Source organism: Lissotriton vulgaris, chromosome 5 (assembly GCF_964263255.1).
Source record: "Lissotriton vulgaris chromosome 5, aLisVul1.2, whole genome shotgun sequence".
Classification (NCBI taxonomy): domain Eukaryota; kingdom Metazoa; phylum Chordata; class Amphibia; order Caudata; family Salamandridae; genus Lissotriton; species Lissotriton vulgaris.
In genome coordinates this window covers 263,280,358-263,352,446 of record NC_141693.1, presented here as the reverse complement: position 1 = coordinate 263,352,446, position 72,089 = coordinate 263,280,358, and positions in this window count along the sequence as shown.

Sequence of the window (72,089 nt, the reverse complement as noted above, 5' to 3'; positions counted from 1 at the left end):
CAGACAATGGTCCTGCATTCACCTAAAAGGCTTACAGGGATACTATGTCTACTCTGGAAGTATAACTAGAATTCTGTAATCCCTTTGATTGGAGATTAACATGTTCATTGAGCGAGTGACTGCTATGAATAAACAAGCCCTGACAGCTAGGGTGCTAAGTTCAGGATTTAGTTGGTACAATTACTTTTATGGAGTACAGCCAGACCGTCAACTAACTTGCCTAGAAGAGTATTGGGTGGCTGCACTCCATGGGAAGTACTCTATAGATTACCTATATATGTACCGACCTAGATAATCCAGGGAAGGTAGAGACATTGCTCTGCGTTTAAATTCTCCTAGCGACCCGACCCTAACGAAATGGTGGGCAGGAGTGGACTGGTGCGCTCAACTTGAAAAGCATGTTTACATTGCCCGTTGTTGGCTGCGCAAACATGACAAGATATGGGGGCGGTGGGGGCCCTTCTATAGATTGGGATTGTGACTTGTTCATGGCTGGTTGTGCAATGACAGTGAAATGCTATTGTTAAGGTATCTTACTTGGTGGTTCAAAACGAATTAAAATTTGTTATGAAACAAAAATCTTATGAAGGTGGCAGAAGAAAAAGAATTTGACCTTGACCAAAGTTTAACTATTTTACACATCTTTCAATAGGTCAGAAGCAAGCTATCTAATTTGAAACATTTTGAAACCGCCATTGGTGAAGAGATGTTTTTCTCAGCAGTTGACAGGTGGGTTGCCTAAGTAGGCGGTCTAGTCCAGGAGTAGATCCCAATCAACACACACTGTAATCATGTCTCTTTTGCCTGGTTCAAAGAAAAACATACAAGTGTCTATTGGCTACATTAAGAAGCACTATGTGGCCGATCTTGTACAGCAGACCTCACTGGACACCTAGACAAATTCAGTGTAGAGTCTTGCAGCCTCTCCCTACTCTAAATGAAAAGCTCCTTGAAAAATGCAGTAACATCAACAGCTTGAGTTTCTAACCGGGGATATTCAAGCCTACTCTATTTCCAACTTTACACCAAACAACAGATTCCATGGAGAGATCTGATGCTGCAATTTCTACAGTTGCAAATGTTTCAATCAACTACGTGGTTTACAATGAAACCCAGCATGAGTCAACATCAGTTGAGAAGATGCCTTTTCGAGAAATTATGCTTTATAAGAATTTATCTTAATTTTCAGCACACTTCCCAGTCACTCCACGCTATTTATTTCTTCTTGCTTATCTTGGTTTCGTGACAGGTACTTAACACCACCTATGTTTGGATTACTACAGGAGTGTTTCATTTCTTCAAATGGCTTATTACGCTGACTGTCATTCTGCTACAGTTGAAGAGATATTACATTCCTGACAGAACAGTACCACACCCGTGGTTTGAGAATGACAATCGTATGTTACAGCCCACATTACTTGATGAGATCTGTATGCTGCAAACATTATAGCTTATCCTGTTGCACAGGGCATGGTTTGGGAACCGGTTTCTTATCCAGTTTTGGGATCCACTGAGACATTGCAATTGTCATATGTTTTCAAAGTTTCAATAAATGATGTGATTATATCTGGTTATATTTCAGAAGACTGGGATGATTTGAAAACACATGATGTCTGATTTACAGATATAGACAACCCTTGATAATAAACATCCTTATTTGAATGCATTTAACTACCAAAAAATGATGTTTTCATCACCATGCACACCATTACTCACATTGAACTAGCTATCACTGATTGATATTTAACTATACACAGTTGAAGCTCAATACCCTAATAGCCATCCAATTATTTTAAAGAAATGCCCTTATTTTCACAGTGATTACAGGTCCCACCCTCCAGCCTTTTATTTTTCACAACGTCCCAAGCAACTCCTGAAAAACTTAATTACTACCAATAAACTAATCTACTCAGAGGAGTTCAATGAGATCTGGCCATTCAAGGCTGTTAGCAGTGGAAAGAAAATATTGATGAAAAAAAGTATTTGGGAAATCAAATATTGGAAAGTTCAAGGTAAAGAAGCCATAATCTGAACATGCATTACACTCAAAGAAATAATTTTACTGAATGAAACATTCCAAGAGACAACTGGTCTGGGGTTTGGAACAATGAAAGATATCAAAAAGTCTTTTATACTCAAGGTTGACTAACTGCAGTGCACCAATTGGAGCCTGAAAAAACACATATAAGACACTGAATTTTATAAAATGATCCAGAATGAAACTTACAATTCCTCAACTCCCCTTTGGAATAATGGGCGCCTGCTGCAATTGGCGGCCCTGCAGGGCTTCCGGGGGTGGGATACTATAGGCATCTCAGTCCTGGGTGATGTTATGAGGGGGCAGACGCTCAAATCCTTTCAAGACCTCCAGAAAGAATTCCTCATGCCGCAGTCCCAGTTCTATTGATACCTTCAATTTAGGCACGCCCTGTTCCCCATCCTGGAGAGCTTGGAGTCCTTGGCCGAATTTAGCCCACTAGAAGCAAACGTTTTTATGAGGGACCTTAAGGATCGCAAAATCTCCCAGATTTATCAGTCCCTAGCTACCCACTGCTCCCTCATGCTACAGAAACTCCGGGTGATTGGGAGGGAGATGTAGGTCCGTTGGAGGAGGAGGACTGGACTGAGGCCTTAGCTGCACCGTGGGAGCAGCCATAGCTGTTCAACTTTGCCTCGTCCAATTTAAGTATATACATAGGGTTTATTTTAAACGAGTGCGCTTGTGGAGGGCGGGGCTGATAGCCTCTCATATGTGTCTTCGATGCAACCGGGAGGAGGGTAAGTTATCTACACTGTATGGCATTGTCTCTCCCTAGACCGTTTCTGGAGGGGGGTATTTGCCTGTCTCTCTGAGGTACTGGGATGGGATCACCCCCGCTCACCGCAGCTGGCTCTGCTTCATGTTATGGAGAGGAAAGGAGGCAACATCTATAGGCGGCATCTAATGCAACTGGTCTTCACCCTAGCGAAAAAGGACATAGCCAGGGCGTGGAAGGTCTGAGGGCCCGTTCCGTGGCTGCATGGAAAAATGGCCTAGACTTTTTTATGGGTCTGGAGCAACCCATCTTTGTTGCTAGGGGGTGCCCACACAAACACTTCAAAATTTGGAAAATATGGGCGGATTATCATGGCCTGATGTTGGAGCCGGTATCAGCAACAGAGACTCACCCTCTGGGATGACTCATATTTACATACTAGGAGTGTGGAGGTGCTGTGTGGGGGGTGCCCGGATGGGTGGACCCTCTGTTCAATTCGAATGATTTGGTCAGGTTATGAGGGCCTAGTGCCATTGGCGGGGTTGGGGGGTGATTTGGAGCCATTTTTATTTTGTTACTTATTCTTTTCTGCTTTCAATTGAAAATGTCAATGTCATTATTCCTTTGTGATTTGATTGTGCAGATGTCTCTGGGGTACAGAGCCCTGCAATATATGTGCATCTTGACAAATAAAATTTGTTTATAAAAAAACAACCTACAATTCCTCTCTATTCTCTCTTTAAAAAATTAGCTATATGGAGCATTGTCTCTAACACATGCATGCACAGTTTTCTTTCCAACACTTCTGGTCCAAAAGCTATTTGCCCTGATCTACGATATGACAGACACACACCTATCTTAATTGACATGTAGAGTGCGGGCAAGATGGGCCAACACTGGCAAATGCAATGTAGTCTACTGTCTGCAGAGGAGCATTTGACCCTAACTAAAGGAAAGATGTATTTTGCAGATTTCCTCCAGGTACCACACCCAGCTAGAACTAAACGATTAATAGCAACAGGAATACATACCATTTACAATGAATGGGATATATATTCAGCAAGAGAAGCTACTGATATATTTCGACAAGTGGATAGAGAAAATATGCAAGTAGTAAAGTCATAGGAAATGACAAAGCTATTCTCCCCTCCTCCCCCTCCACCTAAGGTGGGCTCCCTCAACTCTGCCTCTCCCATCCTGAGTTGGAAAATGACTCCCTAGCCAAACACCGCCTTGAGACCCAATAGATTAAAATATTCCTTAACAGATAGTGACATTTACTCCCTCCTCCTTGCTTACAATTCTACTCACAATGACAAACTAGATAAGTGGGCCATATACAAAAGGTTACCTTGAACCGTCATAGAGAACCCGGACACAACCCTAATGCTGTAACTCTTCCAACCTCAAGCAAGTACCCATCACACTAACTACTTCCACTGACACCAATCTGCACTTGAATTGCATGTGGTTGGCAATGCTGACCTCATCCTAACCCATAATCTTGACCTCCTAATCCTTACAGAAACTTGGCAAAATGATTCCTCTGGACCTGTCCCGGATACCCCAGTCGATCCTAATGACATCATTATTAGACTAGACAGATCTAAAAGACCTGGCGGAGGCATCGCCTGTATTTACCATGAAAGTCTTATAGTGAAACAGTCTCGCACAGCATTTCTCCCCTCCTGCGAATACCTATTAGACATCACAAGTAACAACAGGCCTTTATGCAAACTGCATGTGATTTACCATCCACCAGGAGACCACCTCTCATTTGTCAAACAAATTATGGAAATCATCTCATCTAATGTTGGACAACATTGTTCCACTTCTTCTTTGGAGACTTCAATCTACACTGGAACAACCTGAATTACCTTGCAATAAATAGCCTCAAAACCTTTCTAGTTGACCTCAGCTCAATTCAAATCAGTGCCACACATATATCTTGGCTTTGATCTTGGACCTAATCATCTCCAATCCCAACTCCATTCAACTGGAATCAATAGTCCTGTGTGACTGGACTGATCAACACCACATCACCTTCCACATCAGAGCATCTTGGACTACAAAAAGATTTCAACTTAAAAAACCCAGACACTGGAAAAGATCCATGTGAAATGCAATCTGGATTGAAATGATATCCCTCAGCATCAAGACCATACCTCCTTCTGTTGACATATCCGAGGTCCACAACCTCACTAATCGTTACAACAATTCCATGTTGAACATCTTTGATACAATCACCTCTTTAAATCTAAAAAGAACGTCAATCAAAGACTCCAAACAGTGGTTAAATTGTAGCTTGAATACAGATAGACACAATCTGAGATTAGCTGAACAATCTTGGCGATGAGCACCATCCCTTGAACACCTTAAGCTCTTGAGAATGAGCATTTATAATAAATGCATAATAAGTGCGAAAGCAAATTTCTTCAGAACCCAATTAGACAAAGCCAGAAATCGCCCCAAAAACTGTTTGAATGAATTAAACTCCAATCCAATAATCATCTCACTCTCTCACCAATGGTGTCCAGTTCGCAACCAAACTGTGAAGATTTTGCTTCCTTGAAAAGACGAATAAGAATAAAACAGATTTCCAGACAGCAAAGTACAACTTACAGTCTCACCCTTTATCAAACCCACCTCTCTCCTTCCCCCCCAGCCTCTTCTTCCTCTAGGCAACACCTCTAAAAACAGAGACTCCTGGAGCTATTTAAAAACTTTTGATAAAACCTCCATACTCAATATTCTTACTGCACAGAAACCTTCAAACCACTTCCAGTGATCCTCTACCATCGAATTTGTTCAATGAGTTGAAGATGTCTTTACTCCTGCTCTGGACCAAAATAGTAAATGCCTCCCTACTACTAGGTGTGATGCTGGATTGCCTAAAGTCGGGGCAGTGTTACTCCATTCTAAAAAAAAACCACTGCAGAGCACAAGGACCTAAATAACTTCCTTCCAACCACTAACATTCCAACTCTGGCAAAGAGATATAGATATATAGGTATAGATAAATAAATAAATAATAATATATATATATATATATATATATATATATATATATATATATATATATATATATATATATATATATAAAAATTTAAGTTGCGCACCCATTGTGTACCTATCTCGGTGGGTGTGCGGATTCAAACCACCGCCATATTGGTAAAGTCGTGAAGGATGCACGTTTCAGCCAGCACACTCCGCTTACGCTTGCAGGGAGGGAACTACAATGCTACATGTCCCAGGTCTTCCCTGTAGTGATCTCCTGATCACAGGTCTAGTTGTCAGCATGCCACAACCACTCCCTCATGGCTGGTTTACACCCACACCAAGCCCATGCAGCACAGGCGTCACAGGACATGTGACCCTGCCAATAAAGAGGGCCAGGCGCACATGCTCAACGCCATTTCAACTTTCTATCTGGGTGTATCCGTGAACAAGAACAGTAATCTGTTTGAAACGCGTAGGTGAGGAAGTTTTTCCTTGATGGATTAAAGAAGCTTAATCAAAACCCAGAAGAGTGCGGTGTATCATTTCAATTGCTTTGGAAAGTTTTACGAGTCTTGTCCTTGACTCGGCACCGGCACCAGCTGATCGGCCGCTCCTCCTCTAGCAAGGGACATTTGCTCTAACATATATATATATATATATATGTATGTATATATATGTATATATATATATATATATGTATATATATATATATATATATATATATATATATATATATATATATATATATATATATATATATATATATATATATATATACATATATATATTCATTTGTACTGGTTTGATTTATTAATTCATTTTAAATGTCAAGTTTTACAGTTGCTTCTTTAATAGCATAGATTTTAATTAGTTGTATGAAGTCTGTTCATATGAGCTAGAAGTTTATTCTATCCCTAGAATGATGTTGTGAACTCCAATGCCAGACTCTGTTTTTTAAAACATTTCGCTACCCAGGCTGCCTTTGGCTCGCATTAGCCATTATAGAAAAAGGGGGTAACCAAACAAAGTCCTTGGACCTGGGTGTCGAGTGGTACAGAAAACAATGTTCCTGGGCCTTTCTTTTCACACAAATTACTTCTGAGAATAGTTGTCATTCAGTATGACAACTATTCTCGGAAGTAATTTGTGTGAAAAGAAAGGTCCAGGGCCATTGTTTGGCTTGCATGAAGCATGTCATTATCTTCCACAGGTCTTGTGAAGGTGTCAATTAATCTAAACAATGACTTTGTTATAACATTAGGCGACAAAAGTCAACTACAAGCTATGCAATATCTATGTTTCAAGGTTTTACAGTTGATGTGTAAGATACACATGTATTCCAATCTGCCGTATTTTTATCCTGCCGTTGTAGCTTGCTTATATTTCGGATTATTGGAAAGTTCCCACTGGATTCTGCAATGTAGGCTAAGAGTCAGTGGTCGATCCCACATAATCCCCTTGAATTGACCAAGCAAATAGAGAGACCTTCACACCATGTTATCATGAGAGGTCCCAGCAGACTACCGTACCATTCACTCTGATTCCAAGAGTCAATCCAGTGATAAAAGAAGCTGAGCCTAGCTGATCATGTGTTTTCTTCCGACTGAAGTCTGATAAAAACACATGATCTGCTGTGAACAGGTATGCAGTGTATTGGGCTACGAGAAACTCTAGAGGCAATCTGGCTATTCCATGCTTTTGTGGTATAGCAAATAGAAGTAGATTTAGGGTGGTAGCCTGCAAGAAATATTTGAAATATGTTAGAACTGTTAATTTTATTCCCACTGCTAGCAACATACATAAGTGCTGTTTTAATTATACTTTGGATATTACTCATTTACTAAGTAGTAGGAGGAAACTATTGAAATAATTACTCATTTACTAAGTAATAGGATGAAACTGTTGCAATAAACACGTTTAAATATATAGTGTCTCTTCATAGTGCCATGCTTAAGTGTGTTATTCTAAGAACAAAATTGTGTTTGAATTACCATTGCATCTCTGAACCCTTGAGGAACTGTTCGTAAAACAGAAAGCATGGAAACAACACCACCAGGAATGCTCAATGGGTTGTGTGGAGTCACAGTAACCTGGACTCTCCTATTCACTAATGGTGTACTGAACTAAGTTCCTGCACCTGTGGATCTGGAAACCTTGTAGACCTGGGTCAAGAGTCACAGGATACACAACAACATCAAGGTTTAATAACATGGATGTAATGTCTCCCCTGCAAATGTTTAGGTCCATTTTAACAGAAATCGAAACAATGATCAAAAGATTTATCTGGAACACAGCAAGACCCAGACCCGAATTCTCAACACTATGTGCTGCGACATAGCCAGGAGGACTGTTCTTGCCCTAAATGTGAACCTACTGTCTAGCCCACCAACTGGCATTCCTTTTGAGACTAGTCCCGACCTGCATCTATAACCCCTTGTGGGTAAACATGGAGAGTAAACATGTCTATCATGGAAGATTGAGTCATCCCCTAAATTAAAAAAATAAAATCTGGCAAGGGGTACAATCTTATTATTCATTCCACCCAACAAGCCTTCCTTAATGCACATGAACACAGTCGAAACATAGCCAGAAAAAGCCTCAATCTGGTCGGAATTGGATGCAATACGGTCATATGGGATGATTAGAAGGGAGCTGTAAACCCCATTGAAGAAGACTTGATAGTAGATGTCAAGCTGGAAACATTCTGTAAACTAGCAAGCAAATACAGCCTACACCACCATCAGTGGTGGAAATACAAACAGCTTTCTTAACTGTGTCATTTTGAAACTATGCTGCACCGATACGAACTACCAATCTATAAATATTTGTGAATATTTTGGAAATTCCATGGTGTGATTTTCGAGCTATATGGTGTACTCTTAGACTCCTATTCCTCCTAAGTGACAACAACCAACCTTAAGTCCAACCAGCAAGGCAAATTGTCTATACAATACACTGACTTCAGTATGTTTTTCAAAATACTTAAGTTCCATGACACAGGTCTACCAGAGGTCAGACTAAAATACAATTATTTACTTTTTTAAATGAGTAGGACTGGTCATCAAACAGACTTTAAAATAGCCAATCTTAGTCCGGATTTGTGTTATTGGAGATATAATAAACATGATTGTAATATTGGGCGTGGATAGCATCCACATTTCAAAACTTGACACTAGAGACAACGGGCATTATATTCACCACCTCCTTTTGCCTTCTACGCAACATATCTCATGCCCTGGGTATGAATCTACACAAGAAGGTATAAATTGCTACATCATTCAACAGTAGCAAACATTTATTTTTTTAAGGTGATGGAAAAAGTAATCAGTACCAACACACTCAAAATGGCTAGTAGAAATGCTGGTAACAGCAGAACACAAAAGTAGAATATAAAAGTAATGACAAAATAAAGCTCTTCTTAGTGATATGGAAAAATGTACTCGAAAATACACGTGTACGAGCAGCCTGCTAAAGGGCATGTATTCATCCCAGACCCAAAGGAAGGACTAAACCCTCAGAAAAATTAAATCTCCCATTCACTGACAGGAATAATAAGAACAGTGAAGCTATTCCCCTTCCATTTTCTTGCTTTATTTACAGAAAATATGGGAATTTCATGAAAGGTGGCAACTGGCATAGAACAGATCATGTACCAGTACATGAGATGCCTCAACTGGAGAAACCCCTCATGAATAATACATATAAACTAGCCCTATCAATACTCAGAATATTCCCTCTAATTTATAGCAGCTCAAAATAGGTATCCAAGAAGTCGCTAAGGGGCCGACTACGATACAGCCCGTAAAGGCTCAGACGGAACATGGCCGCATTCTAATATGCCGGTTGGATTCCTTTCAGACTGCCTCATTTTGATGGATCAATATAAAGGCTGTCAGTACAGTGGCAAAGTTCAAGGTGATAAGTGAATAAGTGACATTCTGAGCTCAGTGATGGGCGTGGAAATATGTACAAGGTGATTAAAAATATATATGTACAAGGAAGAAATGGGTCGGAATACACAATGGCTAAGCCGCCAGAAAGAAATATGTTTGTTTGCTGGCAAAGCCTTGATCTGAACCCGTGAGTGTTGTCGACCTTTCAACCCAACATCTGCACTTTTAATTGGTCAAAGCGGGTCTTCATCAGGACTGGGGGAAGGAGAGCGACAGCCTTGCAATTGGACAGAGTATTAAAAAATGTGTCGCTGTCACGTGTGTTCCAATATCTCACTATAATTAATCAGCGAGAGACGGGGCAAAGACTCACCTAAGGCAAACCAGAGTGAGTCCTACTCGGTTGTCCTAAATTGGTAACTGAAGGTAGGGTCAGGGAGTTCACCGCCTCACCGTATACAGTCTGAAAGTCAACTGGGAATGGAGATTAGTGACTGGGTCCATCTAAATGAGAAAACCCAAGTGGTATAATACTCCTTTGTCAGGGTTAAAACTCACCGACTGCTGAAGTCTTATGGGCTTTCGGTATTAGTCAAAAAACGTCATGGTACAGGATGAATCAGGAAACTATTGCAAGAATAGGGACAAGGAAAGGTGAAATGAGTAGCCATCCCACAAGTACCGAAACATATGCCCTTAGTGTATCACAATATAAAAACATTTTTAAAAACCCTCGCGTGTGCTCCTTACCTAATTAGCATGAGGTAGAGCTTGAGAGTATGGGTAAGCAAATGTCTTGTCCGACGGGTGCAATGCGAAGGATCTGGAAAATCTGAAAAAAACGAGACACGAGAGGGAGAGTCAGAAATCATCCCCCTCACATTTTTAATTGCAGAAAATGCAAACCATTCACTTGGAGTGCTATTCACTTACTTCATGTGATAGCCTTCGTGTCCAGAGTATTCTGCTAGGAACGATGGTAGGCAAGTGTCCCTACCACAGCGCTGTAGGATGTCAGCCAAATGCTGTATCCTGCTTGACGCATGATAAAGTTAACAGAGCGTGGAGACATCCACGTGCAAGTTACCTACGGCGTACAACAGCTCAATGCTAAGTGGGTTTGGTTGCCATGCAACTGAGTCACATTGCTATGACGGGTGTTTTTTTTTTTTTTTAAATCTCTTTATTAGCATCAGATTGGTCCGTGCAAGCATACAAGTACACAGTAAATTGTTGACAATGAAAACGTTAATGATCATTATACAAAGGAAATAAATGGAGGACTGGACCAATGATATTACAAGCAGTGTAACACAGTCTAAAATCTTATTTTCACTTTTCCATATCTGAAGGAATAATGCACACTCGGAAAGATGACACAAAGAGATATAACCTTCTTCAAACAAAACAAAAATGAGTGAGCCTTCGTGACAGAGAGAGCGGCAAGTAACACATCTATTTGACTGGCAAGATGGCATAACCAGAGGCATAGGCAGTCAAGGGCAGGTAAAATGACTAATGTAAAGACTAGAGTGAAGCAACCACTCCAGCCGGGGCAAGGTGTGTAAAGGAACTGAGGAGAGAAACGTCCCGGCCCAAACCAGCATACAGTCCACAAATCAGCAGCTCACGCATATCCCACTCCAGTAGTGTGTGGACGCTAGGCCCTGCATAACTCAATAGGCAGCGCACGGCGGGTCGGCCAAAACCACCTAGCCCACCCCCTCTGGGACAATAGAGCTAGCAGCCTGGGAGTGTGTGTCCCGTGTAATCTTGCTAATATACTGTCGGTATGGGCCCCAGATGTCGATTGGGCGTGAGGCTGTGGGGATCTGCGTGGAGTACTCCACACTATTGGTATTGCATTGGGAAAGGCTGCGCATCCAAGTCTTGGAATCAGGGATCCGCCTAGACCCCCAAAGTAAAGCAATTTCCCTTTTCGCCAGCAAGAAACCTATGGCAGCAAGTTTACGCGTGGTCCGGGGGAACTCAGCGACATAGCCAAGCAGTGCAATCTCTGGCTTATGCTGCAATTCGCATTCCAAAATGTCGCCCAAGATATGGTGCACCTGCAGCCAGTAGGTGTGCAGTTTCGGACAGGTCCATGTGAGATGTGCAAAATCGGCATGGGGAGCTTTACATTTAGGGCAGTGATGAGGTCTGGTCGGGTCAATTCTGTGGGCCAGCGCCGGTGTGAAGTATAGGCGCCTCAAAAATTTAAAATGAATTAGCTTATGCCTACTGTTGACTGACACCTCTTTAGTGGAGCGGCAACAGGCATCCCATTGGGCATCCGTGATGGGGCCACCCAAATCAAGTTCCCACGCCGCACGAACTTTCGCATCCGAGGCCGGGAGGGCCGCCACACAGAGTCCATACAACCTGGAGACCATATGGGCTCCCGTTTGCGACTGGATTAGGAAAGTCAGTGCTGCCATGTCATCCGGCGGCAGTGGGAACGATGGAAACTGCGCTCTAAGCATGGACCTCACCCTAGTCAGGACAAAGGAATCCATAAACGTCCGGTCCGTGAATCGCGGGTCCTCGGACACAGAAAAAACATGTCCGCCCGGGAACAGATCCCCTATTGTGGCGAGCTGGTATTTGGACAGCGTTCTGCGGACCACCGCCTCTGCAGTGATGGGGAGCCAATGCGGGTTAGGTAGTGGAAGAGCCGGGGAGTACAGCACGTCCAGCTGGAGCAGCCTACGCAACTGCATCCAGGCCCATGATGTAGTGGACACAGTTTGTATGTCAAGTGGGTCTCGGGGGAAGCCTGTGGGTAATATCGAGTTGAGGGTAAGTGGTAGTACCAAGTCCGCTTCAGGTCTCAAATATGGGATCCGAGCGTCCGGATGGAACCAAGGATGCGCATAGGCGCACTGCGCGACTAGGTAATAAATATAAAAGTCTGGCACTCCAAAGCCACCCCGTTCATAAGGCAGCGTTAAGATGCGCCAAGAAACTCGCGGATTCTTATTCCCCCAAACTAAACGCAACAACAAAGATCGGAGTTGGGTGAAAAAAATTCGAGTGAGTGGGATCGGTATGTTATTAAATAAATACAGAAAACGGGGAAGTACAATCATTTTAATTATGGCGATACGGCCGGCCATCGAGATAGGGAGGCGAACCCAACGTGTAATATTATCCTCCAGAAAGTCTAACGCCTGTCCGTAATTAAGACGAATCATGGATACCGTGTCCAGATGGATGTGGATACCCAGATATTTCACCGATTCAGTATTCCACTCCAGCGGGAACGGGCAGTCCCAGCGGGCAGTGGAGGGGGTGAGCGGAAAGATCTCAGATTTGTGCCAATTGATACGAAGGCCGGAGTATCTCCCAAAGCGTTCCACCTCAAGCAGCAAGGGCGACAGGTTGGACTCCGGAGATCTAACATATAGAATGGTATCATCAGCGTAGAGGGAGATGAGTACCGGGCCCGTCCGGAACTGGAGCCCGCGGTGCAAGTGGTGCTCCTGAAAGTGTCGTACCAAGGGGTCCATGGCCAGGATATACAACAGGGGAGACAGGGGGCATCCCTGTCTGGTTCCCCGGGAAAGAGGGAAACTATCAGAGAGCGTGCCATTAAGGCGCAGCCTCGCTCTGGGGGCAGTATAGAGCAACTCGACCGTGGAGACAAACAAGGACGGCATGCCCATACGGTGCATGACGGACAGAAAAAACGACCATTCTAAGGAGTCAAATGCCTTCTCGGTGTCTAGAAATACCGCAGCTGCCGGCGTATCCGGCTCAATCCTGTGAAGGACAGAAAACAGCGTCCGCAGGTTAAAGGAGGTGGATCTATGGGGAACGAATCCGGACTGGGCAGGCGAAATGATAGATTCCATAAATAAAGATAGTCGAGTGGCAAGGACTTTCGCCAAAATTTTATAGTCAAGATTGAGTAGGGAAAGGGGCCTGTAGGAACCGCACCTAGTGGGGTCCCGACCCGGTTTGGGAAGTAAAATGATAACTGCCTCCCGCAATGTGGGTGGCAGAATCCCTGTTTCGAGCGCCTCCGCATACACCTCGATCAGGCGAGGTACCAGCTCCTCCTTGTACTCCTTATAAAAGTCGGCCGAAAAGCCATCCAGACCCGGCGCCGAGGAGCCTTTCAGCGCATCAATGGCTTCCACAACACAGTCCGGGTCGATAGGCATCGCCAGAAATTCCTGCATATGTTTTTCCAGGAACACCATAGAGATTTCGTTAATATAGGGGCCAGGGTCGCGACAGTCAGCCGACAGGCCCGAGGTGTACAATTCCTTGTAGTAGGAGAGGAAGGCACCGCAAATGGCAGGGGTGGTCTGATGACGAACACCTAGATCATCAACCATGTCGGAGATGAAAGATGCCTGGCAGGGGGGTCGAAGCAAATGGGCCAAGAGCTTGCCAGGCCTGTCACCTTCACCATATTGCCTAGCCGAGTGTTGTGTGCAGAGATACTTCAGTTCCCTGTCTGCAGTGTCTCTGAACTCTTGCAGTAGTTCTAGCCTTTTCGCCTCTACCCCAGCAACCGTATCAGTGAGCGTGTCAGTGTCTAATGCAGCAATGTCCTTCTCAATACGGGTCAGGGAGGCACGGATGTCGCGCAAAGCCCCTACATGTTTGTCGATGCAAACCCCCCTGATAGTGGCCTTGAATCCCTCCCACAATGTAGCCCAAGTGTCCACCGTGCCCTCGTTGAACTCAAAATACTCCTCAATGGCAGTACGGACGTCTTCCTTGAAGACCGGGTCAGATAACGCCCTGCCAGGAAAGCGCCACTGCCTCTCATACCCTCCCAACCTGGGGATTAGTAGGGTCAGCACTACGGGAGAGTGATCAGAGAGTGTGCGCGGGAGTGTCGAGTGGTCACTTACCCAACCGGCCACCCCTGGGGAAAGGAGCCAGTAGTCTATTCTGGTACTAGTGTTGTGATACCCCGAGTGGTGGGTGTAGATGGGAGCAGCGGAGTGTAAACGGGCCTCAATGTCAATCAGTGAGTAGTGAGCGCACATATCCGCCAGCACAGCACGTGAGCGGGGCTTACAGTCCGGGGAAGAGGAGGTGCTGTCCCTGGCAGGGGTCATCAGCAGGTTAAAGTCACCCCCCACTATCATCATATCAGTGTCTAATCGCAGCAGAACATTCTGAAGACCCTGGAAGAAGGCAGGGGAGTCCGAGTTGGGGCCATATATTCCAACAAAGGTGACCTTGAAGCCCAGAAGCACCCCCGTAACCACAACATACCTGCCATCTACATCCAATACACTGTCTGAGAGCACAAATGGGACGCGTCGATGTATCAAGATCGCAACCCCCCTCGCATATCTGCTATAGCTAGAAAAAAATCTGTGCGTGCCCCAGCTTTTCGCAAAGGAGGAAGAGTCAGCACCCATTAGGTGCGTCTCCTGTAGAAATAAGACATCCACCCCATGTCGCGCTGCATAGTTTAGAACTTGTCGCCTTTTCCTCGTGTCATTTAAACCCCGGACATTCCAAGACATGGAGGTAAGTCTGGAAGGGCCAGACTGCTGCCCTATCCTAGCCATTCAAACCGGTGGAATCGTAAGGAAACAAGTGTGTGCGGAACCGCCGGCTCCCTCCCGCAAAGTAGGCATCACTCAAATAGAAAAACAGTGCGTGTGCACGAACAACAGAACCAATGCGTAAACAAACCCATCCCAACCACCCACCACCCAGCCACTCCTTAAACCCAAGGAGGCTATTCCCTCCCACTCGGAGACAATCTAGAGCAACAGACAACAACAGGTGTCCGCTAATGTACCTGTAAGATAAAAACAACGTTAGAGAAAAGTACAGCACGGCTCGCGCCATGGGGGTAGGCGACGCTCCGCCATGCGAGAACCACAATCGGGGCAACGTTCAAATGTCAGCAATTATGAAAAGCACTGCAAAAAAATAAAATAAATAAATAAATAACAGCATTGCAGATGCAGAATACTGGGGCTAATAGCCTGGCATGAAAAGATGGAGAGGAGATAAGTCAACCCTGTCCGGTTTCATTAAACAGGTCAGCACTAGCCTGTGAGTCAATGCGTGGCGGAGACTGTTGTGCGTCATCCGACTTTCGAGGCGACCCTCTGTTTTTGTAGACTCGACAAAATTCCTGTGCCTCTGTAGGGGAGTCAAAAATGCGAAACCTGCCATCCACGTCCACTCTGAGCCTGGCAGGATACAGCATCCCATATCGCAACCCTAGTTTGCGCAATGCAGCCTTGACACCAGTGTACTTACGGCGCGCATCTTGGACCATGATCGTGAAGTCCGGGTAGAAAGAGAGCACATCTCCCTGCCACCGAACCTCGCCCGCTTCCCTGGCAGCTTTCAGCGCCGCGTCTCTGTCCCTGAAGTTCATGAGCCTGGCTATAATGGGCCGGGGCGGCAGGCCAGGGTTAGGCCGGGGCCCCAGCGATCTGTGTGCACGCTCAACCACGAAGCCAGTGGTAAACGTGTCTCGCCCAAAAAGTTCGATCAGGAGGTGTTCCACAAAAGTGTCAAAGCGTCCGGTGGCTGTCGTCTCCGCCACGCCAATTATTCGGAGATTATTGCGCCTACTGCGCGCCTCCAAATCCTCGTTCTTAATTGCGACGTCTTTAAGGATCTTCTCCACACGTTCCAACCTTTTCAGCGTCGACGCGGCTCCATCCTCGATGTCGGAAACTCTGGATTCCGCCAGGTCCAGGCGCCTATCGTGCAGTTGGATCGTCGCGCCCATGTCCGCCATTTTCTTTTCGAGGGTATCAAAGCGAGAATCCAAGGCCTTGAATCCAGCCCGCATCTCACCCATCATCTCAGCGACCATACCCGCAGTGTCCCTCGGCGCCGCCTGGCCCTCAGTGTCCGCCTCAGTTGCCGGCGATACCGCAGAAGCACGGGTGGGCGCAGAACTGAAGGTAAGTCTCTTCTGGGTAACATCTTTCTTCACCATGTTGGAAGCACTGTCGGAGAGATCACCAGTGGCACAGGACTCTACGATCACCGCGACCTCCAGAAAGTCGAGCACAGCGACAGGGCACCCCTGCAGCAAGGCGGTCAGGTCGGGACCGGAGGAGTAGGGGTACTCGTTGTTCCTCCGCCTCAAGGCCGAGTCGCACACAGGACGTCGGGGTATCAATCCGGCTGGAGCAATGTATCAGAGGTCAAGAAGCAGGGTCAGCAGGTGGCCGCGGCAATCCCCCGGCGGCAGCCGGCGGATCAAGGGACCCGCTGAGTGGTATAGTGGGGGGACCAGGTAAGTAAGGCCTCGAGATATCAGCAGCACAGATGGGCGAAGCCACGCAGGTCCCGCAGTCAGCACCGGCCACGAGGAGTTTCACAGGCGTCCGACACTCCAGGCCACCGCATCAGCAGGAGTGCAGGAGAGTTCGTAGGTACTGGGTCTGCAGGGGGACAGACGCGGGCTGGGGTGCACGGTAGCGGTGGGGGCAAAGGTGGTAGACCCCCACCAAGTGCAGCAATGCCAGGCCGTCTGCAGAGCGCCCAAGAGCCCGCCGGCCACACCCCCGCCAATCTCCCCCCAACCCCGGAGCCCGCCGCCCGCGCCCCCCGCCCGCCGCCGCACTTCCCAGGCAGTCCCCGAAAATCGAGGCTCCCAAGGCCGGACCAGGCCGCTAGTGCCGGTCGCGCACCGAGGGGCCGCACCTCCACCAACGGACACCACCGGGGCCGAGCAGCGGACCCGGGAGAGCACAACAGCGGCCCCAGGGCCGAGGGGAATAACGAGGGGGCAATCAGAGAGACTCACCAGGCGCTCCGGCGCTGCAATGGAACGGCCCGCGAGGCTCAGCCGGCCTCAGCACCTCTCAGCTGTTCCGCCCTTTCGCGTCGTCCCCCGTCCTCTAGACTAGGCAGGCTGCATCAGATGGCTGTAGGGGTCAGTTGCAGGCATAATTCGACCCCAGCGCAGTGCCGGATCACTTGTGAACGGCCCCGTTCCTCTCTCGCCCGGCGGAGCTCTACAGTCAGGCGGCCATTTCGTTCGCCTGCGTAGCCACGCCCCCCTATGACGGGTGTTAGTGTCAGTTCTAGTCGTGAATGAGCGTATTACCCAACCCAGTGCTAAACAATTAAGGCCAGGTGTTGTGCGCAAACCAACGTATTTTAAAATCTAACACGGGGCGTGGCAAAGATGGCGGAGTGAGTGGTCGCACTCTCTGCGAGCTCCCCGGGCTCTAGACCCCTAAGCCCTGTATTTATGCCGATCTCCCCCCGATCAGCCTGAAACTTGCAGCGGAGGCGGTGGTGCTGCCGGTAGTTCATTGTGAGCCGGCGTCCGCCCTGGGGATTGCGCAGGCGAGGCCCCGCGGTGTGGGCCGGTGCCGACGCCAGAGACCTGGGAAGCTGCGACCCGAGGCCTGCCGGAGAAGTGGATGACGCAGTACCCGGCCCCACGACAGATCTGAAGTGGCGGATCGGTCGACTGAGTAGCGGAGGCTTCAGCAGAACGATAGCCGACGGCCCAGAGGCTGCGGAGGACCTGGAGGGGACCAGAAGTCTTGCTGAGGCCCTCCCAACGGTCGGGAGCTTCTACGCGAGGCCGAGGATGCGGCCTGTGGGCGGAGCTGCCTGGATTCCTGCGCCTGGCCGAAAGATTGTGGCGTCTTTCACCGACGAAGGAGTGGTGTAGTGTCGGTGGAAGCGAGGAAGTCGACAGAACGCAGGCCCAATGAAGCGACAAGGCCCAATGGTTACCGAGAAGGACTAGGCCCCGAACTAACTTTGCCAAGCGCGGCATAGCCGGATATGGCCGACTGATGTAGCAGCTGTGACGCAGGAAAAATCTCAACACTCACTGAACTGGCCTAGGATCCAAGATTGAGGTGAAGCCTTCCTGCCGCAGCACCCGAAGGGCGGGGGGCCTCGTTGACAAAGCATAGCGCCAAGACCTCCCGGTCTACGCCTACGCACGGACCAGGTGTGTTACCGGGGATAACCTCGGCCACGAGGCGACGGACGAAGCCCCTGAGGTGAACGAGCTGGGGCGTAGAGCGCACGCTGGTTTAGTGGCAGCGGTCGGAGGAGGCGGCGGAACCACAGGACTGCGTTCCATGAATGCCTGAGAGTGACGCCTTCCAGAGAGGCCCACATAGACGGGAGCAATGGCGGCCGGCTGGAGTGGCCCTGAAACTTGCACGGAGCCTGGCTGGGAGAAGATATCATTGAGTGGCCCAAGTGCAGCGAAGGGGCTGAAGAAGGTGCCCAGCCCACACAATCTCGATAAGCGGCGGCGCAGATCACTCGTGGATCACCGCCGGGCTGGAGTTGTCCACAACAGGGCGGACCGCCACTTGGTGAGCCAAAAGACAGAATCGGAGTCCACGTGCGGTGAGCGCTCGAACCCTCCTGTGACCTGTGACGGGCCTGGACAACCCACAGCGCCCACCAGGGAGGTCAGACTGAACGTCGGTGGAGGACAGGTCTCGCCGGACTGGCAAACTACCGATTGGACTCGCCTACAAGCCTTTGCTTCGATAATGGCCAGCAACAGGGGGGGGGGGGGAAGAGGAGAACGGACATTGCCCGAGATGCTCGGCAAGGGTTCCTCGAAACAGGATAAAGGTCAACACTCACCGGGCCCCTTGAGGAGCCAACCAGAAGCAGGAGGGGGAGAACCGCCGGTCACCAGGTCCTTCCTGGAATCTCTATTCAGCTCTCTACGGGATGATTTTCAGACTCTAAAGCAGGAAGTGGCCGGAGAGGTCCGAGAGGTGCGGCGAGAAGTGGATAGTCTGGGGGAGAGGGTAGCCAGCATGGAGGAAACCGGACACTCAAGGGATGAAGAGGTTGTGCATCTACAGCAGGAGGTGCTGCGCCTGAGAGAACAGCAGCTGGACCTCCAGGCCCATACGGAGGACCTTGAAAACCGGTCCCGCCGGAATAACATCCGAGTCCGGGGGGTACCTTCCACGGAAGAAGGAGAGGACATTGCTGGGTATTTGCAGAGCATATTTAGGAAGATACTTGGTGAGCCGGAGGACTTCCCTATCAGAATCGACCGAGCGCATAGGGTGGGCAGAACGCGCCAGTCCTCGGCGCCCCCTCTGGATATCCTGGCCTTCCTACCCGATTTCCCACTCAAGGAGCGAATCCTGCGTGAAGCGAGGAAACAACAATCACTCCAATTCCATGGGCATTCAGTTGCACTCTTCCAAGATTTATCAGCGATTACGCTGCAAAAACGCCGAACATTCAAAATAGCAACGGATTTTCTGAGATCCCACGAGACACAGTATTCCTGGGGACACCCCTTCCGTCTGATCTTCCGGTGGAATGGCGTCCTACACCAACTCCGATCAATCCAGGACACTTGCGAGGTGCTGGGTATCACTGCGACGGACGAAGAATCGCACACCCCACGCAGAAGGCACACCACCAGGGACGGCTGGCAGAGGGTCTCTGAACGCCAGTCCTCTGCTTCTTCTGGTCAACCGGACTCGCCTACCATCCGAGCCGGAATGGACGGGGCACTCCGAGAGACGGCCGGTCACACTGCCGCGAGTGATGTCGCTATGACGGCCTAAGCCGACTCCGGGGGGGAGATCAACATAGCCTATATTGCATTGCAGGTTTGGGGGTTCTGGGGGGAAGGGGTGGCGGGCGGGGGTGTAGTGGCTGGACGTCCACATTTGTGACTTACCACAGACTTGTCCCTTGAGAACTGGCCTGGGACAATGCCATTTTGGAACTTGTTGGGAGCGGGAGGGGTGGGAGTGGAGGGGTGTGCGGGTTGTTTTCGGGGGAGAGGGGGTCGGGGAGTTCGGTTGGGGACAGGGGAGTTGGCGAATGGAGGGTCGGGGAGGGTTCGTCCAGTGCATTATGCAGGTCTCGGTCGTGCTGACGGCATATATACATTTTGCCCTGCTCAGGCAGGTATTTCTTGCTTAACTTTCACCACTCCACATGCCTCCCGCGTCTCTTAAGATAGTGACTCTAAATGTCAGAGGCCTTAATAACCCGGTCAAGAGGAGGGCGGTGTTGTCTTTACTGGAAAACACACAAGCGGATATTTGTCTCCTTCAAGAGACCCACTTGCTATCTAGAGATTCCCACAGGCTACGTTCCCATACATTTCCAACACAATTCTTCTCCTCCAGCAACACTAAGACTGCGGGGGTGGCGATCCTAGTGGCACGACACTTCAAGGGGGAGGTCCTTCATAAACATACAGAGCACAAAGGTAGATTGCTGGCCTACAGATTTAAAATTGGGGGACTCCCGTTTAGGGTCGGATCCCTGTATAGCCCCAATGAACAACAGGAGCAGTTTTTACGATCGGCGTTAGTGGATATTACTGCCTCGCAGGATAGACACATTATCATCGGGGGCGACTTTAATATGGTTTTCGATTCGACCCTTGATAGATCGGCGCAGCGTCACCCGCAGACCGGGGAATTTTCCCTCGGTTGTAATACATAGCTGTCGGAAGTGGACCTCCACGACCTCTGGCGCTGTATACACCCTACTGACAGGGAGTACTCATACTACTCCCACGCGCATAAGACGTATGCAAGGCTGGACCACCTTTTGGTGACGACCCAGGTTAAAGCGATGGCCTCGACAGTTGAAATGGGGGTGATTTCCATATCGGACCATGCTCCGGTACTCGCTACATTAAGCCTGCCACCGGTGACTTACACCCCTCGGGTCTGGCGTCTTAGGGACACTCTACTTCATAGGAAAGAGGTGGTTAAACGCATAACAGAGGTTACTCAGGAGTATCTGTCCCACAATGATAACCCCGACACCACATTGGCGACGAGATGGGCCGCCCTGAAAGCGGTACTTAGAGGAGAGTTCATAGCCATCGCGTCGGCTGAAAATAGGGAAAGGCAGAGTAAAAGGGAGGAACTCACTCAACGGGTCCGTGAGCTCGAACAGATACACCGCCGCACAGGGGCACCCCGGGTGTGGAAGCAACTCAAAGGAGCCAGGAAACTCCTCACGGCACTAGATATTGACCGCGCGGAATACGCAGCGTTGCGATTGCGCCATGCCTATTATACCGGGGGAGACCGTTGCGGTCGCCTACTGGCAAATAGACTTCGAGTACAACACCAGCAACAAATGGTGAAGGAGATCTCTGACCCCACTGGGACGATGGTCATGGAAGATGCCCAAATAGCTGAAACCTTCCGCAGGTTCTACGCTAATCTCTATGCAGGGGACTCCCCGAATGAACCTGCAATAACGGCGTTTCTTGGCTCTGTTACCCTCCCATCCCTGGCACCCTCACAGGCCGAACAACTAGAGAGTGACATTCGAATTGAGGAGGTGATTTCTGCTATTGCCAAACTTAAACACGGCAAAGCCCCAGGTCCAGACGGATATACGTCCCTATTCTATAAAACATTCTGTGCATTGCTGGCTCCGCTCCTCACCCGTCTATTCAACTCGTTCGCGACCCCGGGGGCCTTCCCACCTGACCTCCTGCGAGCCTCTCTTACAGTCATCCCTAAGCGGGGAAAGATCGGACGCTCTGCATCTCTTACAGGCCGATATCTCTCCTAAACGTCGATCTTAAGCTGTATACGGGGATCCTTGCCGCCCGACTGGCCCCTCACCTGCCAGGCCTTATTGAACAGTATCAGGCGGGATTCGTTCCTGGGAGTCAAACGGTGGACAACACCAAAAGGATCGTCCACCTCATTGAGAAGGCTTCCAGGATCCCAGGGGAAAGGATGATGCTGGCGGTAGACGCCGAAAAAGCGTTTGACCGGGTGCATTGGCCTTATTTAGAAGTGGTCCTGCAGAAGGCAGGCATTGGAGAGAAATTTCGATCTTTAGTACTCAATTGCTATAAATTTCCAACGGCGGTAGTGCGGGTGAACGGATACAGCTCCCAGAGCTTTGACATCGAGAGAGGCACTAGACAGGGGTGCCCGCTCTCACTCCTGCTCCTTGCACTGTATATGGAGCCCCTTGCACAACGGATTCGCACGAATCCGTCAGCGACAGGAATACGGTTTGGAGGCTTTACTCACACTATATGCCTCTACGCTGATGATATCATATTATCGTTGGACGAACCCCAGACGGCCCTCCCAGCATGCATTGGGGAATTAGACTCCTTTGCAGCCGTCGCAGGCTTTAAGATGAACATGGGGAAGTCGGTGGCATTAGACGTGTCCCTTGACCCAGCCACTAGGGCACATTTACAGGGAATGTTCCCCATGCTCTGGTCATCAGATCTTGTGTCTTACCTGGGAATCCAGCTGGCCCCCACCTTGCCGGCTATGGTTACGGCTAACTATGCCGCTTTGGGAAAGAAGATTCGGGAGGAGCTGGGACGATGGAACCGCAGCACAATCTCCTGGTTGGGCAGAATAGCGGCGGATAAAATGACGGCTCTGCCCCAGATTCTATATCTCTTCTGAGCTCTACCACTCCAGCCGCCCGTTGGGTGGATCCAACAGATGCAAGCTGACCTTGCGCGTTTTATCTGACAGGGCAAGAAGCCCAGAATGAGGAGATCACTCTCGCTGTTAACACCTGAGGCTGGAGGACTCGGGATTCCGGATCTCCGAAAGTATTTCCAAGCTACACAACTACGCTATCTGGTGGAATGGAGCAGATGGGAATCAGATAAGCACTGGCTCTTTCAGGACCAGGCAGTGGCAGGCCGGCCTCTACAGGAAGTGCCGTTCTTACGCCGGAACCATCGACCCGTGAACCTCTACGCCTCCTTCAATACTAGAGTGCCCCTGCGGGTATGGGATGTGACAAACATCGTTTACAATCTTACTTCGTTCCCCTCGCCCCTTACGCCCATAGTAGATAACCCGGACTTCACCCCGGGCACTGAGAGAGGGGCCTTCACCCACCGGAGAACGGCCGGATGCCGAGCCCTGTGCCATATTTACGCGGCAGAGGGTGTCATTCTCTTCCTGCGCCTCCGACAGGAGTACTCCTTCTAGGAAACCGAGAGGCTTCGTTATATGCAGGTCCGCCACTGGGCTTTGCACCCACATGTGCGAGATGCAGCAGATAGGCAATTTCTCTCCTTTATGAAGTGGCTTATGACCCGCTCATCGGATGCAAAATTGATCACGGACCTGTACAAACCACTACAGCCGCCTGCCTCACACCTATATAATCCAGGGAGGGAACGATGGGAGAGAGAGTTGGGCAGGACACTGACACACAAAGAATGGGAACAGAATGTAAAGGTAACTTGGGTCATACACTTACATTTACGACTAAATTACATTTGTAAAGAAGGTTCAGTGTGGGCTCAGAGTTTTGGAAGTTCACTTGAGACTCTGTTAATGGAGTCATGGATTTATGCACTATGGACGCATCCAATAGTACTAAAAATGTAGCAGTTCCCTGCCCTGAAATATTTTGGCTAATAGAACTAAGAGTTTCAGTACACACTATAGACTTGAATAGGTTGATCTCTGTTGCTTGATAAATTGGAGGTTGAGGGTTGTGTGAGAGGATCAGCAATGTTTTTTGGAGCTTGGAGCTAAAAAATATGCAACAGTGTTATGAAATATGTTCGCTCCAATTTCTCCGAATGATACCCAGCCGGGTTAGAAGAAAGACAGCACTCTCGGGGTTCCAGTTGTCGGCAAAGGTTTATTACCAAAACAAACGCGTTTCGGGAGAAGCTCCCTTCGTCAGTGTTACAAACGAACGCGCTACGCGGCGCCATTATGCACGTTCATTGTAGGTGGTAAAAACAAACATAGGACTGCTTCAAACATTCATGTTTAAGCGCCATCTTTGAGTGTGCATGTTGTTATTTCAAACAACTGTATCAATTCATCAGTCATGTAAACCACCCAACCATAATCACGCCGTGTATCTGCAAAAATAAACTTCATTATCGAATTGTGACATACACAGTGTCTCATATGTGTGGGTCAACGGGATATATATCATTCCTGAACAACGATGTCAAAAAGTCCGTAAAACATCGCTTCATGCATACTAAGCGTACAAATACAATATCCATATTATAGTTACTATCTTGCCGTGAATCCGGAATTGCAGCCTTATAGGCCGCCAGCAAACCAGGTTATGAAATATTCCCAGATAGACCCATGTTCTTACATTTTCTCAGCTCTATGTTGACACTGTATATGACTTCCAAATAATACCTTTAAAAACAATTTCAACCTTCATATCGAATACATCAATCTGTAAATAATCCCTTCCGCAGTTCATTGTTCAAAAATAAATCAGTGTTACAAAAAGGATTATCACACATATATATCATCATTTTTCAGAATTCACGTTACAATGACTGATGTTCCAAATTCATCCCAAATGAGATGACATTTCTTCTCCCATATTCAGACCTCCCGGTGCCTTGGTCTCTAAATCGATTATATATCGAGACTCTAATCTCCTGAGTGTCTGTAACTTATTGCCACCATGTGGCCTTTCAGGAACACAATCCAGGCAGAAAAATCTCAGGAGATCCCTAATGCTATTATGCTTTATTGCAAAATGTCGGGCGACAGGATAGGAAAAGTCTTTATTTGCAATCACCCGCATATGTTCAAGCACTCTCAATTTCACTGGGTTGATGGTGCTGCCAATGTATTTTAGCTGGCAGGGACACATCAAGCAGTAAACCGCATGGTCTGTATGGCAGGACATGAAGTTGTTTATTCTTTTTCCACCTTTGCAGCCCCTCACATCAAATGTTAACGTTCGTTTACTTGATGCACAGGCTTTGCACCTTCCACAAGGGAAGAAGCCCTTAGCATCTTTCAATGTTCCTTGGATCTTTTGTGTGGAATTTAAGTGGCTTTGAACCACATAATCTCGTAAAGATCTCGCCTTTTTAAAGGTGATCAAGGGAACAGCTGGTATATCAGGACCAACAATGTGGTCAGTTTTTAAGATATGCCAGTGTTTTGTCATGATAGATCTTAATCTAAAGGAGTTGGCTGAGTAGGGGGTAATCATACGAAATTTCCCATCAGTATTTGGACGTGACTATTTCTGAAAGAGAGAACCTCGATCCAATTTCCTCACCCTGTTCAATGCATCATACAGAAGATTCCGTTTATATCCTCTGTCAGAGAATCTATTCAAACTTTCACTGGCTGCCTTTTCAAAGTCTGCCACTAGAGTACAGTTACGTCTTAACCTAAGAAATTCAACTTAAGGGATGCTGTTTATGAGTCTCCGGGGGTGACTGATAGATGCGTGTAACACGCTATTCCCTGCTGTGGGCTTACGATATAGTAGGGCATGGATTTTACCATACCTAACATTCACTTGCAGGTCTAGATAGTTGACATTTTCTTGGCTCACTTCCCCCGTGAATCTTAGGTTACAATCATTGTTGTTTAACAGTCATATGTATTAATTTGCCTCTGCCACAGACCCATCCCATACTAGGAACAGGTCATCAATGTACCTGCACCAAGCCACCACCTTGTTGTTCCATGTGGCATTCCCAGGGGCCCAGGCTACCTGCTCCTCCCACCAGCCAACGAACAAGTTCGCATAGCTGGGGGCGAAGCAGGAGCCCATAGCCGTACCAGACAGCTGTCTGTATATATCATCCTGGAAAAGAAAGATGTTATGATGTAAACAGAAGTGAATTAATTCTAACAACATCTTATTGTGCATGGCATATTTTAGTGTTCTTTTGTCCAAAAAGTATTTTATGGCATGTAGGCCCTTTTCGTGTTCAATGCACGTGTATAGACTCGTTATGTCGAGAGTTAACAGTACATAAGTGAAATATGTACAAAATATTAATAAATGTACTAAACAAGTAAATATTCCATTTGCCCTCCATAAACTTTGTCTCTGTTACTCTTTGCTTCCATCGCTCACCATACAGTGGTGATACCAATGACAAAACTTACTTGGGAGTATTCTGTAATGCTTGGCACTGGGTCTCAGTCACGATCTCACACCTCCAGTAAAGAGACCCCAAAGAGGTATGTTGGACCCTCACGCACCCTACTTGTGTAATGCTTCATCATCGGGTCTCATGCCAGGATAGGCTCAACCATATCACTAAGAATACTATGGATATTTCTTCCAATGGGGTCAAATAGTGCATAGAAAAAAATACCTAAAGGTCACCCAAGTTTCCCTTTGTCTTTATATGCCTTTTGGTATGGTTAAAATGTATAATGTTGGGTGTTAAAAGGGTTTAATGTCCTTAAACCATAATTTCTGTCTGCATGACTGAGCTCTTGTGGTTATGCTTCAACGGGTCTAGGTCTTTCGTAAGGACCTAATTAAATTTAACCTGAGCGATAGTGTCTTCTCACTGTCCTATTCCTTCACATGATAGGTACAGATCACTGAGAAAACAGAGAGCCTCTGTTTCCTTTCCCTCAGTGCTATCTAATAATACCCCAAAAGGACAGGTGGGGGCACGTTCCTGTAGTTTGATTCTGAGTATGTGCATGGAGAACAACCATTAGCATATATTGCTCCATATGTGTGATTTTGTCACCGTGTACTGTCTTCGGTAGTTCCTGCCACTTACCACATGAAGCCTACTGTGCTGCTGGCTACACACGGGCCGATTACGATGTCGGTTGGAAAGCAGTCCGACCGACTCTCGGTCTCGGAATGGTTTCTGACCGAATTGGATTCGGGGAGTTCGACTGACCAATTAAGATGGTACCAAACACCTTTCTGTCGGACTCCCAATGACTTCAACGGGAGCCTATGTTCTGACGGATTACACAGGCTCCCATTGAAAAATGAGGTGTTTACAGAAAACCTTGCACCCTGTGGCGGGCACTCCATGGTGCCTGCCACACGGTGCATGATTGGGAAGAGGGGGCCCACGGATACCACAACGAGCCCTATTTTTTGGGCCCCGGGTGAGGGGGGGCATTGTACGGGCCCCCAAAGTCAGATTCCGACAGCTGATTGATGTCCGCCAGTATTACTGTAAGTATTACTGAGGCTCATAACCTCCGGTTCTCGTTTGCTGTCGCATGACTGTGCTTTTTTTTGTGCATTACATGGGTAGGCCTAAGTCAAGTAGCTGCGGCCCATGCAGGTAAGAGCGGTGGGGCTGGGTTGGGGAGGGATTCGAACGACGACTATGAGGGGAATGTAAATAAATAATTTATTTTTCCCTCGTCATCATCTGTCGAAATCCTCCCCCACGGCCCAACGCTCTTATCTGCACGGGCCACGGCTGGAGTCATTTGATTTTCATGAATCATGGGCATTGAGGTTTAAGTTCACTCCCATTGCATTTTTGTTAGTTTTGTTTGCAAAGGTTCTTTGTGTAGATAGTGTCCACCTTCTGGGTTCACATATTTTTTACATGACCATAACCGTCTTTTTGGAAGATGAGATAAGAGTTGATTATTATACTTCTCTAACTCCACCCCAATGTGGGATGTGGTAAAACGTTCTTTATCCATTTACTTTTATCGTTGTCTCAGCTTGCAGTTAACAGTTATGTTCTATAGGTAACTCTTTATTTCCTTACTAACGCCTTTCGTATGACTATCATGAAGAAGCTGAGTAAGGGCATATCATCATTTAGTTGATACATATGGGTGCCAGGCCTGTATGCCCATCTTTGCTCATGTACAAATAAGGTCTTACGCATAGTTGCACCTGATTATATTTTTCCTATTACTTTCAATCGAAGGTAATTTTTTGAATACCTTATCATTATAAAATGATTCCTCATTCTTATAGTGCTCTATTGGCACTGAATGGTGTTGCGGTGTTAAATCATTCTCAGTCATATATTTCTACTTTTTATGCCCACATACTTATAGACGCAGGTGCAGGAGATGAGGCATTTGCATTGGAGGAATTGCAGTTAGTGTGACTTCTCTGTTCCCAAGAATATTTTAAGCCCAGATCAACTGTATTTGTATGTGATGTATATCCACATACCACGCAATACTCACATGGGTAATGTCCCATTCAGTATACATCAGTGTTTGTTGATAATCTTTTATGTCGAGTCTGAGGTATTGGTGTACATGCTCATACAGATTGGTTAAGGTCCTCTTTTGCTTTGTCGGTCAGTGCATTTCCCTGTTACTTTATCTCAACCTCATTTCTGCTTTGTTTATCAGATATCTTTTGATGTTTATTTATTTGTCAGTGTTGCTGCCAGCCACGGCCCGTGTAGGGCGTGCCACCGGGCGGTGATGTGGGGCGGGGGAGGGGCAGGGTGGGGGGGTTGTAAAATGCGGGAAACGGACGATTTCAGGTAAGTACCAAAAAAAAAAAGAATTTTGTTGCACGTGCTTTACACATTTGGCGATGCAGCACGCGCAACTAAATCCGTTTTATTTTCGGTACTTACCTGAAATCGTCTGTTTCCCGCATTTTACAACCCCCACCCTGCCCCTCCCTCCGCCCCACGTCACCGCCCGGTGGCACGCCCTACACGGGCCATGGCTGGTTGCTGCTTCTGATCTACATTACTATAGATCTGAGCAGTTGTGTCAAATGCGTGGGAGTGGCCCACTGATAGGTGTTCTTTTAAGGTGCGTAGGTAAGCACTGTCAAAATATAAAATGCTATCCGTAGGCTACGTACAAATATTGGTTATGAAGAATTCTCTCTCTGCTTTGATCACTAGGTCCAGAGGAGAGTTCCTGATTTCTCATTTTCATGGTGAAATTTAGAAACTAATTTTGTGAGTTGAGCCAGTCCCAAAAATTAATTGGCTCCTTCTGCTGTGCCATGCCACAAAGACATCGTCTATGAATCAATGCCACAGTTTTACTTCATGTTGCTACTAGTTATTTGCCCAGATGTGAACGTTTTCAAATAAATGCACATTTGGCAGGCTACACTTGGAGCAAAAGTGCTTCTTATTGATGTTCCATGTCAGTGTTCGCAAATAGCACCTTTAAATTCAAAATAGCTCCTTTTAAGTGCTAATCTTGCAAGTGTCATTTTAAATTTGATGAGGGCATCCTATTCCCACTTCCTCTACTGTAACAGGTCTTCTATGGCTCCTAGACTTTCATCCTGTCTTATGTTTGTATACAGGGCTTTGATGTCTAGGCCAAACATGAGTTCGGAATTGGGATAAAACTGTATCCAGCTAGTATGCTGAGCAGATGTTTGTTGGCCTTAATATACAAGGGCATCTCATTTAGCAACCAGTCTATAAAGACTGATGGAAGGTTCTATAATCGAGCCTATCCCTGACACTAGTACGCTTCCAGGTGGGGGATTCCATGTTTGTGGATTTTTGGTACTGTGTAAAAGGACGATGTTTTAGGCTTCTTTACAAAGACTTCTGTCTCTGTTGTGATGATCCATTGTTATTCCTTGGCTTGGTCAACTATGATTTTGATCTCTGTTTGTTAGGTCTTTATAGGGTCTGTTGGTAGGATATGGTAATTTCTCTGATCTGACAGGAAGTTAATGCAGGTTTTCTACAGTCTTCTACAGTCTGTGTAACTATTTCTCCTCTCTTGTCAGCTGGCTTTATTACTATATCATCTCTGGATTGAAGGTTTCTTAATGCTCTCCTATGTTTGTTGGTAAGGTTATGATAGTGTATCTCTTTTTCATTTATTGCCTCTTTATCCTTAATGACTGCTTGTTCAAAAGCTATTACTTCAGGAGGAACGCTAGTTGTAGGTGGATTAAAGAAATGTGTATTCTCAAGGTTGTGTGGGTTGTGTTTTAGACAATGTTGAGGGATTCTGAGAAAAAGGATTTAACTTGCCAGTAGTGTATAAGTCCACAACTCAAACATCCATTGAACATGCTTCTTGTCAACAGCGCATGCATACACAGTTCTGTTATCGGCACCCTGCGCTGACTACATGTATTTATCTGAGCCATATGACTGATTTCGGTAAAGTTGCGGACTGAACTTCGTAATGGGTCAATGCCATATGGCTGAGCAGGAAAACAAACTACCAAAAGCTGCCCTCTTCAAGTCGCATAGTGATAGAAAATGCAGGCCTCGATGTACTCTGCAATCTGCAGGTATGATTGATGATGCCCCAGTTAGCTACTGGCAAAATTCATTACTTTAAATCTATATCTCCATCATGTCTGTCCTACTCTATGAGGAACAGTCTCATCTTGGAGACATAAAACTGCTTTACTATCCCTGAAAAAACAGTTTTTATTCTAGCCCCCAAGGCCACACAAGGACCACTCATTGTGTATAACAGCAATCCAAAGAAGACATGGAAGGAGAGCACAATAGATGGTGAGAGGGTTATGGTAGTGCTTAACTTGCAAAATAAGTGTAGGGGCCTAAAGTATTTCTTAAGAATACACTACTGAAGCAGTGTTGATGAATACCACAGATGCTTATGCTTGATACCATCTCATGCCTCTTCCCACTACCACCCTATACATTGTGTTCCTTTATCTGCCTCTTGTACGTTCTTTTTTATCACTGCTTTCACCCTTGATCACTGAATTCCTATCTATCTTTCACCTCCTTTTCAGTCATTATTTTCCACCTCTGCATCCATGTTTCATGACGAAAATAAGTTCCAGTACCCAAGAAAGAGTGATGGTGCCCACCCTCTGCAATCACCAGCATAAGTAAGCACTGAGTACAGGACTGAGACATGGAAGACCTGGGCTTGCGTTAATGAAGATTGCTGTCAGGGAATTGGCAAATGAAAATGACCTCCTCTTCAGTCTTGCCACAGCTCCTACTCTATGAGGAGTAACAAGAACCATAACCCACAGTTAAGCCACCAGGAACAGGAAGGCTAACTGAACCACAACAATTAATCCCCAGGGTGTTTAGAAATACCAAAACATCACAAATGAAGTGCCTGAGCATAGTCTCTAAGGATACTGCAACAAGACAGCTGACCCAAACCTACAGGGAGCCTACAAAACCAACGGGTACTGGGCAACCCAGGGCGAAAGGACATAAAACTGGCCAAACAAAGAAGAAACCAATGGGAACAATAAGTCAACACCAACAACGTACCCAAAGAGACTTCTTGTGGCCAAAACCAAACTATAGGAGTCCCCCCATCATGAGAAATGGATCAGCACTGTTCCTAACAAGAAGAGAGGGAGACAGGGAAGGACAAGAAGCGGAACCGGGAGCCAACACGTCCTACCTTCGAACACATAACAACTACCTGTCATTTAGAAAGCAAATTAAAACATGGCTCTTCCCGCTTACTTAAGGTCCCGAAGTATTATCACACGCTCTCTCCTGGGGCCAAGTTGTCTTTGTTTCAAACTGTCCGCAAGCGCTGGGACGCCCTGTTGCTGGGGTAGCCATGCGCTATATAAGCGTTTTTAACATTAACATTAACAGTGAAGGATCTCACCTAGAGTAGATTAGATCCAAGCAACAGCGAGACCCCTGCAGGCTGCACCAGCAAAGATATCTATCACAACAAGTAGCCTGCACATACCAATCAAGAATAAGAAGAGAAAAAGTCTTCATGGGAGCAAGGACCAGAATTGCGCAGACAGATTCTAGAGAAAAGTCAGGAAGGAGCATGCTGGAGTCACCAGAACCCAATGAAGGCTTTATTCCTAGCGGAGTTCTCTGCCAGTCCAGTGGTGTACTGTCTTGGTCAGGGAAGTGCCCTAGTATTTATAGCCAAATGTGCCTTTTAACAAGGTGTTACTTCAAAACAGACCCTTGAAGTGTACATGTCCCTTATCATCCCAGTCCTGTCTGTCAGGATATCTGTGGGGTAATTAGCCCTTTGTGTGGGTAACAGGACACTGCCTATTCATGTGTAAGTATTGGTTCCCCCCTCCCTCTTCCTGCTCAGGATGAATGTCAGAATGTAGATAAATGCAGATGAGTTCTCTGTCACGTCCACCCTTCACGTGGGAAGGGAATGCACAAAGTGTAGCTGTAACCTACCCTAGACATTGGAGACAGCAAAACAAAAAGAAGGCTTTGGCTAGGTTCAACAGGCGCACTCTACCACATTGGTTATTAAAAAGCTTAAAGGTATTTAATCTTTCAGAGTCTATATATCGTCTGGTGCTTCAAGAGGAGAAGGGGCTATCCAGCAGAGTCAAGAGGATCAGAATCACAATACCTTTAAGTACACAGAAATTCCAAACTGAGCTCATGGTTTCAGAAGTCTTTTTTGTATTTTTTATTCAATCACCTTAGACACACCCCTTTGCCAACACGTGTTTCGTCTTGTGCTGTTTGAATCAGAGCAGTCTTCTTCAGGGCAAAGCATACAAAGTAAGACTAAGCAATGATAAGGTCCAAAATAAGGGCTGCTGGCGTGTGTTGAGTAATTCTTACAAATGTAAATCCTTATCGCTAACCCAGGGAAGTAAGGCTATTAGTTGGAGAGTTAGCCGTGGATGTCATTCATTCGGGTGGGTCTGCAGAGTAGACAAGACCGGCGTTGTCTGCGGACCCTTATTTTGGACCTCATCATTGCTTGGTCTTACTTTGACTGAATGCTTTGCCCTGAAGAAGTCTGCTGTGATTGAAACAGCACAAGACAAAACCATTGTTGGCAAAGGGGCGTGTCTAAGATGATTGAATAAAAAAAATAATGCAGATACTTCTTTCCAATCATGAATTACAACTTTAAAGTGTTTTTCAGGAATTCCTAATGCCAACGCATAAGAGGAGAAGGCCTCACAGTAGTGATTTCTTTTAGCTGTTTGCCACTGTCAACACGTCAATCTTAACAGTACATGTCCTACATTTTTATATATCGAAGGACGAATAAGCGTTCACCCAGCTCTCAGTCGATCGATCCAAGACCAGGGAGTCATAAATACCATTGAAAAAGAGGGAGAGATAATCAAAGAACTATGGGCCAGATGAAGGTGGCCAAATACCGATCGCTAACACTGAAATTCGCAGAATTTCAGGGTTTGCGATCAGTATTTGGCTGAGAGCAATGTAGGTGAGTTTAAACCTACTAGCAAAATAAGGAATCGCAAAATTTGTGATTCCTTATTTTGCTCTTGCATTTAAGGAATCGCTCATTGCGATTCCTTAAATGCAATGTAGGTAGCACAAAAGAAAGTGCACCTTAGTCTTAAGGAATCGGTGGCAAGTTGGTGGTAATTAGCTATTTCCTGTAAAAAAGCACTTTTTTGCTTTTTTTAAAGTGCCATATGGCACACCTTCATGCCCTTAGGGCATGTATGTGCGCCACATGTGCACACATGCATATTTCAGGGGTGCAACAGAGTGTCCTTTTGACACCCTGGCACCCTTGAAATAGCTCCGGCTATTTGCGATTCTTTAATCTTGAGTCGCAAATAGTGAATATCTTCCCATTCATTTCTATGGGCCTCCTAGCCCATAGGAAGGAATGGGTAGGTATTTCTTATTAACGAATCTCAATTTGCAAGTCGTTATTAAGGAAGTTTAAGGAATCGCTAATATTTTAGTGATTCATACCTACATTCAATTTAGCGAGTCCTTAATAGCTATTAAGTAAGTAGTTATAGATTCCTTACCTTAAAATTACCCCCAGGTGTCAGACTGGATCCGGAGAATTTTTCTTCAGCACTACCCCTGCGCGTCAGTAGGTGGCATTGGTCGACTTTGCGTTCTTTATTGGTGTCATGATCTCCGGAATGATGTCGCAGTATTTACTTAGAAGCCGCCCCTGTGCGCTGGCGTCAGTTCTTACACGACATTCCACGCCAGAAGCACATGCAACACGCTAACCATTGGTGTCCCTTGCTCTAGAAGTCAGTTCGCAGAACGGAGAGGATGGGTGGGGCGGTAAGGAATCTATAACTAATATATGTCTCTTACAGATATATTGTTACCGTAGGTAAGTAACTTGTTCATCTGAAAGAGACTATTAGTTATAGACTCCTTACCTTAGAATAGATACCCCAGCAATACCAACCCGGGAGGAAGGTCTGCAAACCAAGTTCACACCAAAAAGTCCTGGAGAATTGAACGGCCAAAGAAGCCGTCTCTCTGGACTTGGCTATCTAGGCAGTAATGTTTAGTGAATTTGTGCAATGATGCTCATGTGGCTGCGTGGCAGATGTCAATGAGGGGACTCCACGTCCCAAAGCTGTAGTGGCTGCTGTCGCCCTGGTTGAATGGGCCCGCAACCCTACTGGAGGCTCCTTTTTCGCCAAGGAATAACAGATTTTAATGCAAAGAACTACCCATCAAGAGATGGTTCGTTTTTGCATGGCCCAACCTTTCTAGGCGCCCACGTAGCCAACAAAGAGTTGATTATCCACCCAGAATTGTTTTGTGCAATCCAGATAAAATGATAGTGCATGTTTTGGATCCAGACAGTGGTGTCTCTCCTCCTCTTTAGAAGGATGCGGGCCGGAAGAAGGTGGGCAAAGTGATGGTCTGTCCTATGTGGAAAGAGATAACCACTTTGGGAAGAAAAGAAGGTTGAGTGCGAAGGACAACCTTGTCCGGATGAACAGCAAGGAAAGGAGGTTTAGAAGAAAGAGCCTGAAGCTCACTCACCCTACGAGCAGAGGTGATGGCAACCAGAAAAGCAGTCTTTAAGGTCAAGAGTCTGAGAGGACAATTATGTGGCGGCTCGAAAAGAGCGCACATAAAGTAAGTCAGAACACTGGTTCAATTTCCACTGTGGCATTACGAAAGGAATAGGAGGAAACAGGCAATGCCCTTAAGGAAACAATTTACAATAGGGGACTTGAAAAGAGAAGGCTGATCAGGAAGGCAAAGAAAGGCCAAAATGGCCGAAATATAGCCCTTGAGGGTGCCCAGAGCAGAGTCGTGCTGGGCCAAAGAAAGCAGGAAGAGGGGAACCTCAAAAAGAGGGGCAGAAAGGGGATCCACAGCCTTTGTTGTGAACCATGCCACAAATTTGTTCCATCTACAGGCGAATACTGTTGTAGTAGAGGGACGCCTGGCTGCCAAGATAACATTACAGACTTCATGAGGAAGGTTGAAGGCTGTTAACTTTTGCCGCTCAATCTCCACGCAAGGAGGTGTAGGCTGGACATGTTTGAGTGGAGGACTGTCCTCTGCTGCTGCGACAGAAGATCCTCCCGAAGGGGCAGTCTGATCAGATGATCAATGGCCATGTTCAACAGCTCGGGATACCAGACTCTTTGTGCCCAGTCTGGCGCCACAAGAATGACTTGGGACCGGTCGCGCTTAATCTTCTTCAGCACTCTGGGCAGAAGTGGTATAGGCGGAAAGGCATATGGAAGACCGCAACTCCACTCGCGATGAAAAGCGTCGCCTAGCGACTGAGGCCTTGGAAATTCCAACACGCAGAGCTGGTTGCATTGGTGTTCTCTTCAGTGGCGATTAGATCTAACCAAGACTCTTCCCACTGCTGAAAGAGACCTTGCACCACCTCCGAGTGAAGACGTAATTCGTGATCCATCAAGCACCGGCGGCTGAGTTTGTCAGCCCTGGCGTTCAGGGAACCTGCCAGGTGTTGAACCACTTCCAGAGATGAAGGGATTCCTGACAGAGGGTCCACGACCCCACTCTGCACTGTTTGTTGCAATACACATGGCGGAAGTGTTGTCTGTGAACATCTGCACTTCTCTTCCTTTGACAGAAGGAAGGAACGCCTTCAGTGCTAGACGAATCGCCCGGAGCTCCAGAGGTTGATGTGGAGCCCGGACTCCACCAGACACAAGAGGGCTCTGATCTCCGCCTCTCCCATGTGGCTGCCCCATCCCATGAGTGACGTATCTGTCACCAATGTGAACTCTGGATCGGGAAGGGAGAGGGATCTGCCGTTGACACAATCCTGGTAAGTGAGCCACCACTGCAACTGATGTGCAGTCCCGCCGAGATCTGAACGACATCGGACAGATTCCCCTGATTCTGTGCCCACTGGATCTTCAGGTCCCACTACAGAGCCCACATATGCCACCTGGCATGATCCACCAGCAGGATGCAGGAGGCCATGAGGCCCAGCAGCCTCAGGGTCATTCTCACTGAAATCCGGCATAGAGGCTGAATATCCCAGACTCGATGCTCGGGGGATAGGCCTGAAACTGTGCTGTGTCCAGAACAACCCTGATGAAATGGAGCTTCTGAGAAGGGTTCAGGTGAAACTTCAACATGTTGACTGTGAACCCCAGCGAAGGCAAGAGGTCCTCCGTAGTCTGGAGGTGGGCAACTACAGCCTGGGGCGAGCTCGCCTTCAACAACCAGTCGTTGAGTTAGTGGAAGACTGGAACTCCTGATTGGTGCAAATGAGCTGCGACCACCCCCATAACTTTCTTGAACACCCAAGGGGCACTGGTAAGGCCAAAGGGGAGCACGGTATACTGAAAATACTCCTGGCCTACCGTGAACCGTAGTTAATGCCAGCAGTGAAAATATGCGACCTGCAAGTCCAACGCTACCATCCAGTCTTCAGGGTCGAGGGCAGAGAGGACCTGAGACAATGTCAACATTTTGAACTTCTCCTTCCGGAAGAAGGGGTTGACGTGCCTGAGGTCTTAGATAGGACAATGGCTTTTGTCCTTCTTGGGCACCAGAAAGTAGTGGCGGTAGCAATCACAACCTACTTCTGGCACAGTAACTCGCTTGATAGCTTCCTTGGCCAAGAGAGCCGCAACTTCCTGACGGAGAAGGGCCAAGTGATCCTCCGACATGAGATAAAGTGTTGGCGGCAAGGAGGGAGGGATAGTCTCGAAGGGGAGGGAATAGCCCCTTCGAACTACCTGCAAAACCCACCTGTCCAACGTGATGTTGTGCCAGTGGGGGAGGTGATGGCAGATCCTGCCACCCACTGGCAACTGGTGGCTCTGAAAAGGTCAGACTAAGAAGGTTTGAGGCTGCTGCAGAGGGGGCACTGGTGGACTAGCCCGCCAGCTGGACCCCAGACCCATGGCGCTGGGTCTCACTTCCCATGCCCCACAGAGGCTGAGCAGCTTGCGCCGGCCTGTGGCACTGGGTGGAACGTGGTGGGGCACCCCTTCCGTAAGGAGGGAGATCATGGGGATACATCAGAATGGTTTTTGTTGACATCATTATTTACAGGTTTTAAGCGCGTTGTTTATGTACCCTTTTCTGATTTATTGCAGTACCCCTGATGAAGAACTTAAAAGTTCGAAATGCGTTTGACTATTTTACTGTATTGGCTTGAAGGAAGGTTAACAGCACATGTCTATGTTTAGGCTTGGATTGACAGCATTCAGCATTTGAAAATGTGGAATAAAGCATTCCATCTCAACCTAACTGTCTCTGGAGTGATCTAATAAACATGGAATACATGGATTACTTGATAGCTATAAAGTTGTAGATTTCTATGGATTATTTTGTTTAATAGAGAAAAAATGTGGTTTACTTCAAGAGGAAAAGTTCCTCACTCTAGCTGTGCAGCAGCTGGGGGCACAATTATCTCCCTCTTGGCAGTATCATGGATATGTTGTGTTGGGACAGTCACTGCGCTGTTTTGTATGCATTACCTGGTAGTCAAAGCAAAATTAAACTATTCATCAAGGGAAGGAGTGCACTCGCTCTTCTACACTTGCTCAGCACCCCTTCCGTAGCCACGAAAGGGGCAAAAGGCAGACTGCACAGGCCACAAGGAGGTAGCGAGGCCCAAGGATCTGGCCGTAGCCCTAGAGTCCTTAAATCGCATCAGCGCTTTGTCTGCCTTGTTGCCAAACAGGCGACGGCCATCAAAGGGCATGTCCAAAATGGTCGATTGGACATCCCCGGAGAAGCCAGTGGACCTCAGCAAGGAGTAGCGTCTCAGGGCTATCAATGTAGAAATCGTCCTGCCCAGCGAGTTGGCGGAGTCCAGCCCACAGCAGATGGCAAACTTTGCTGCGTCTCTACCCCCGACAAGTGCACAGGAGAGTACAGTCCGGGCCTCCTCCAGGCACTGTGGTAGCACTTGCGCAACTGTATCTCACACGGAGTGGAAATAACGGCCCACGAGACATGCAGTGTTCACCGACGGCAGTCCTAAGCTGGCAAAAGAAAACATCTTCTTCTCAAGATGGTCCAGCTTTTTGGATTCCCTATCTGGGGGAGAAGTAGTTAACGTGCCTTTTGAGGTTGGGGCTTGGACCACCAAGCTCTAAGGAGGAGGGTGTTGGGAGAGGAAAAATGGGTTGCCCGGTGCTGAGCGGTGGCATCGGGCAATCATCCTGAACACAGGAGCCCCTGTGCTGGGCTTGGACCAAGTGCCTAGTAGGATGTCCATGAGGACCTCATTGAAAGGCAGCAGGGGCTCCGAAGAAACTGCTGCCGGCTAAAACACCTCTGCCAGAGAAAGAGGCAAAAGACGTCCAGAGCCCAATGAAAGCCTGAACCACCTGCTGTGGCAAGAACGCAGAAGCCACCCTATACCAAGCACGTAGGCACAATGCCACCCACAGACTAGTATACTTGCATCACAATCAAGGAGGACAGGGTCAACTGAGAAGACTTGTTAAGGCTGACACCAGCAGCATTCCAACACAACAATTAAACAAGCCCCAAAAGCAATGCACTGTGCACAAGTACCACATATGTATGCCCAAACATCAGTAAAGCCAGCCAAGCTTTTTTTTACTAGCACCATGGACAGCAATGACCCTAAAGTCACAAACAAATTGAGAGGCCCAACAAGAAAGATGCTTCTGAAGAAAGCGACAGGAGGCACCATGCACTCAACAGTCCAGAAACACAGAAAAGAACATGTGGCAGACAAAAAAAAAGGAGAATGGTGCCACCAGGACACAAGCAAGACCACAAACACATAAATAAAAATATACTAAGAAAACGGACTAATCAAGCGCATAAGGGTTAGGGAGTATAAGACCATAAGACCAGTGGAGGCAAACACTGGAAACCAGCAACAAAGAAGCAAGAACCCACAGAAAAGATGCCTTCCAAACTGACACCCCACACCCACTTAAAAGCAGCAAGGCAGACAGGTGCAAAGGAGCAGCATACTAATGCAACCAGCAGGTAAGGGACAAGCTTATAGTCAAGAAAGAAAGGAAAAGTGATGGTCAATAACCAGAGAAATGCAGCTTCACAGAAGAACAGGACACATTTAGGCAGCCCCCAATGCACCTAAATGTTCACTCCGCAGGACAAACAAAACATACCAACATAATACACCACAATACAGGGGACCAACAAACAGACCCAAAGAAATGGCCATGGGCACAAACAGGAGGCCATGAGTACTAACACATATTCAAAAAAAGTGTGTAAAGAAAGGTAGCCAAGCAGCACCCTCCAAGGAGAGGGGTTTAAATGCAAACCCCTGGAAAGGTAAGAAATGCCACAGGCTACCCATCTAATTACAAAACAATGGCAGGGAGATCAAGATGACCCAAAAGGATATGCTCCTAATGAAAGGGTACAATCCTAAGGAGGAAGTTGTGCATGGAAATGGAACAAGTAACTTACTACTGTGAAAATGTCCAAGCCGCTACAGCAGGCATGAAGACGATAGTGCCCACACAACCACTCGTATAACAGCAAAGTGGCAAATAGGACCGGAAAGTAACAAGGAAGCGCCAAAAAGATGGAGTACAAAGCCTTCTATATGGTTAGGAAAGCCCATTAAAGTCACACATTCTAACACACTGGGCTAGGCAGGAGACTCATGATTTGTTCAGCAAAAGGAAAAAACACATACTCTACCTTGCTCTTGCTAAAAACTTCAAGAAGTCAATAAGGAAAACAATATCTCCTCTTTTTTAAAAAACCCTTATTACCTTTTCCGAAATTGTGCATGTATGATACAGCAGACCAGCCCTACACCTGTTAGAGAGAAGACACTGAGCTCCATAGCGTTTCTTGGAGAACAACTGGCCTGTTGAAGAGGAGCAACAATGTTATGTTATGTTGTTTTATTATTTTGATCTGTATAGTGTGTAGTGCACTAATCATCCAAGAGGGTATCCAGGTGCTTGGGCAAAGTGTGTGGTCGCAAGATGATTATATGAAGAGCCAGGTCTTCAGCTTCTTGTGGAACTCAATAAGTGAGAAGGAGGCTCTGATGTGTTAAGGGAGGTTGTTCCATGTTGTGGGTGCTGTTGGAAATGGTCCTTTGACAGTGTTATACCCAAACGTTTTGCTTCTTCCTCCTATTTTTCCTAACCTGTTTTTGTTGGATTTAGGACTCTGGGCACTTTACCACTGCTAATCAGTGCTACAGTGTGTATGCTCTGTGTGTAAATTGTGAACATAATTGGTTATTGTTAGACCTGGTATCTTATGGCATCTTTCCCCTATCTTTTTGCTTTCCCCCGTCTTTTTGCTTTCTGACCTCCTGGTTTTGACTCTGTTTTTGCTGGTTTAGTGTATCTGCGAACAGTCGCACTGCTGATCAGTGTGAAAGTGCAAGTGCTCCTATTGTAAATTCTGTTTATGGATTGGTTTTTCCATGATTGGCTTTTTGATTTACTGATAAGTCCCTAGTACAGTGTACTGTGTCTGCCCACAGCCTGTAAATCAATTGCTACTAGTGGTACTGCAGCACTGTTTGTGCCACCTACAGAAGTAGCCATGTAGGTGTATCTCAGACCTGCTACTGCAGTGTCTGTGCACAGTTGTGACCATCAGGTCGACCTGGCAAGTGCCCCCACTTGCCAGGCGCCAAACCTTCCATTTTTCTTACATGTAAGGCACCCCTCAGGTAGGACTAAGGTACACCCATGGGCAGGGTGCAGTTTAGGTGAAATGTAGGACATGTACTGGTGTGTGTGAGACTTGTCCTGACAGTGAAATCCTTGTTCACTATTAAAAGGCTACCTGTCCCATAGGATAGAATGGGAGATACTTTGTAACACCTTAAAAGTATAACTTTCCATTGGGACAAGATAGGAGATTGGTGTTTAGTATGCCTGAACTCAGAATTTAAAAATGCATCTTTAATTTAGGATGATTTTTAATGTGTGTGTTTGAAAATACTGCTTTTAGAAAGTAGACCTTTTTTTGTTTAACCATCCTGTATGCCTCTGGGTTGTGGATTGACTGTCTGGCTTTGGAGTGACGGGGCTGGGGATGTGCATTCACTGTTGAAGCCACTTGGGGGGTTGAGGTGTGCCCTGCCTTTCCTGGATGAGTCCAGGCTGGGCTGAATTGACCTGAGTTGCATATAGAGTAGTGGGAGGAGATTTCCTTGCACCTGAATAGGCCCTGTCTCCTGTGCACAATGCTGTCTCTACTTCCTGCCAAGAAGCTGGACCAGAAAGGACTGGTTTGGACTGAGCTTAGAGACTTTTTGCCACAAGAGAACATAGAAAAATGTGGTATAAATATTGGGGCTCCCAAAAAAGAGGAACCTCTGTCAAGAAGAATAGCTGGAGAAGCTATAAGGAGGGGTACTTCCCCATTGCCGTGTAGATGCTTTGCTGGTTCCGACTGCTGGGGCTGCTTCTGCCAAGGAGAGGTCAAAGAATGAACTGTGTTGTGTGTCTTTCATGAAGATCTCCAAGGGCTTGGTATAGAGATTGTCTCCTGGTCTGAAGTCTCAGGGACACAAAGACGTCACTTCCTCTGTTCTCCTGCACCTGGAACTGCTGTTTCATCTGCTACAGTGTGAAAAAGGACACTGAGGCCGGCGAGCAATAGTACGACCTGCAAAGTAGCCGTGGGCCCTGCTCGTAAAGTTCATGATGCACCGCCCGATTTGCACCGCAGCCCAAACACCTGCCGATGCTGCACAGTATTGATTCTGACGCCGTCACCAAGGCTGCTGCCTTCACCGCAGCCAAGGACACCGCTCGTGATGCTCAAGACGAACCGCCTGACTCAAACCGCAGCCCCAACCTCACCAATTCTTCATTATCGTGAAGCTGTGACTGATGTGGGTGGCATTCCGAATCCATCGACCCGCATGGTTGTAAGGAACGACGTCTCACCGCCATCACAACATCACCTACTCTGCAACAGTAAGAAACCAACGTCTCAACTCCCAGGCAACCGGAAGGAACCAATTCTCACCTCCCATGCATAGCAAGAAGGTACCAACGCCTTAACTCCCCTGTTGTCATAAGGAACCGACACCGCCTTGTGCCAACAACGCATCACCTCCCCTATGCCGTGCACCATATTTGTTTTCATTGTTTGCCAGGGTACTGTTCTTTGGGGTCCGTGTGACTCTGGGCCCGACGACACGCTCCTCGCGGTCTGGCCGTACTTTGGGATTTTCATCTGTTACAACATCGTAGTACACCCAGGTGGAGCTATTTGTTGCTACAAGCTTTATTTTTGTGAGTACCCTATTTTTGATGAAACCCTGGCATATGTATGGTGGATTTTTGTCATCCCTAACCCTGACTAGAAGGAAGGGTCTCTACTTGGACAAAGATGCAAACCATTGCCAACTAGAGACCCCCATTTCTAACAGGTGCAATGCAGGCGAATGAGCGACCTCCAGTTTTGCTTTTGCGGATGCAGACATGTGTGCGAGTGAGAGTGAGGCAGCCCATTGGTGGGTTGGAAAAAGTGTATGTAGCTGTTCAAGTATTCTGGCCATGTGTTGTGTAGGGCTTTGTATGTGTGTGTGAGAAGTTTGAATTGGCTGCACGTGTGAACAGGGAGTCAGCGAAGCTTCCTGAGGTGCAATATGATGTGGGTGTGGTGTGGGAGGTTGAGTATGAGTCTTGCGGCTGCGTTCTGGATGACCTGGTTTCTCTGTAGGAGTTGTATGGGGATTCTGGCATAGACAGTGTTGCCATAGTCCAGGCAGCTGGTGATGAGTGCTTGTGTGATGGTCCCTATGGTGTTCTGAGGCAACCATTTGAAGATCTTTCACTGCATACGTAGGATGTGGAAGCAGGAGGTGCACACTGCGTTGACTTGAGCCATTATGCTGTGCTTGTCATCTAGGATGATCCCTAGATTTCCTGTGTGGTCTGTGGGTGTTGGTCCTAGCTCCGACGTCCGCCAGGTGGAATCCTATGATGGGGAGGTCTTTTTGCCAAAGATCAGTACTTCTGTCTTGTCAGGATTGAGCTTCAGGTAGTTGGCTCGCATGCAGTATGCTAACATGGTCATGCAGTAAGTGAAGTTGGTTCTGGTGGCGTTTGTCTTGTCTGTCAAGAAAGTGATGAGTTATAGGAAGCAAGAATACACTTACATGAGAAACACACTAGTGCAAAAAGGCAGCATGAGGAAGAAGCAGCCATCTCTCATTTGGGACAGAGAAAACAGGTTGTGGCAGGGCCAAAGTGTCCTTATGCAGCCAAGTGAGCGGAGTTAAAATATATAGTTTGTTTTTCTGATGTAGCAAAATAGTTGCATGTCTCCAGTGTGAGACGCTCACCCTCAGTAAAGACTGGTGTGAGTCAGGTGGACAAGGCAGATAAGAAAGCAATGCATTTGTGTAGTTATGGCTGGGCACATTACATGTGGGTCACTTATTTTGGGCATTGTTTATTACTCATCATATCATTTGTATCAGAAACTACAGGGTAATTGCCTCTTATCAGCGTGAGATGTGGTTTCTTGTGATGTTTGCAATAGCTGCAATATCTGTCTCCAACTCTCCTTACTCTCTTCCCTTTGTACACACCATCCTCTTTGACCTGTTTCCAGACCCCATGTTATCCTGCTGTCTGCCTGCCCTCTGTGCCTCCTACTGAATCCAGTTTATACCTTTGCTATACTCCTTTCTTTCATGAGCTCTATGGCCCTGATTTATATATTGACAGAGAGGGTACTCCGCAGCAATGGTGACAGATTTCCCTTCCCAACAATATAGAGGTCCGCCTGTTGCATTTACATGCAGGTGGACCTTACAGTTAATCACTGCGGAGGCTACTCTGTCTCCACAAGGATTGATCTCCTCAATGGCCCAGGGGTGTAAGAGTTGTTGAAGAAATGGCCACATGTCTGCCCACCAAATCTGTATCGGCGGACATGTACTAATTTTTTTATTTCTTATTGTCAGGTAAAACTTGGCGGTAAGGAACAGTAAAATCATTATAATACTCCCCCCATCATGGAAGAAGACTCTCATGGCAAGGGAAGCATGAAAAGGGGCGTGGCTTGGATGCCGAGGAGGTAGGAAGCGTGAGCTCGGAGCTCCGTGCCCGATCCCGGAAAATATCCTGAAAATCTGATCGGACCCCGATGTGATCGATATCATCCGGTACTGGAAGGTACTGCGGAGGGTCCGGTGCCCACGGAGGACGATGTCGAGCCATCCCAAACCAGTCCTTCGACTCTGAAAGTTGGACCCAAGCGAGGAGTCACGGACCCTAAAATGGCGGCGGTGGCATGAGCCTAGGTGCCGACGGAGTCGTCTGCCCGGAGACCCACTAAGGACCGCTCCCCGACAAATCGGAGGTGTTGGAGGTCGCATCGCACCTCTCCCTGGGTGCTGGAGTGAGCCTTGGGCGCACCCTCGAGCGGTGGTTGAGGGCCGCCCCCTAGTAGTGGCGGCGATGGTGCGGCTGTGACCCTGTGACGAAATCCCCAGGCATCGGAGCACGACTGGCGCCAGCCGGGCTGACGGTTGATCGGAGATCCTGGTTATTGGAGACAACCTTGGATCCGGGGACCCCACCGGAGAGCGCAGCCCGGCGAAGTGCGGGGGAAGACCAGAGACAGACGCGGAGGCCACCGCTCGGGCCAGCCCAGATGGGGAAGCCGAAAGGAAAGGGAGACGGCGCGACTGATACAGAAGCTGCGGAGGGAGCGGAGCGAGACCAAGCGGCATTACATCGGATGCAAGATCGTATCCTAGAGGCCATCGCCACCACAAAGGACGCCCTACAACAAGATATAGCTCAGGTGGCGACGGGCTTGGGCCTCCTGAAGGCCGACCATGATAAACTTAAGGACAGAGTGAAATCCGTGGAGATCACGGTTAAGGAATTAGCCCCAGGCCAAGCGACGATAAAGGCCCAGATGACGGAAGTTATGGACCGCTTGAAAGTGCTGGAACGGAGGGCCGAAGATGCGGAAAACCGTAATAGGCGCAACAACATACGCCTAGTGGGCCTGCCGGAAAAAATCGAAGGCGACGATATGGTGGGCTACCTAGATAACTGGTTGCGGACGGAGGTGGCACCGGAGGGATTGTCCCCCTTCTTCTCCCTGGAACGAGCGCATAGGGTTCCAGCGCGCCCACCGGCCTTGGGCCTCCCTCCTCGCCCAGTGGTGTTCAAATTGCTCCACTACAGGGACAGGGACTGGCTTTTGCAGAAGGCGAGAGAGGCAGGACCCTTTCAAGTGGACAACAGCAGAGTCACTATGTTCCCGGATTATACATTTGAGACGCAGCGGCTTAGGGCGAACTTTCTGTCCCTCAAGCGGGAGCTCCGCGGGGAGGGTATCAAGTACTCCCTATTGTTCCCCGCCAAGCTGAGAGTGGTGGTGGATGAACAATCACTCTTCTTCACGTCCTCTGTGGACGCTTGGGCCTGGTGGGACACCTATAAGGCGGGAACGGACGGTGCTAAAGCCAGGGAGGAGGAGGCTAAGGTGGCGCAACCGGTCAGGAAATCCCAACGGATCAGGAGGAACCGCAGGAGGACCGGCAAACCATCGATATCGCAAACGGAGGCAGAGAGGCAGGCGGCGCTGCAGGCGGTAGCGGACTTATCCAGGGACGCCAGAAGTCAGTCCGGGAAGGGCACGGACTCAGAGGACCCGGGCACGGGCTCGGAGACGGGACTTTCGGAACTTGGTGGAGCCCGGGGCCCTATTGTGACACCGCAGACTTCAGGGGAGATACTCGAGGCGTGTTGAGTTGAACTGGCGGAGCGGACTCGTCGGTGGGACACCGGGGCACTGGGCCCGTGGTAGTGGAACGCTATTACTGGAGGTTTTGGGGAGCTGTAATGTGGGGATTGTGGGGTGGAGTGCGCGGGGCAGAATTGCTTTGAGGATCTATCGCATCGAGCCACGCCTTACTGGCCCCTAAGGTCACCGCAGTGGAGGCTGCGGCCATTACCGCCTTTCTTTGAGGGGTGGTTGGGAGTGTTGGTTTGGATGGGGGTACTTCCAGTTGCGGGGGGGCCTGTCCTGGGGGGGTGGGAGTTGCGAGCAGTTGGGGTTGCTCGGGGGGTAGTTGTTGTTGGAGGGGTTTGGCTTCCTGTTTGGAGAGGGTGGGTGGGTAGGCCCGTGGTCGCGGGACTTGTAAGGACATTGTTCTTTATTGTTTGGTCCGGTTGTGTGAGGGGGGATGGCTAGTACTGGGGCATTGAAATGTGTGACCTGGAATGTGCGGGGTATGCAGTCCATGACGCGCAGACACAAGGTTCAGGCATACCTCAAGCGTAGGGGGGTTCACATAGCGTTCCTGCAAGAACCACATCTTAATAAGCAAGAAGGGGCTGCTCTGCAGAGGCGCTGGAGGGGGCAGCTGTTTTATACGACGTTCTCAGCTTTTGCAAGGGGGGCATTGATTTGGATACGGGCAGGGGTCCCCTTCCAGATGTCGAAAACATTGGTGGATCCGGAGGGCAGATATGTGGCGGTGGAAGGGAGGTTGAGAGGCAGGGTGATATCTCTCTGTAATGTGTATGCTCCTAATGTAGATTTGCCCGCATTCTTGTCTGCCATCTCGGGCAAAATGGCGGGTTATTTGGCAGGGCCGGTCATCCTGGGGGGGGATTTCAACTCGGTCGAGGATGTGTTACTAGATAGGTCCCATCCCCCATTGCGCGCGTCACCAGTGCATAGGGTTGCCAAGCGTAGGCTAGAGTGGCAGGAGAGCTGGGCCCTCACGGATGCATGGAGGTCGTTGCACCCCACTACTAGGGACTACTCCTTTCACTCGCACCTACATGATCTGCACGTAAGGCTGGACGCGTTTCTTTGTTCGTCATGTGTGCTCCCTGCGGTGGGTGGGGCGGAATACTTGGCCAGGACGTTGTCGGACCACAACCCTTTGTTGATATCTCTGGACTGGATGGTGACTGTTAACTGTGTGCCAACATGGCGCCTGCAGCCCGACACCCTAGATGACTTGTTGTTCAGGGAGGCGTTGGGTGAGCGCATTGAGAGGTACTTCGAGGAGAACAAAGGCTCGGCCTCCACAAGGGCGGTAGAGTGGGATGCATTTAAGGTGGTGGTACGGGGGCACTGTATTGGGCACACGGCTGGGGCCCGCAAAACTTTGTTGGACGACTTAGATAAGGCTGAGGCACGACTGAGTGAGCTGGAGAAGAGGCGCCCGAATCACCCTGAGTTGCAGGAGGGGCTTAGCGGAGCACGGGAGGGGCTGGCGGTGGAGCTAGAGCGGCTGCGTAGTTTTGACCACAAGGCGTATATGACGAGAGCGCATGCGGAGGGTGATAAGGCGGGGTCTATGTTGGCATGGCTCGCTAACCCAGTTCGGAGGGGAGTGCCGATCATGGGGATCCAGGAAGCAGGGGAGGAGCCATGCCACACTCAACCCGGGATCCTGAATAAGTTTCGGGCTTATTACGAAGGGCTATATGAGAGTGGGGAAAACAGGAGGGGCGGAGGAGCTTGGAGAGTTCTTGGACGGTTTGCAGTTGCCCCGGGTGGAAGACTCAGAGGCAGAAGAGCTGGGTCGGCCCGTCACTCTTGGAGAGATAGGGTGTGCAGTAAAGCAGATGGCCAGAAATAAGACCCCGGGACTTGACGGGCTCCCGATCGAATTCTATAGGAAATACCTAGAGCACCTTGCTCCTCGGCTGCGCGAGGTGTACAATGAGGCACAAACGAAGGGTCGACTCCCGGGCTCCATGAGCTAGGCCCTCATGATCCCGCTCTTAAAGCCGGGCAGAGAGAGAGCGGCCTTGTCCTCGTACCGCCCGTTATCCATGTTGACGACGGACTATAAGATCCTCAGTAAAATCCTTGCCAACAGACTGCTGGTACACATGACGGGCCTTGTTCACAAAGACCAGTGTGGTTTTATTCCGACACGCAACACCACCCACAACATTCGCAGACTTACGAGGCTGATGGGTGCGGACTGGCCGGACGCTGTCTCCCCATTTGTCCTCTCCATTGATATAGAGAAGGCATTTGACAGCCTTGAGTGGGGATACCTGTATGAGGTGATGCGACGCTTCGGACTGGGGGACGGATACATTAAGTGGACCAAGGTCCTGTACACCGAGGCGGTGGCTAGAGTTCGAGTGGGTACTCTGATCTCGAGACAATACCCGGTCAGGCGTGGCACTAGACAGGGTTGTTCCCTGTCCCCGCTCCTGTTCGCCTTGGCGATGGAACCCTTCGCTGCGGAGGCCAGGCTGGGCCGCCACTATGCAGGTTTATCATTTCGGGGCAGGCCGCACTTCATCTCTCTGTACGCGGACGACCTGCTGATGTTTCTGGCTGATGCGGGACCCGAGCTCCGGGGGGCGAGGCAGCTACTGGAGCGGTTCGGCAGGCTGTCGGGCCTGAAGGTCAACTGGCCTAAATCCTGCCTATTCCCCCTGAGACCAGGGGAACCGTGCCCGCTCAACGCACAGGAGCTACGGTGGGAGCCACGCTGTCTGCACTATCTGGGGGTCTACGTCTACCATGCCCCGGCTGACTTGCTGGACGGTAACATCACCCGCTGTATTAATGCCCTGAGGGGGTCCATGGACTTCTGGGCAACTCTGCCGTTATCCCTGGCTGGTAGGATCTCCCTGCTTAAAATGGTAGCCCTGCCCAGGCTTTTGTATTATTTTAGGACACTCCCGGTGTGGATCCCGAGCTCTGTCTTTAAACGCCTGAGATCACTGGTCATAGCGTTCTTGTGGGGCACGGGAAGAAGGCGCATAGCGCTCGACACTCTGCTGCGCCCCAAGGATGAAGGAGGTATGGCGGTGCCAGATTTTGAAGGGTATTACCTGGCCGCGCAGCTGCAGATTTTTACTCAGGAGGTAGCGAGAGTATATAGAGGCCCCGAGGACGCGAGAGTAGACGGCACCCCGCGGCACATTCTGGCGTACATTACGCTGCACCAGAGGCTCCGGGTGGGAGACCTGACGGTTGAGGAGCAGACGTTCCGGCTCTGCTGGGACCGGGCCCGTAAGCGAGCGGATGTCCGCCTTATGTATGCCCCTGAAATTCCGCTGGGGATGGTCACCGCCCTCCCGCATGGAGGAGACTGGTCGCGCTTGCTGGGGTGGGAGGAGGCGGGAATACACATGCTGGGTGATCTCTACGAAGACGGGGTGTTGCTGCCGTTTCAGGACCTGCAGGAGCGTTTTGACCTCCCGAGGGGCGACTACTTGTTGCATGCAGCGGTCACGGGCGCTATGCAAGCCCATTGGGGGGAAGGGTTGCAGGAGCCGGACACCTCAATGGCCTGCCAGTATACAATGATGGCGGCGGGGACTTTTAAGGCCGTCACGTGCTTATACTCTAGGATGCAGCGGGAGGCCTTGCAGCCTTTGACGGCCCTGAAGGCCAAGTTAGAGCTGGACCTTCAGGTGGAGATACCTGACGCGACCTGGGGCCAGTTGCTGCGGCGGGCACGGAAGAGCTCGAGAAACGCCAGGTTTCAACTGATTCACTTTTATGTCATTCACAGGGCATACCTTACTCCAGGGAAAATCCAACAGTACTTTGGGGTGGACAACGCTGCTTGCCCCAGATGTAACACGGTAGGGGCGGACTTGGGTCACATGCTGTGGGATTGCCCCTCTCTAGGAGACTACTGGCAGGAAGTTGGGCGGGCCCTTAATGGCGCGACAGACAGGGATGTCCAGTACACTAAAGCGGTTGGCATTCTCCATTGGTTCCCCCACACGCCTAGGAACAAGATGACTAGTAAATTTATTGACTTGGGACTTATTCTGGCCAAGCGGGAGATCACGAGGAACTGGAAGTCCAGAGTGGGGCCCACGTATCAAAGATGGTATGGGGAGTGCTTGAGATGGGCTGCGTGTGAAAGCACTCTGAGGTACCAGATGGCCTGGAGGATGAATGATGAGAAAGCTCTGGAGAGGGCGACCGCATGGGAAGTGATGGTGCAGGCGCTTCGTGATATGGATGCTGAAGAGCTGGAGGGCGAGGGTGAACTGGATGGGGCAGGCCCTGTCACTATACAGGAGAATACACACTAGCGAATGACTGATTCCTCCTGTAACGCACCAGACACCTTTACACTATTGACCCAACGCAGAGCGACCACGGGGGAGGGTGGGTAGGAAGCTGGTTTGGTGGGGTGTTGGGGTACCGAAAGTTGGGGAGGGGGAGGGGTGAAAATCACAAAAGCAACCCAAAGGTATTTGCCAAATGCTACTGTTAGACATTGTAAGACGCAACAAGAGGCGATCAGGGGAGAGGTCATACGCCCCGATGACAGGGTGGACCTCCCGGATGGAGAAGGACTGGACCATGCTGATCTTGTGCAAGCTGCATAAATACTGCTGATTGTATTGTCTGTACATTTATATTGGTGATGCAATAAAAACCTAATGAAAAAAAAAAAATGGCAAGGGAAGCATTACATGTTTTGATTTCAAAATGAAAATCCTGTTTTGGCGTTTTCCTTTTTTAAAGATAAATGAAATACTCTGTGCGACAGGGATGTGTTCTTCTGATGCAGCCCCTTAGCATAGAGTAAAAAAGTCATAGTGGTTCCTGGCAATGCTTTTATAAACGACCGCCTCCCTAGCGGTATTTATAAATCTAGCGGGCATTCATTCCACCAAGGCAACAGAGTAATTAACTTGGTTGCTCTGGCGGAGCCATGGGCCCACCGCCAGGATTTAAATCAAGACCTTTGTTTCCAGTCCTTTTCCTGTCTTTTCATCTACCTTGCTTGTCATATACTCTGATGTTTTTTACACTCCCTGACGGTTAACTTTCTGATATCTACTGATCCTGCCTTCTTCCCTGCTTGCCCTAAATCATTCCCCATGCCTTGGCATTATTCCTCTTCTAGTTTACAGCACAGACTGGCTCTAACTCACCCCACTTCTATAATTAAATGCAATTTCCACTACTCTGATTCTTAAGTTCTTGATTCAATACTTACAATTTGTGGTGTGTCTGTACCTCACAGCCGTCACTTCACTGCATATACTACATCAAGTATCAAACGTTGAAGCTCTTCTAAGCCTCTTTACCCTGAGAGGGAGCAAAAAAGGTTGGCCCATTATTCCCCAAAGGTACTACCAAACCCCATACAACTTTAAAGTGAGTGAATCCTCTGGGAGTAAAAAATGTAAATACCTAAGAAACTCAGCATCAAACTTTAAAATAGATTACAATTCCTATAATACCAAGAAGCATAGTAGTCTGTTAAAAACATGCACCTGACACTGATCCACCAATGTTTGTGCTGTAAATCAGGCCACACAATATCATTTCCACTGACGTGATCATTATACTAATTTCTGGTTTTAAAACATGAACAGTCCTACCTCTGCCAGGGAGGGGGTGGGGGCTGTGAACTGCCTGATACAGATGATTGTCTTTACTTATTGCTATATTGTGTAACATGGAACAATTATTTCCAACATGTTTTTGGATCACCATAATAAAACGTATTATTATTTTTAATGGATGGTAGTCCACCATAGGTAATTAACTCACTAACCTGTTAGGCCAGGCAAAGGCTTCAGTAATTTAAACCTGAGCACGAGCCCTGGCAGATATGCCACAGAGCAGACAGGCTTAACATAGGGAAAATGTGTTAAGGATTTAGAAGTACCAAAACAGTGATGAAGCACAAAGCACAACATAATAAAAATCCTATTTCATTTTATAAAAATAGAGTACACTTAAATAAACAAAATAACACCAAAACATCAAAAATCCAATAAAGTGACTTGTTAAAACAAAACTAAAAATATTTATGAAAAATGCACCACGAAAAATTACAAGGTCCGTAATCAATGTTCATGGGGGACGGGTTGAAGGTGTGAAAAGTATCCGGCCAACTAGAGGATTTACCTGGATGGAAGATTTAAACTTTTCCCACTCAGAGCCCAAACCAACAACTTCAGTAGTATCTCATCCAATGGCCATCCGGCTTAGAGAGGATATATTTACTTAGAGACTGCCACGTTGCCCCATTGAAGCATTTTGATTTCCATTTCAGAGACTAAGGGGCTGATTTAATTCTTGGCGAATGGAGTAATTTGTGCTGCCGTGGCAGAGTATTTTGCTACCACCATGGAGACAGTACCACCCCCCCAATATTTAGAGATGTTTACTTCCCTTATGGGCATCTCTAACATCTCCAGGAACGATCATCACAGCAGGTTCTGAAAATGCATTGTAAGTTTGACGGATGGCTCTGTCAACATGACAGTGCGTACATCAATCTTACAACTATTATTTATTTTCAAAAAGAAAATCTCAAAGTGTGATTTTCTTTGGGATTTTCTTTTTGAAAATGAAAAGAACAATGACCCCCCCCTAGCCATGTGAAAATTCGGATGGTCATTTAAAGTTTTCACTGCCCCTTACTGCCACGTTTTTCATGGTGGTGACAGGCAGTGAAAACTGGCTATGTATTCACCCACTCTAAATAGGGCAGTCAGACCCCCTGGCCCAACCTCGGAAGGCCTTACTCCATCGGGAGTAGTCCCCGCTGTCTGCACACCGAAGGTCCACAGGGCCGGACTGGGAACCAGAACCGGCCCTGGCAAAGTGCTCGGCCGGCCCCCCTCCCCCCCCCCCTCCGGTAGAGAGAGGGGAGGGGGGGGAGGTGCGACCGCGCTCTGTGACAGGGCCGGTTTTCGGCCATTTTTGTTACAGGGCCGTTTTTGCAGCATAACGGCCCTGTAACAAAAACCGGCCCCCAACCATGCGGCCCACCGGGGAATTGCCCGGTGCCCTCAACGGTGAGTCCGGGCCTGAAGGTCCACCTGACTCTAAATTACTTTTTTTTTAAAATAAAATGCAGCCCGTTCTTACAAAAAAACGTGAAAATTTACTTTTATTTGTTTCTTTGTGAGTTGGAGTGGTCTCCTAAACCACTGCCTACTCTCCAACAAACTTTTTTTTTACATTCACAAAGGAAATGGGGTCTCAAGGGAACCCTTTCCCTTTTGTAAATGGTATATTACTCTGGGAGTCTGTAATTTTTCAATGTTTTGTGACCACAGTTCGGTCACAAAATAATGGTACATCACATACTGATTCCGTATTTGTAAAGGGACACCTATAACATGCCCATTTTAATTACCAAATTTGTATCCAATCGAAATTCCATTTTAGGAGTGAGTATAACTTTCCCTACTTCTAAAATGGGATCTGCACATTGAAAAATCTATTTTTTGTCGTAGCAAACTTTGATCCTGAATGTGATCACAAAAATGGATAGTACATCTGACTGTTCTCTTGGGTGCTCCACTACCACACAGAGTCTCACTTCACCTACCATGCCTTGTGGCACCACAGAGGTGACACTTTACTGGTCTCTGATTCAGGGATTGTAGGGTAGAACACGGTATAAACGAGAGACCCTAGAAGGGCTGTGACATTTGAATATTGAAACGATAATACTGATGAGACACAATATAAAAACGAAATATTGAGGGGTAAGTAAATCTAGATTTTCTATACCTAATTCCACCTATATGTACCTATGCTGTCTCTAGATAATCTGTCCTCGATACTAGTGTATCACGATATTGTTGGTGTCTATATTCTATAGTACACCCAAGCTACTCGTGTGGACCGCATTGGTCATCTTCTGATCAATCGCACTTGAAACCACCAAAGCACACTGCATCCGAAAATGACTAATGGAAACAGTAACTTTTTTTCTTTTCCCTTAAAGAAAGAAAATTGCTAGAATATTACTCATTGTTAGAAAATGCCCCAGGATTTGACCTCTGATTGGCCGCTAAACGATACAATTGTTTCGATTCCAATAATTCATCTGTAACACTGTCAGCCAACCCACTTGCCACAACGATTATGTTTCACGCAGACAGTGAGAGCCATTCTGGCCTTGTTCAGCACATCTTTACAAGTGTTGTGAATAATCCCCTAGAGAGGCACAGTATGCTCTACCATATGGCCTAAAAAACAGCATTCAGCATCTATGAAGGGGCAGCCTCTCACGTCTTTACTGTCAGACCTTGATATGTCCTTCCTCCAGCAGACCTCACTCCCAGGAACGACTCCTGAAAAGGATTTCTGAAAGTTAAAAGGCGCTGCGTGCGTGCACCTCCCGCCATTTACATATCACGCACATTCTCCTGCGTCAAAACACTCGTGTGGGGTCAACGTTCTTTCCACTCGAACGACTCGAATTTGTAAATTGAAAGGAAAGCAAAAAGCTTGTGGCCAAAAACTTAAGGGGTTTTCATTAGATGGATTTTCATATTAGTTACTAATGGTCGAAGTTAATTGATACACCGTGAGTCAGAGCTCGTTGGGAAAACCGGATAAAAAAATTCCATTCAGCAATTAACATTTGGGTCCTTTGCTTTACACGTTTTGTGCCTTATGCATACGTGTGCAAAAAAATGTGCACATGAGCAAAATAAAAGCAAGTGCAAATTGAGCGCAGTTGTAAAAAAGCATTAGTATATATATATCATCTTGACCTAATAAAACATTACAATTTGGCTGAACCTAGCAAGAGTGTAGCCTGACTCAGAGCAGCGTAACTCCCGCAAATACTATAATTATTGCACCATTACCAAATAAAGTTAAGCTATACTTCCTGTTGTATGTTTGTGTAAAGTTTAGCACCATGGCCGTATTCACAGAAGCATTTTTGAGCAGTAAAGTAGTACTCTAGTAGAACTAATTAACAAACTCACAAAGGCTATTCACATATCTCCGGCGACGCCTCTTCTATCATTTATGTTTGATGATCTCCACCACGAGTGAGCAGAACTCGGGCGACAAAGACATACATTTATGGTTTTCAGTACCGGTTAAGAACTGAATTCTATCTTGTTTGCACAGGGATCCAAATTTTGAGTTACGAGTTGTGTTATAATGGTATTTACCACATTTGTTAACACCACAACCTATTCTCCCCAAGTTGCAATGAGGGCCTTAGTAGTAATTGTGGGAAGCACAAGAGGCAGAGGTTGGAGAATGGGGTATCACTACTGCTAAATGGAGTGTGGGATAAGTGCAATTTAAGGAGGGATTTATAATGGAAAAACAACAGTTGATGGACAGAATGCAGAACAAAGTCATACATTCACCCCAGCACTGAGATCTGGGCCTAAATCCATCGTTTTTTTTCTCACCATGCCATTCCAGTTTGAACCCAGTCATATGCAAATCAGTCTTGACCCTGTGCCTCATAGGAACAGTCCAGTCCGAACTGCCAAGTCAGGTCCTCCATGGACTGGAAACAAGCATCCTAGGACCGGTTTCGGGGATTCACCCCTCCAGTCAGGATAGCTTGATTCCAGTGGCATGAAGAGCACGGGACCCACGTCTGGGCATACCCGTCCCGCTCGGGGGGACAAATGCAAAAACAACAGTTGATGGACAGAATGCAGAACAATGTCATACATTCACACCCAGTACAGATATCTGGGCCTAAATCCACCGTTTTTTTGCTCACCATTCCATTCCAGTTTGAAACCAGCCATATGCAAATCAGTCGACCCTGTGCCTCATAGGAACAGTCCAGCCCGAACTGCCAAGCCAGGTCCTCCCTGGACTGGAAACAAGCATCCTAGGACCGGTTTCAGGGTTTCACCCCTCTTGAGCCAGGATAGCTTGATTCCAGTGATATGGAGAGAACGGGACCCACGTCTGGGCATACCCGTCCCACTCGGGGTGACAAATGCAAAAACAACAGTTGATGGTCAGAATGCAGAACAATGTCATACAGTCACCCCAGTACAGAGATCTGTGCCTAAATCCATTGTTGTTTTGCTCACCATGTCATTCCAGTTTGAACCCAGCCATATGCAAATCAGTCTTGACCCTTTATAATGGGACATGCACATTTCAAAACACACCCACTAACGAGTAAGATAACTGCTATTCCCAATATTCCTCTTAAATCTACTACGGTAGTACTGCTGATGAAGCAGACTCAAATCTACTCAAGTCAAGTCCTGGAGTAAGTTAATCACTATGTAGACTTTGTTAGTCATGGAACTACAGAACACAGCAGAGGCAAAAAATAGCACTAACATCACATTTTTTTAAAAATTGGAAAGGGAAACATTAGTGCCATCTTAACGATTTATCGGTCCAGGTGAAGGCCTGCTTGAGGACTACTTAATTGGGACAATTTTGAATTTATTACACATTTTCCGATATATCAAGTCCTTGGGATGGATGTATGACATTACAACGCATGCTTTTACCACGCATGCCTTTACAACGTGGTTTTTACAACGCATAGTGCTTTGGGGCGCTGGATAGTGAATAGTTTAATTTACTATTCCAACTCCAGTCCCCGTGGATAGTAGGGAAGGTGTTGGATAGTACATTAAACCTATTCCCTATCCTAGAGCGCCCCCCAGCGCAATGCGTTGTAATGGTTTGCATTGTAAAAGTTGCGTCGTAATGGTAGTGCGTTGTAAAAGTTTTGTTGTAAAGGTTGTTTACCCCTTGGGATGCCAAACAATATTGAATTACACTTTCAGACTCGGGGCATGTAAAAAAACTGAAAGCTCAAACTATCCAGTGTCCACTTGCCAAATAGTACTATAAGCAATCTTGAGCAAGCGCTGATAAAACCAATGATTTTTTGCCTAAATGTTGACATCTTGTGTAACAACATTTTACGTCAAATTCAGTATCTAAACCATGGGTACTCATAATACGGCCCGCGGGCCGGTGGCGGCCTGGCAAGCCTTCCTTGGCGGCCCGCGGACCTTGCAAACATCGTACCCATTTTTTTTTTTTTTTTAAAGAGTGTCTGCTGCAGCGCGACTCTGGGAGTTTCTGCTGCTCTGTGGGGGCCGGGCGATTCTCGCATAGCCAGAGTGGAGCTGCAGGGGCCTAAGATGAGGTGAAATACAACAAAGCCTCATTAGCATGCAAATGGCCTTTAATGACCTGTGAAGTGCTTGGGTGCGGCTGTGTGTGTGCGCGCCTGGAAGCTGTCTCAGCCCAGGCTGGCATCCAGGCAGGGTGAGATGACAGAGGGTGACAGAGGGAGGTAGAGAGACGGAGGGAGGGAGAGAGGGAGTGAGGGAGGGGGAGAGGGAGGGAGAGAGGGGGGGAGACGGGGAGTGAGACGGGGAGTGAGAGAGGGAGGAAGACAGGGAGGGGGAAGTGAGGAGTGAGTGAGAGATGGGGTGAGTGAGAGAGGGAAAGAGTGAGAGAGGGGGGAGTGAGTGAGAGAGGGAGTGAGAGGGGGGAGTGAGGAAGGGAGTGAGAGAGAGACAGACAGAGGGAAGGAGACAGAGAGAGACAGACAGAGGGAGGGAGACAGAGGGAGGGAGGGAGGGAGAGAGGGAGCGAGGGAGAGAGGGAGCAAGGGAGTGAGGGAGGGGGAGAGGGAGCGAGAGAGGGAGGGAGAGAGGGAGTGAGAGAGGGAAGAAGAGAGGGAGAGAGCAAAGGAGAGAGGGAGGGAGGGAGAGAGGGAGGGAGAGAGCGCGAGAGAGGGATTGAGGGAGAGAGGGAGAGAGAGAGGGAGTGAGAGAGAGAGTGAGAGAGAGAGAGGAGTGAGAGGAGTGAGAGAGAGAGGAGTGAGAGAGAGAGGGAGGGAGTGAGAGAGAGAGGGAGTGAGAGAGAGAGGGAGTGAGAGGGAGTGAGAGAGAGAGAGCGAGAGAGAGAGTGAGAGAGACAGACAGAGGGAGGGAGAGGGAAGGAGCGAGGGAGGGAGGGAGAGAGAACGCGAGAGAGGGAGGGAGTGAGAAATAGGGAGTGAGGGAGTGAGAGAGAGGGAGAGAGAGAGGGAGTGAGGGAGAGAGGGAGGAAGAGAGAGAGGAGTGAGAGACAGAGGGAGTGAGAGGGAGGGAGTGAGAGACAGAGGGAGTGAGAGAGAGCGGGAATGAGAGAGACAGACAGAGGGAGGGAGCGAGGGAGGGTGGGAACGAGGGAGAGAGAGAGGGAGCGAGGGAGGGAGAGAGAGGGAGAGAGGGAGCAAGAGAAGGAGCGAAACAGGGAGCGAGAGAGGGAGGGAGGGAGGGAGAGAGGCAGAGAGAGGGAGAGAGAGGGAGGGAGTGAGTGAGTGAGGGAGGGAGGGAGGGAGGGAGTGAGTGAGGGAGTGAGTGAGTGAGAGAGAGAGAGGGAGTGAGAGGGAGTGAGAGAGACAGACAGACAGAGGGAGGGAGCGAGGGAGGGAGAGAGAGAGAGAGAGAGGGAGCGAGGGAGAGAGGGAGCGAGACAGGGAGCGAGGGAGGGAGAGAGGGAGCGAGATAGGGAGGGAGAGAGGGAGAGAGAGAGAGAGAGAGAGCCAGAGAGGGAGTGAGTGAGGGAGGGAGAGAGATGTGGGTCTGGTGGCTCAGTGGACGAAGGCATCCGCTGCAGGGACCTGTGATCAACCTCATGGTCATAGTTTTTTTTGTTGATCTAGCTCGCACCCTCCCTCACTGACCCCGCCCCCACAGGTGCAGCCCTCGGACACAAACCACACTGTAAATTTGGCCCCCGAGAGAAGGTTTGTGAGTACCCATGATCTAAACAGTTTGGTCTTCCATATGTAAGCAGTAAAGAGTAATGATGATGTAGTACATTACAAGTTATCTTCATTGCAATACATTACAAGCTATCTTTATTACACAGATGAAATGTTGACTAATTAGTGTACTACTGTATAATATTAAAATAAGACACGCATATATTCAGCTTGAAATCTAGTTTTATGCACAATATTAATAATCACAAATGTATCTCCCATAACAATTACATTCTAACTGCAACTGTGAAAATCAAAAAACAACAAAGGGATGTAAGAAGTGCTTGAATTAATCTGAGCCAATAGATATCTTTCTGTGCCACAATCTTGTCTAAAGTACTGCTACTAGGATATTCACTATTTGTTCTGGTGAAATTTGTTAAATGTCTTCTTAATTCTCCTTACCTGCTTTGTCCTCTCTCTCCTTTTTCTAGGAGTACACTTCTCTGACTAAATAGTGAAATGTGACTCTGCTAAGTAAGAAAAATAGAAAAGAGAGGGATGCTGAAGAGATACAGAGAGGTAAAAGATATTGGTACAGCAAGGGAGGTGAAGACAAGTGAGAAAGAGATGTAGGGAGCAAACTATGGTCAAGGAGAAAGGTGAGGCAGCCAGAAATTTGAAGTGGTAGAAAGAGAAACAGGTTGATAGATTAAAAGAAGTAGAGACAGAGAATGTCTTGGAGTGAGATAAGGAGTTACCGAGAGCTAGGATAATGTAGTGAGAGGGGATGCATGGTTCAGAGAGGTGAAGTAGAGAGAGGAGCAATTAGAGAAAACGCTAGGGGTAAAAAGTCATGATGCAGATAGAAAGGTACAGTAGGAGTAGTGAAGGATGGACAAAGATATGGTGCAGAGGGAAAAGAGGTGAAGTAGACACACCAAGATGAGGAATAGCTAGGAAGGTGAGGTAGAATAAGAAGTAGAAAGTGAGAGTGTGATAAGTAGAGAGAGGGGTGAGTTAGAGAGGATTAGACAGAGATGAGAAGTAGAGAGATACATATGAGAGAAACACTTTGGAAGATGGGGCAGAACAAATGAGTTCAAACAGAGAAGATGTAATAATGGAAAACAAAATGTGAAGATAGAGAAAGAGGTAGCAAAAATTACTAGGGTAGTGACAGAGATCAGGTAGAGGGAACTGATAGAAAGAGACAGAGGACTTAGATATATGAGGTAGCTTAGTAATTGTGGGGTAAACTGAGAAGTTACATAGTGAGAGAGAAAGAGCAGTGGGATAGACAGAGATGAGGTAAAGATGAGAGATTTCAGATAATTAGGTGAGTTACAAAGTAATAAGATAGAAAGACGGCTCAGAGAGAGGTAGACAGAGATACGGTATGGAACAAAAAGAGAGAGAGGTGGGTGACATTAAAAGAGAGGAGGTTGAGAGAAAGGTGAAGCAGATGGAAGAGAGGTACAAGGAAGTGAAATGAAACAGGGCAGTCAGTTGCAGAGACAGGGCTGAGTTAGAGAGAGATTTGAGGTGAAAAGAAGGGGTTGGGGAGATGTAGAGCTATGCCCACAGGGTAGTAAAGAGAGCAGGGTGAATGGAAAGGGGCGACCACTCGGTCCCCCCGAACGTATGGCAGAGTGCCTCGATCCCCCCGGGAAGCCATTTTGGGCGGGAGGCGCGTCTCGGCTGGTATGCTCGAAGCGGCGTAGCTGGGGCGCGCCCTTTCCCGCCCTAGAGTGGGCTGGCCTAGACACTGACGCAGCCAGCCACGCCCTCGGGGCAGGCAGGGGCGGGTGTACGCCCGCCCTGAAGACGGATAAAAAGGGACGCAAGACCAGAAGACATCCTCTTGTTCTTGTGCTCTGAAGCTGCACCTCCTCGCTGCACGTGAGCTCGGGACAGAACGAAGAGCCAATTTTGAGCGTTTTGATCTTTCTTTTTGTCTTCCAGATACTTCGTTGGAAAGATGCCCAAGAAAGGCGCGAAGAGAATGACGACCGACCAGATGGTTCGAGCCCTCATGAAGGAGATGTCCGAAATAAAGAAGCGGTTGGCGGAGCGAGACGGGGAGGAGGGATCGGGGCATCCATCGGCTGGAGGGAAGCCAAAGAGGCCAAAAAGGGGGCCAGCCGGGGGAGACGTCCCGGTTCCCTGTGCCCCGCTCGAAGCGCCAGCCCCGGTACCGGTGGAAGGGAATCCGATTCCCGTCGTAGTCACCCCGACATCCACTGAGGATATGCCTCCCGAGGTGGCGGCACAGCTAGCAGCGTGGTTGGGCGACAGTAGCGAGGGCGCCACGGCTGCCGAAGCGCAAGCACTGATGAAACAGTTGCGCGAGAAACGTGATGCAGCCAAGGTGCCCGCGCCGGCTGCAGTGATAGACAAGCCACGAGTGGCGGAAGCAGCGTCCAGTGCAGGTAAGCGGCCATTGCCGATCGCGAGGGATGAGTCAACACCCTCTCGTAGAGAAAAACTGGGGCAACATGTTCCTTTGGCAATAAAGGAAAAGATTTGGGCGGGGGAATATGTAAACATTTTCTCCTTGCTTGTTGATCATTATGAGGTTGAAACTGTTAAGGGTCAAAAGGATCTGATGCATCCAAGTGTTTGGCGCGCAAAAATGGCCGCCTTTAAAGTGAATGAGAATATTGGCAACTGGGGCAATGCATGGGGAATTTTTACGTCGATTTTGGGGGAACGTAGGCCTGAATTGCTCCCTGAGTTTCCAGTCTATCAGTCACGAATTATGGGGTACTCGACATCGCACCAAGGTAACCATTGGTTCTGTTATGATAACCTTTTCAGGAAGGCGATGGAGCATAACAAAAGTTTAACCTGGGACTGTTATGATTCTTTGACATGGGATAAAAGGAAGGAGTCAGGGATGTTGAAAATGCCGTTGGTGGGGGGCACTGTTGGTGAGTCCTCCCGCCAATATGGGGGGACGCCCTTTCGGTCAGGTACGGGTACCGACGATTATTCGAGACCTGCCGGCAATACGGGGAAGAGGGGTTTCTGTTTCAATTTCAACAAAGGTAAATGTACTAGGCCCCCGGGATCGTGTAAGTTCAAGCACGAATGTAGTGGTTGTGGGGCACCCCATCCTGAGTCCTCGTGCAGAGCCAGAACGGGTGAGAATGGGGGTAGAGGAGGCGCCAAACAGGTCTAATGTAGTCCGAGGGGCGCCTTTACCAACCCCGATTGATACCTTGGCGATGATTCCCTGGCTCAGTGAATACCCAGATCGTACTACTGCCGGGGTGCTGCGGAACGGTTTTTCATATGGTTTCCGCATCCCGGTGGGGGACTTTCAGGGTGTCGGGACGTGCAAAAATCAACTTTCCGTCTTGCAGCATACGACCGTAGTGCAGGATAAGATCCGGAAAGAGGTTATCCGAGGTCGGGTCGCCGGCCCGTTTAGTGTACCCCCGGTACAGAATTTTGTCTGTTCTCCTTTAGGGGTGGTCCCCAAGAAGGACCCAGGTGAGTTTCGATTGATCCACAATTTATCAGCTCCTCATGGTCTTTCTGTGAACGATGCAATTGATACAGAGGTATGTTCGGTGCGGTACGCATCATTCGATGAGGCCGTAGCCATTTTGAATCGCCTGGGGCCCGGGACGCTGATGGCGAAATCAGATATCGAGTCAGCGTTCCGATTGCTCCCGGTACACCCGGACGACCAGCGTCTTCTGGGATTCATGTTTCAAGGTTCGTATTACATGGATAGGTGTATGCCGATGGGGTGCTCTATATCTTGTGCATATTTCGAGAAATTCAGTAGTTTTCTACAATGGGTCTTCACGAAGGACACGGGTTTCCGAAATGTAATGCATTACCTTGATGACTTTCTGTTCCTTGGGGCCGCTGGGGATGACGAATGTGGCCGGGCCTTGAATGAATTTTGTGTGTTAATGGATCAATTTGGCGTGCCATTGGCACCAGGTAAAACTGTGGGTCCCACGACTTGCCTCGAGTTTCTGGGGATCGAGTTGGACTCTAGTGAGGGTTGTTTTCGTTTACCAGCTGCCAAAGTGTCGAAATTCAGGGCAGCCCTGCAAATGTGTATAAATGCATCTAAAGTTACGCTGCATCAATTGCAGCAATTGGTGGGGAGGTTGAATTTTGCCCTGAAGGTGATCCCAATGGCCCGCCCCTTCTCCCGTTCAATTGCCCAGGCGATGGTTGGCCTAAAGGAGGGTCATCATCGCACGAGACTATCGGCTGAGGTCCGCCAGGACATGCGTATTTGGTTAGCATTTCTGGCGGACTTCAATGGTCGAGTCGTCTGGAACAAACCAGCCATGTCCTCTGAAGAGCTTGGTCTATGGACAGATTCAGCGGGAAGCATGGGCTTTGGCGCCATCTTCGGCACAAAATGGTCGGCACAAAGGTGGCCAACATGGTGGCATGAAGAGGGGCTGACGAGTAATATTGCTTTCCTTGAACTGTTTCCCATTTTGGTGGCCCTCAGAACCTGGCCCGATGGGTTCAAAGATCATTCTGTCATATTTTGGTCTGACAATATGACCGTTGTAGAATGCATCAATAGTCAGGCAGCACGTTGTAAAAAGATTTTAAGGCTGCTCAAAGAAATTGTCTTACTGTGTATGCAACTGAACGTGGTATTCAGAGCAAAACATGTCCCAGGGGTGATGAATCAGGCGGCTGATGCACTGTCTCGTTTTCAAATGCAGGCTTTCTCGGGTTTCCTTCCCTCAGCGGACCCAGAGCCGGCACCCTTTCCCGAAGCTCTCTGGTCTCTCGGTGCCCCGAACTTCGTCACCTCGTGGGAGAGAGTCTAGCACCAAGGACGAGGAAGGCATATGAAGGGGCATTTCGGGCCTATTTAGCCTTTTTGGGGACTGAGAGAGAGGGGCTTTGGGGGCATGAGGATTGGGTAGTACATTTTCTGATGTCCTTGCGTAGGGCTGGGAAGTCGGTGGCTACAGCCCAGAGGCATCGTGCTGCCATTTCCTTTGTTGCCAGGGCTCATAATATCCAGGACCCGACAGCGTCTTTTGTGGTACGGAAAGCGCTGCGTGGGTGGCAACGCCTTGAGGGTCGCAGAGTAGATGAGAGGCGCCCGATAGGTCTGGATAGGTTGTCCCAGTTGCTGACCACACTCCCCGCCACATGCTTGTCTCAGTACGAGGCCTTTTTGTTCCGAGCTGCTTTTACGCTTGCATTTCACGGGGCGATGAGGATAAGTGAGCTGGTGGCAAGGAGCAAACGGGATGTGGTGGGGGGTTTGTGCCGGGAACACGTTCAGATCAGGGGTGAGACGATGACTGTATTCGTTGTCAGGTCCAAGACCGATCAAGATGGGATAGGTGACTGCATAGTCATTCGCAGGATTCCAGGGTCCTCCATGTGTCCGGTAAAGTGTTTAGAAGACTACCTAGCACGAAGGGTGGCATCATGGGGAGGGACATTGTTGAGACACGCGGACGCCACCCCACTGACGAAATTTCAGTTTCAGCGGGTGCTTGCGATGTCAATTACCGCAGCGGGCTTGGACCCGGGCGAGTTTGGGACCCATTCCTTTCGGATAGGGGCTGCAACTGAAGCTACAGCCAGGGGTCTTAATGTGGAACAAGTAAAACGAGTGGGGCGTTGGTCCTCCAATTGTTATAAGAGATATGTGCGGTTGCACATGTTGTGAAGCTGTAATAATGTACTCACGCTTCTTGTCTTTTGTTTGGTTTTCAGTTGCGCAAGCCTACGAGGCGGGGCGGACTATGCAGTCGACCCAACACCAGGCCAGCGGTCAGACATCACCGGCTGTGAGAAAAGAGGTGTGGGTCGTGGGCCACTCATACGTGAGGCGTGCCGCAGACGTATTCGAAGCAGGTGACATGATTCACGTAGCTGGGGAATACGGGTACAGGATGTCCTTCTACGGAAGGGGCGGTCTCTGTATTGACCAGTTTCAGGCATTCTTTGAGGGTTTGTTAGGGCGGACGAGGTCACCGCCGTCTATAGTCATAGTACATTTAGGGGGCAATGAGTTGGTCACCACCGGTAGACGACTTCTCCTAGAGGCAATGCTTTCCACTGTAAGTTGGTTGGCGAGGAAAGTTCCGGGGTGCGTAATTGCATGGTCTCATATGATCCCACGAAAAGTGTGGCGGGGGGCTGTTTCGATTCCTGCTTTGAACCATTCTGTTAGAAAACTTAATAACAAAGTGAGTAGGTTGTTCCGTTCCAAGACATTGCATTCTATCTCGCATGGTTGTATTAATGATGACAGTATGTATTTAGGGGATGGTGTGCATTTGTCTCGGGTGGGAAATGAGTTACTCATAGGAGACTTCTTAGCATGGTTAAAAACGTTGAAACATGACCTTTAGGTAGGAGTTTTGTGGGGGGTCCGGATAGCCGGTCAACTATCCGGCCTGTGGCGGTAAGGTCATGATCGGTGAGCACTAATTAGTAGATCCCTATGAGTGGGCGTCACCCAACACGGATGGGAGCGCTCGGGAGAGGTGGCCATTGGCCCCTCAATGGGGAGGCGGTCCCTTCTAAGGATGGGTCGCCGGAAGTAAAGGAAAGGCGGTCAAGGCCCCTTCCTTTGTAGGAGGGGTTACAGCCCCCTCCTGGGGAATTTCCCGGGGCCAGTGACATCTGCGACGGCAGATGCGGTAAGTTGTGTGGGGTTGGGATAAGGTCTACGATACCTTCTAGATACCTCACACGAGTATTCGAACGACCTTTAACTGGCGTCGAGTTTTTAGGTGCCCCCGTCAAGTCAAGGGAAATTGGTAGTAGTTGCACTTGAGGTACGCCTCCGTGCTGTCGCCCCTCCCAAGTGGGAGGGGTAAGTCTGGTTAGGGATCTTGACACCGGTTATGACCTTGCCGTTGGCCCTTAAACGTTAGGATGTACAATTTCAATATGTCAAGAAAATGTTTTGTAGGATGCTAGTTCGGCTAGGAGAACCTCTGTATTAGAGAATCTGTTAAGGTTAGCCAAACATCGCAATGTGGTAATGAAATTGTACATAACATGAAACGTTTAATGTTTTTAATTTTGTTTTAATAAATACGGCCGGGATGGTCACTCCATCCCACTTCCAAAAACTTCAAGAACTGTTTCCAGTTTCCCTCCTTTTGGGGATTGTGTTGAGAGGGGGTGGCGGGTATCTCGGCCATATGGAAAGGGGCGACCACTCGGTCCCCCCGAACGTATGGCAGAGTGCCTCGATCCCCCCGGGAAGCCATTTTGGGCGGGAGGCGCGTCTCGGCTGGTATGCCCGAAGCGGCGTAGCTGGGGCGCGCCCTTTCCCGCCCTAGAGTGGGCTGGCCTAGACACTGACGCAGCCAGCCACGCCCTCGGGGCAGGCAGGGGCGGGTGTACGCCCGCCCTGAAGACGGATAAAAAGGGACGCAAGACCAGAAGACATCCTCTTGTTCTTGTGCTCTGAAGCTGCACCTCCTCGCTGCACGTGAGCTCGGGACAGAACGAAGAGCCAATTTTGACCCACCCACCAGCCCCTGAGGACAGCCAGTTGTTTGTAATAAAGTTGATTAATTCTGCTTCTCTTTCGTTTGCAGGTTGTAGTGTCATGTTGATGTTGAGTATAATAAAGAATGGTCTGTTTTGAGTACGTTTTGCCATTAAAATGATTCAGATATAGTGTTGATTTTTTAAGCATGCTCTTTCGGTCATAGTGGCCAATGTATTCTTAGGTTTAGTTAGCACTGTCGTATTTATTTTGGTAGGCGGTAAGGTCATGATCGGTGAGCACTAATTAGTAGATCCCTATGAGTGGGCGTCACCCAACACGGATGGGAGCGCTCGGGAGAGGTGGCCATTGGCCCCTCAATGGGGAGGCGGTCCCTTCTAAGGATGGGTCGCCGGAAGTAAAGGAAAGGCGGTCAAGGCCCCTTCCTTTGTAGGAGGGGTTACAGCCCCCTCCTGGGGAATTTCCCGGGGCCAGTGACATCTGCGACGGCAGATGCGGTAAGTTGTGTGGGGTTGGGATAAGGTCTACGATACCTTCTAGATACCTCACACGAGTATTCGAACGACCTTTAACTGGCGTCGAGTTTTTAGGTGCCCCCGTCAAGTCAAGGGAAATTGGTAGTAGTTGCACTTGAGGTACGCCTCCGTGCTGTCGCCCCTCCCAAGTGGGAGGGGTAAGTCTGGTTAGGGATCTTGACACCGGTTATGACCTTGCCGTTGGCCCTTAAACGTTAGGATGTACAATTTCAATATGTCAAGAAAATGTTTTGTAGGATGCTAGTTCGGCTAGGAGAACCTCTGTATTAGAGAATCTGTTAAGGTTAGCCAAACATCGCAATGTGGTAATGAAATTGTACATAACATGAAACGTTTAATGTTTTTAATTTTGTTTTAATAAATACGGCCGGGATGGTCACTCCATCCCACTTCCAAAAACTTCAAGAACTGTTTCCAGTTTCCCTCCTTTTGGGGATTGTGTTGAGAGGGGGTGGCGGGTATCTCGGCCATATTAGAGCGAGTTGCCACCATCCCTGTGATGGGTGCAATTCTAGTGTGATGCAATTTGTGAACTATAGTATTAATACTCATGAGGTAGGCCAGATTGGGACCCACTAGGAATCAGTAATTGGTGAACTGACCTATTAGCCCACAACTGGTGCACAAATTACCACATTTGTCGCAAAAATACTGGTTGCAAATTAAAACCAATATTTTGCGACCAGTGCTATATACATCTGGCCCTAGAACTGTAGAGAGACAGAGAAGTAAAATGGGGTGAATGAGAAAAGGTGGAGTGAATTGAGGAGCGAGACCTGAAACAAAGATTTTTTGGAAACGTAATTGCCAGCAACTATCTGAGAACGTGAGGGTTAAGTATGACAAGGCTGGGAATGCACCCTATGGCCTATATTTATGAAAAAGTCACACAATGCAGCGCAGCAACCAAAGTTGCTGCGCTGCATTGTGCGACAAGGAGAGAGCAGGATAGCAATATATCTACAGAAATATGTCACTCTCCTCCCTCTCCTCAGCACTGGTGAAGAATTTGGCTGCCGAATGCCACACACATACCTTTGCACCATACTGCAATGGTGTGTGTGCCTGAGCCTAGCATTGGTTTTGTACTGGAGAGTCCTGTTAAGCGGAGGTGTCTGGGAGGTTGGTGAAAGTGTGGCTATAGAGATAGACGGGCCTATGTTGCCTAATGCTTTGTATGAATGTGAGGAGTTGGAACTGAGTGTTTTTATGTATAGGGAACCAGTGAAGTTCTTTGAGGTGTGGGGTGATGTTGGTGCAGTGAGGTAGGTTGAGGATTAGTCTGGCAGTGGTGTTTTGGATGGCTGGCAGCCCATTTAGGAGCTGTTTGGCGATTCCTGCATAGGGTGCATTGCCATAGTCAAGCCTGCTGTTTATTAGGGCCCGTGTGACCACTTTCTTAGTGCTATAGTTTAGCCACTGGACGATTTTTAGCAGCATCCTCAGGATGTGGAAATAGGTTGTGATCGCCGGGTGTACATGGGCTGTCATGTTGAGCTTGTTGTCTAGGATGATTTCAACGTTCTGGCATGGGCAGTGGGTGGTAGGTGTGGGGCTGATGTCTGCCAAGTGGAATCCCAAGCAGAGGTTTCTCTACCAAAGATCAGTACTTCAATTTTGTCTGAGTTTAGCTTGAGGCAGTTGGATATCATCAATGCTTCTACCGAGGTCATGCAGGTGGCGAAGTGTGTTTTTATTACAGGGATTATGTCCATCAGGGAGTGTATCAGTTGGGTGTCATTTGTGTAGGACAGTATGTTGATGCCTTGTGATCTGATGAGGTCCGCCCGAGAGGTCATGTAGATGTTAAACAGGGTCAGACTGAGAGATGATCCTAGGGGGACACCACAGATGAGGTTATTGGCTTTTGATGTGTAGGGGTGCATACTCATTTTTTGTGTTCTTCCTGTGAGGAAGAATCAGATCCAATTGAGGGTGGGCCCTTGGATACCTGTTTCCTGTAGTCTTCTGATCAATGTGGAGTGGGGACTATGTTGAAGTCCGCTAAGAGGTCGAGCAGGATGATGACTGCTGTTTCTCCTCAGTCGAGGATCATTCTGATGTTGTCTGTTGCTGCGATGAGCGCAGTCTCAGTGCTGAAATAGGAAAACTGATTGCGTGGTGTGTGTCTCGAGGTAGTGGACAAGTTGCTTGTTGATGGCTTTCTTCATGACCTGGACTGGGAAGGGTTGTAGGGAGATCGGGCTGTAGTTTACTAGTTGGGTGGGGTCTGCCACAGCTTTATTTAGAAGTGCGTTGACTGCTGCATGTTTCAGGCCTCCAGGAACATTGCTGTGATGAAGGAGGTGCTCAGTATGAGGGCGAGCACTTTGCTGATTGGGGGGCTGGCCATGTTGTAGATATGGAAGGTATTTATCAAGGCAACAAGTGGTCCTTAGCATATAAGAATAAGGGTAAACAAAGATATTATATAGACCACAGTCGGCTACTATATAGTTCACAGTCCCTTGTCCAGCCGGACAGGGAATTTTTATTGATTTGGTAGGTTGTTTGATATTAAGATACAGCACATAACCAAAACAATAGGGTTACAGTAGGGCACAGTAGGGCACAGTCCTGTGCCGTACGTGGGAAGGAAGTGGAAGGAACAGTAAGTGAAAGAAATATCAGGCAAGCAGGGTGAGCTTGCAGGTCACTGGTATGGATTTAAATTGGCAGTGTATCCTGGAGTTACTCATACACACAATAATACAGTAGGGTCACATGTATGGATTACTCAAAAAGGAGTCGACGTTTCGATCCCAAGCTCGGTTATAAGGGGATCATCTTCAGGACTTGAAAATAATTTTGCCTGAATAAAGCTTTTTAAACGCCTGTTTAGAAAAAAAGCAAGGGAGAAAACAAAAACATACGTGTAGTCAATTTAGACATAAAGCAGGTAATGGTCAGCACTCGCTTTTCAATTATAGTATTCGGAATCGCAGTGAAGGGTGTAGCCATAAGGCGTGGGCATTCTGTGCAATCCTTTTGAGAATCATGCTGCTGTAGAGATAAACAATATGTGAACATTCAATGTTTTAACAGCTTTTTGGTGGCGGCAGTCTTTAAGCTAGGAATGGCACGTGCAGGTGATCCAGGTTCTAATATTCTGCGCAGAGGTGGTGAGGCGTGATGCCGTGGTAAGGATATGAAACGGAGTGAGTGTGAAGGTTTTGTGAAGGGGCATGGTGGGGTAGTTGCCGTAATTTAGGTGCATCAATCAGCCCTGATAATAGATTTGTGAGCAATAGCTGGGAGGACCTACCAAGTGTGCGTCTGTGATAGAGGTCTCTTCAATTGGAATGGCCTCAATGCTAGAACTGCAAAGCAGTGCCCTGTTGGGAATAAGGGATTATTTTATTAATCATTATTTGGACAACAATAGGATTGAGGGATGGGGTCAGGCCGAGGTATCTCAATTTACCATCTCTGAGGTGTCCCTCTGGTGTGGGGCAATATTAAAGACGATGCTTGCGAGCACTGTGCAGGGACCGAGGTTTGGTATTCAGTCGTGGTGTCACTGTTAATACAAAAATGATACAGAGATGACTGAGTCACTCATAGGCAAAGGGAAACTTTTGGTATAATACGTAAAGTGAGAATTTCGAATTAACCTTTGATTTGCTTTACAATTGGTAAATAATTAAACAACAGGGGGTGGTGATGGACAGAGTTTCTGAATTAAGCAGAATACTCTCACCCAGTCAAGAGATCAGGGCTTAATCCAACACCGTTTTTTAGCTCACTGCACCATCCCAGCTCAGAACCTGGCTATATGCAAATTAGTCTGTCCCTGGCCCAGTGCATCATGGGAACAGGGCAAACCAAACTACCAAGCCAATTCCTTCACTGGGAAGGAAACAAGCTACCGGGGACCGGTTTCTGGCATTTCAGCCGTCTTCGATCCGGCTTGCTTCAATCCTGATGGTGCAATGAGCAAGGGACTCACGTCTGAGTATACCCTTCCACGCTTATGGTGGACAAAATAATTAAACAACAGGGGGTGGTGATGGACAGAGTTTCTGAATTAAGCAGAATACTCTCACCCAGTCAAGAGATCAGGGCTTAATCCAACACCGTTTTTTAGCTCACTGCACCATCCCAGCTCAGAACCTGGCTATATGCAAATTAGTCTGCCCCAGGGCCAGTGCATCATGGGATTATTTTCTTTTCTCTCAGGGGAAATCCAGTAGTTCGGCGTAATTAATGGCGCGTGTAAGCGTTGCGGCCAGAATGGTGACTGGTCCGCTGCGGGGCACAAATAGGGAGAAAGATGGTTAGGGAGCGAGTTGGGATTGTGCTGGTTCGAAGGGCAGAGATAGTGTTCTGACCATCCCAAAAGGGCCGCCCCGAAAAAGTGAAGCTGGCCGGGACCGCACTAGTCCCGTGTCATGTGACTTCCGTATAGCCAATAATTAGCTCCATGCTCCACAACACGGAAGCGATCCTGCCAGATACAGCGTGCGACCGGCTTATCCAGAGTAACCTCAAATTCCAATCTCGGCCCCTTACTCCCACAGAGATTATTCACCTCTTAGACCGTGACCTAGACGGCGCCTATAACCACGGCTGAAATCGGAACTCCAACATTCCAACCAAACCTCACGGTAAAACAGCTTCTGCCCCAATGTACCCCCGCTCATTACTCCTCAATATCCCAATTTTAATCCTGCTTTTTAAATCATTCTCACAGCGATGCCATCTGGCATCTTGCAGCCCAAGAATACACAACTATAAGGCACCAGTCATTCCTCTGAAATAGTGCATCTGTTGAGGACGCAATTTACCAACTTACCATCCTTTAAACCATACGGTAATGCTGAATTGTTACCTCACACAGGAAACCCCCCTTTTTCCTCCTGTCCATGATTGATACAGTCTATTTTTTACCAACAGCGACGCACTTAACGCGTGCTTAATCGTGGCACCGGCATAGTGCACGCAAGCATCGACTCTGATGTGCCATTTGCCAATTGTAAAGCAAATCAAAGGTTAATGCGAAATTCTCCCTTTACGTATTATACCAAAAGTTTCCCTTTGCCTATGAGTGACTCAGTCATCTCTGTATCATTTTTGTATTAACAGTGACGCCACGACTGAATACCAAACCTCGGTCCCTGCACAGTGCTCGCAAGCATGGTCTTTAATATTGCCCCACACCAGAGGGACACCTC